This window comes from Cucumis melo, chromosome 10 (genome assembly GCF_025177605.1).
Source record: "Cucumis melo cultivar AY chromosome 10, USDA_Cmelo_AY_1.0, whole genome shotgun sequence".
NCBI classification, from domain to species: domain Eukaryota; kingdom Viridiplantae; phylum Streptophyta; class Magnoliopsida; order Cucurbitales; family Cucurbitaceae; genus Cucumis; species Cucumis melo.
This window is the reverse complement of record NC_066866.1, coordinates 11121219-11193307: the sequence shown is the minus strand read 5'-3', so window position 1 is coordinate 11193307 and position 72089 is coordinate 11121219. Positions and strand designations below refer to the sequence as shown.

The window sequence follows — 72089 nt, the reverse complement described above, 5'->3', positions numbered from 1 at the left end:
GTTATAGACGAGGAAAAACCAGTATTTAAGGAATAGTTTTTAAATTGTTTGTTGAACTGAATCATTAAGATATTTGTTGAGTTTGTTGACTAAATGTTTTAAAATCGTTTGTTTTAAGACTTAGTCATTCATGGGGCTTTTTAGCTCACACTTTCCAAATTGTTTTCTCACTTTTCAGGTAGAGATTGTGTTCCTAGAGCCTGAGATGCTGCTTTCACTCTGCTAGAGGGTCTTGACATTTTGGATCTGTGTACATATAGGTATTTATACTTAGGATAGATTTAGAGCTAGATGCGGGTTTTTGGTTCAGGAAAACTAAAGTTTGTGTTAAAAAAATCTAAGTAAGATCTATCTTTATGTTTGTTATAATATAGGTTGCACTTGAGTTTCCTTAACGCTTCCTTCTTTAAGAGTTATGTTGTTATTGAAGGGATAAAAACCCTTGCACAACAGAAGAATTACAAAACCATTACCTAGTTTTAATTGGAACCTAAAAATACCAATACATTGGTAAAAAGAAAAAAAATACAGAAACTAATTTATATTATGTTTAAGCATGCTAAAAATTACATTATAGAAAAGAGGAAGAATACTTACGATCGTGGACGACTCTGGATCTACAAGCCACCAAATTTTGAGACACCACCACTTGAAAACCTTCTTATTCTCTGGGTTATTTGGTTTGGGGGAACCAATTAGGAGGAAGGAAGGAAATTCTTTGATAAATTTTTCTTGAGAGAATTTTAGAGAATTCCAGTATGCATTCCAGAACAGTTCTGTGAAATTGTGTATAACTCCCCTTTCTTCAGAATGAAGAAAAAGGAAGTAAGTTAGTCCTTAACAAGTGTTTGTAACATCAGTTGGGTCAATTACCGTTTTAGCCATAAGTTACTTCTAGTCCTTAAATGTTAGTGCTCCTATAATGAACAACTTGTTTATGGTCGTCCAACCACTAAACAGAAACCCCTCTCGTGCCATAGAGAGGGTAAGACCCTTTGTTCAAGTCCCGAAGACACCATTTAAGGGAACATTTATCTACTTACCTTAAAGTCGGGAAGGAGTGAATTCCATCTTGTGTGATTATGTTTCCAGCTCTCCACTCAGTCTTGTCCCTAAAATGATAAGCATATTGAGTCGGCAATCTGGCCACTCTCAACCATACAAATCAAAGGACAATCCCTTGCAAATAAGAGTTCATAATACACTTAAGATTAAGACTAAGTTATCTAGGTCATCCTAATGAAATAGAAACCCAACTAGTTAACGGAGTTAAATCTAGTGGTTACGATTTCGTGGTCCAATCTTATGCAAACTCATTGCATAGGATACCCTCACTCGCATGTTGCCTACATGAACGAGTTGGATCAATGCGTTTGTATCAAATACAAAGTGAGCTGTATCAATAGTGTTACCAGGATAAGGTACCAAACCTTAACCCTATACTATAAACCCTTTAAGCTGATGTTGAACATTGATCCCTGTATTTCTCTACATACTGTTCAAGACTCATCAAATAGCTTCAGATATTAGTTTATTGAATTTAGTTATTAAGACAAAATTAATAATATAATCAATAACACTTATTGAAATTATAATAATAAAAGACTTTATTAATAACGGTCAATGGATTATATTTACTATCTATGAGTTTTAGGACATAAAACCTAACAATTATGTTTTCACAAGTTTTTCAAATAAAGGTTAGGGTCAGCAGATATTGTTGAGTAGAGAACGATATTTGTTGGCTTCATACCGTCTTTCGAATTGAAAGATGAGGTGGTCTGGAAGGGGGTGACACCTTTAATCTATATGGGTGAGAACAATTATGATAGTCGACTCAACAAGTCTACCATTTTAGGGATTTTTCTAAGTAAGGAGCTAGGAACACAACTATACAAGATATAATTCGGTCCTTTCCATTTCTTGAGAAAAGTAAATATATTACTATCTTAATAGCGAATTCCAGGTCTTGAACATTAAGGCCTCAACCTCTCACTGGTCTGAGAGGTGTTAGTTTATAGTTGGACTAAACTATTTGTTTATTAGAGAAATCGACGGTATTTAAGGAGTTAGATGTAATTGCATAGGTAAAATGGTAATTTAATATAATTATAGTTACAAGAAATTTGTAAGGGATCCATCTCTCTATTAATTGGTTAAATTCATGGACACAAAAATATATCTATAGTGGCAAGAGTGCAGTTATCGGTCTTTAATGTAGTGATTGTTAGTTATTGAATATTGATTAATTCTGTAAAAGGAGTTTGGCTAATTAATTTCATATTATTTGAGTTTTTTATTTGTAGGTCCATTAGGTTCCCTAGCTTGCCTGCACAAAATTACGAAAAATAATTTGAATTGTTCAAATTGTTTAAAATAATTTTATATTAATATGAATAATATTATAGTATATAGTTAGTTATAGATATACGACCTATGATCTGAACCATATTATGAGAGAGATATATATTTGAATAAGATTTAAATATTAAATTCATATGATTTGGATTCATGTGGAACTATACTATGGAGATATATGTATATTTGAATAAGATTCGAGTATTATTATGAATTGGATTCATATAAGAACTACAGCGTGTGATGATATTATATTTAAATAAGATTTCAAATGTTAATTTATTTGAATTGGATTCATATATAGGATTGTGGTGTATAAGAGAGATACGATATATATATACATATATATATATATATTGTTTTGTTACTTAATGTCATATAGAGGTATTAAATCTGGGGGATGAATTGTTATGAATAAAAAAAGAAACTATTTACAAAATACAACAAAAATATTCCATAATTAATTTTTTTTTTTTGTGATGAAACACTCTTTTTTATTCTTTTTTTTCTTCTATAAAAGTTATATTGATTTAAGGTAATAACAATATTGCACAATATTAAATAGATTTTTCCTATACAATAAATATTAGTATATATATTAAAACATTAAACTTTTGGGATTTTTTTTAAACAAACTTCTTGCTTAATTTTGTACTCATAAATTCTGATTAAAGTTTATATTTTACCATTTTGAACATAACACGAAACAACTGACAATAAATTATAATAATGAGATTATTATAAATATTAAGGATATATATAGATGTCCATATCAAGCAATGTGTCTTAGTCTTATAGACACTTAGGGTGTGTTTGGGGGAAGAGTTAGGTTATGGAAGGGTTAGTGTTATGATAAACCTAGTTTTATCATAATCTTAAGATAAAGCTTATTTGAGGGAAGGGGTTTAGAAATGTAGTTTTATGATAAGAGGTATTTGAGAGAAGGGTTATGAATAAGATGTGTTTGGGAGAAGGGTTACGTGGGTAGGTTTATGGGGATTTTATGATAAGATATGTTTGGGAGAAGGGTTATAAATATTTTTTTCTTTATTAATTTTTTTAAATTCACATTGTACATATACGAAAGAAAATATTATTGCATATTTTTTTTTACGAAAGAGTTAAACCCCTCTTATTGCAAATTGTTTTTTTGTATGTCTAATGTTATTAAATTAGTAGACACAGTTGACCAATTTCAAAATCATTTGTTAACAAATTGTACTAATTTTATTCTAAGTCATTTTTTATAAATACAAACTAGTTTTTTGTGTATTTGTAATTAGCGATAGCGTTGTACATTTGTTTTAACATATTTAATTATGTCGTCTAACACATGCGTCCATATTTATATTCATTAATTAAATTACTTATTACGTAGCACTTGAACGCCATATTGCTTGAATTGTTACTATTTACCTTAATTTGAAAGAAACATTTTAAATAGAATTGAAGGGATGTAAAAGGGACAAAAAGAAAACATATGCATAAACAGGTTAGAAATCATACAAGGGATTCAAGTACTATACATATGGAAAAAGAGTTTTCTAAAATAGGAAAACAAAGAACAGTCAACAATATAGTCGAAGTGAAGTAAGAAAAAAACAATCAAGCCAGCGAAGGAAGAACATAAACTATCAGGAGATGTCTCCTAGGAGGACTCTGCAAAAGTTCAATCTCTCATCATTAGTCATCTGTACGAAACCTCGCATGTCGTCCATACGAGACAATAGGTGCCTTTGGCACAACACCCTATTCAAACTGGTTAGTTTCAGCATCTCACGCAATAGGCATAAGTTTTCCTAGCGCACATAGGTATCATTGGCAAGGACGCGTGCAGACCACTTCGTAATCGTCCTGAGTTGGTCGTTGGTTCACTCGAGGGCCATATGTATGACTTCAATCTCTCTCCCGCTGGCTTTCCCTCTTCCTCTTCGATTTGCTCGATCCGATCCTACCCTCTGATGCATGAGAAGATCGTGATGCGCGTACATCCTCCTGGAACATGTCAATCCCTTGGCTGTACATGGATGGAAACTCCTCGTTCCCATTCGGCATGTCAAACTCCTCATACCCGACAGGTTCGTTAGACCTAATGTTGGCAAATGTCTCAACGAAGTGACCCGTCGCCCTAGCGCACCCAAAAACATATGTAAGTTTGTCGTAATAGGGAAAGGGTTTGTTAAGGAGGCCCTTCGTTACAGGATGCGACTACATAAAAACAATGCCGCTTAAAATTACTGATAGGAAAATTGTGAAGTAAATGTACACTGCACAAGTAGTGTGACATTTAGATTATTTTCCTTACCCTAACCAAGTTATCGAAGACTTCCTTCTCCGCAATTATGCATTTTGCATCATCGTTCCAACCGAACCCACTATACGCCGGCCCCTACATTTCTACCATGGCCTGGAATGTTCGTTTAAGTGCCTTTATTCTGCAGTCGGTTATAGTCGTTGCACATACACGACATCCAGGCAAGTTTTTAGCCATCATGCGTACCAATTGAGCTAGGTAATATAAGTTCTCATTTCGTTCTCTTTTATTTATCTATTTGTTTAATATTTTCCAAATGGTGAAAAACAAGTTAGAATATTTTCTTTTATACTCTTTAAGGTGATTTGTCTTTTAAGGAAAATTTAGAACTATTTTAGTTAGATTTAGGCTTGAATTTTGTTAGTTTGTGAAAATAATTATTTATGGGGCATCATAGTAATTTCTTCTTGTTTTTAATAAAAAGAAGGGAGAAAAAGAAAAGAAAAAAGAGGGATATTTTCTTTCTTCTTCTCCTTCCTCACGACTGACTGCCCCACTCTCTCGAAAATCTCTTCCGCCACCATATCTCTCTCTTGCTCCTTCACATCGATGCGTTGCCCCTTAGTCGTTGAACCGCCAATGTCGCCGAACGGCGACTACCCACGTCGTGCACAACCTTCGAAGCACAGCGTTTTGAAGTCCTCAATTCGATTGACACAATCTATTCGAATTTCCTCCCTGTGTTTTGTCGTTAGCTGAGTTGTGCATCACCTAACCATTATTCGTCGTCATTTGAAAAGTCAAATCATTGCTAACCTCGTCTTTTTCCAACTCCTTATCGTTGGATCTAAGTTTTAACATGAACTTGATATTACCCATATTGTTATGTATGAAAGATTGAAGATTTGGAGGACTTAGAAACATTAATCAACACGTTTAAGGTCGTTTTAGACAAGTTTGAGTAAGTTCCTAAGTTTTGACTCGTCAGATTGTATTGAGTTGTTAGTGGATCTAAACCTCTTAGGTATGTATATGAGATATAAGTGCATACGACTTTGAAATATGACTTAAATTTGGGTGCTTGTGGCGTTAGGAGTTTAAGATGAAGTATTTTAGAGATAGTTGTGATATATTGATATGCGAAGAGAACTGAGGGTCATTGGTCGTTGTTTTAGGCCAAATGGAAGTAGGGAAAGCGTATAACCCCGGGGGATCGAGTTATTGACTGTGAGTGGCTTATTTGCAAGCATTCTTTATATTTATACATGTTATCTCATGTTATGGCTTGAAAACTACTATGACTTAAGTTTAATATGACTTGTTTTCATTTATGTTTAAACTATGTGTATACGCATCACATTTTTTTAAGAATGTTTATGACTTGGATTTTATAAAAATAGGTTTCAAGTTCTTGTTTCCATTTATACTTAAACGACATGTTTACTCTTCATGATTTTAAGAATGCGTATGGCTTGAATCTTATAAAATCGTGTTTCAAGTTTTGAGTATATTTGGTGTTACCTGAGATGACGCCGAGTGGCCGATGTCCTTAAAAAGGGTTCATTTTGGAAAAAAAAAGGGAGTCGCCACCAATCTTTTTTACGGTGTGATTGGACACCAAAATAAAGTAAATAATTTTAAATAAAATAACAAAATAGTTTGCAAAAAAAATAGAGTTAAGTTTAGGAGCCATTTGTGTACGAGGAAGGTGTTAGCACTCCATAACACCCGTTTAGAAAACGGTGGCCAAATTTAATGTCTTGAATAAAATTCATTAAAAAAAAGATTTGTTTTTGTCTTATCTCATTGCTCACCACTCCAATATTTGAAGCACCGATCCCATAAAATAAGTGAAATACATTCCTTTAATTAGACTATGTTAAGGAAAAATTCCTCACCTTAAGAAAATGAGAAATTAATTTCTCAAAATCTATCATAGGCTAGTCTTTGAATGAAGATTTTTTTAAAACATTGATTAAATTCATTTTTTTCTTGGGATCAAATCTCGGACTCCCAAAAATATTGATCCCTCACCTAAAGAATCTATAAATAACAGACTTCCAGAAATTTCTAGATTCTATTGTGGAATTTTTTTTAGCGAAATCGATGTGGGTTGTTGTAAAACAATTGATTAGGAAATCTTATGAAATATATATTTAATTTTGAGTTTAAAAGAAATAATTTTAAAGCAAGAAACAAAATTCTAAATGGTTTAAAAAGGAAAATTTAATAAAGATTTCAAAATTACATGTAATTAAGATTAAAAGTAATTTAAAAATATTTTAAAACTTCAAAAAATTTCAATGAACATCAAATAGGAATAATGTACCATAAACCAAATCAAATATACCACACAATAAATTAGGCAAATAACATAAGATATCAATGCATGCATATATGTATTTAAGGTCATATAATAATAATAATGAGTAATGAAAATAAGTTAAAAGAAGAGGAAAAAATATATAATAACATTAAACAAAATAATGAAAAAAAGGGAGAGAGGAAAGAAAAAGGTAAAATAAAAAGATGAATAAAATAAAAAGGAAAAAAAAAAAGAAAAACAGAGAGTGGCAGCAAGTTGCCACCACCGTAACAAATTTTAAAAATAATATAAAAATAATAACAAAAATAAATAATAAGGAAAATTTTCGTGAAGGTAATAAAACACCAAACTATTTACGGCCCGTGTAACAAAGCCCATAAAATTACCAATTTTTTAAATATTTCAGTTTTGTCCTTCCATCTTTCTTCTCCTCCTCACTGCGATTACTTTCGTCGTCTTTCTTCTTTCTTTTTTTTTTCCACTACGATTTCTTTCCATCGTCTTTCTTCTTTTTTTCTTTTTTTCCGTTGCAATTTCTTTCCATCGTCTTTCTTTTTTTCCTCTTTTTTTATACATCGTTTAATCTTTCCATCGTCTTTTTTCTTTCTCTTCTTTTTTTTCATCTGTTATTTCTCTTTCCATCATCTTTCTTCTTTTCTTCTTCTTCTTCTTTTTTACGTCGTTTAAATTTGTGAAACCAAAACTAACATTACAAGAAAACGAGAATTTTCCGACGCCAAAAAGAACGTCGGCACAAAGAATGTCGGAAATAAGGGTATTCCCTAGCCATGCACAACGCGTCGGGAGTGGCATCGGAAAAAAGGGTATTCTTGACTCATCAAGCATGCGTCGGCAAAACGGTGTTAGGAATAGGCCAAATTAAATTTAAAATACACCTTATTCCTGATGCTATGTAGTGTGCGTCGGGAACGACGTCAGGCATAAGGGGTTTTCCCGACGCACCATAGCGCGTCGAAAAACCCTTTTAATGAGTGTCGGGAAGACCATTATTCCCGTTTATAAACGTTTCAGTTATGTTTTACACAGAACTGAAAACGAAAGGGAAAGGGAGAAGAGAGAAACGAAGAGCCTTTGCCGTCCGTAGCTCGCCGCCATTCGTTCCATCGTCGTTGTCGTCCCTCACCGTTCCGCCGTCGTTTGCCACCTTAGGTAAGTTTAAATATAAAGTTTGTTTAGTTTAAATTTATGTTTTAAGGTTTTTTTTTAAGAAAATTGTTTTAGGATTTTCTTTTGGAATAGATTTATGTCTGTTTAATGTATTTTTGTATAGAATGTGTGTAATTTGTGGTTGAATTGAAATTTGAAGGGTTTAGGGTTTAGGATTTATAGTTAAATTGAAAATTGAATTGGGGGAAGGGGTTATAGTTAAATTGAAAATTGAATTGGGGGGGGGGATTATTGTTAAATTGAAATTTGAAGGGGGGGTTATAGTTGAATTGAAATTTGAAGGGGGTTTAGTTAATTTGAAATTTGAAGCGGGTTATACTTAAATTGAAATTTGAAGAGGGGATTACTAGCTAAATTGAAATTTGAAGGGGGGATTACTAGCTAAATTGAATTTTTTTGTAGGGGGTTGTGGTTGAATTCAAATTTGAATGGAGATGGGGTTATGATTGCATTCAAATTTGAAGGGGGTTTATGTTTTGAATCGAAAATGTAATATGTGTGTTAAGTTTTGTTTTAGCTATCCTGTAGTTATGGTAACCTGTTTGTGTTGAATATTTTTGTTGTTGATTTGAGATGTCTATCCTGCAGTTATGGTAGCCTTCTTTGTTTTGAATTTGTTTCTGTTTGGGATGACTATCTGCAGTTATGGTAGCCTTTTTTATTTTGAATTTGCTTCTGTTTGGGATTGTTTCAAGGGGTGGTAGTAGGATAGCTTGAAGTATTTTGTTGTTAATAATTAGGTTGTGTTGGCTATCCTGCAGTTATGGTAGCCTCTGTAGTTTGGAGAGATTTGTAGAATGCGAAGATTTTGAAGTATTTTGTTGTTAATAATTAGGTTGTGTTGGCTATCCTGCAGTTATGGTAGCCTCTGTAGTTTGAAGTTATTATTGAAAAATAGTGAAAATTCAGGGGAGTAAGTTATGGATGCGAGAGAGTGAGAGAGATATGTTTCTAATCAAACCTATTTATGTTTTAGGGACTTAAAAAATGGATAAGGGTTGGATGAAACTTAGAAATAAGTTCTCCCTTGAGTATAAACAGAGAGTGACCTAATTTTTAGAATCTGCCAAGTTTCACGTTGATGTCTACGGACGATTAAGGTGTCCATGCAAGAGATGTTTGAATTTAAATTGGAGCTCATTAGAGGGTGTGGAACGACATCTACTTACTATTGGAATATCCCCCTACTACACAAAATGGGTGTATCAGGGAGAGTCATTAAGCTCTAGAGGTATAGAAAACTTTGAGTCCTTTTAATGAAGGAACTAGTAGTAGGCAATTTAATGAAGAAGGTGATACGTTTGGTATGCTAAATGATTTACAGGCCCCTATTGAACACAAAAAGGAAACAGAGGAACTTCGTTTGGAAGATGAAATACCGATGAATGTTGGGGTAGATATAGATGAAGATAAAACAAACAATATTTTCAGGACTTATTGAATGAAGCACGTAATGAGTCGTATCCCGGTTGTTCTGAATTTTCGTCGTTGAATTTTTTGGTTAAGTTGATGCATGTGAAAGTTCTAAATGGTTGGAGTAACAAGTCGTTTAACGTGTTGTTAGAACTCTTAAGAGCAGCGTTTTCAATGTGTAGTACTACTATCCCTAGTTCATTTTATGAAGCAAAATAAAAACTTTGTGACTTGAGTTTGGGATACGAGACTATTCACGCGTGCAAGTATGACTATGTATTGTATTGGAAAAAGTTTGCTGATTTGCAACATTGTCCTACATGTGGCGAGGCTAGGTACAAGGTTAATCATAATAGAGGGAAAATTTTTTTTGCATAAGGTATTGCGCCACTTTCCTTTGGTACCTAGATTACAATGCTTGTTTGTATCGCAGGAAGGGTCTGCTGACATGAGATGACATAGGGATAAACGTGTTGAAACAAATGATGTCTTGAGACATCCAGCTGATGTAGAGGGGTGAAAGCACTTTGATTATGAATTCCCTGATTTTGCTTCTGATCCACGAAATGTGCGTTTGGGCTTAGCTTCAGATGGGTTTAACCCGTTTGGTCAAATGAGTACCTCGTACAGTATGTGGCATGTTGTGTTACTTCCTTACAATTTGCCACCATGGAAATGCATGAAAGAGATAAATTTCTTTATGTCACTGCTCATACCCGGTCCTAAATCTCCTGGTAGGGAAATTGATGTGTATCTCCAACAATTAATTAAGGAATTGAAAGAGTTATGGACTTTTAGGGTGTATACGCAACCTTGTTGTGGACGATTAATGACTTCCTGGCGTATGGTGACCTATCAGGGTGGAGTACAAAGGAGTATCAGGCATGTTCTATATGCATGGGTAATAGATCGTCCTTCGAGATACGAGGTAGAATATCTTTCATGAAACATAGACGTTATCTTCTAGAGAATCACGTGTGGCGTAGAAGTAGGCTACACGATGGAAAGGTAGAGCATAAGGCTCCTCCAGTGGTGATGAATGGGCATGAAATATTAAAACAACTAGATCAGTTGAAGTTTCCAGTTATGAGTAAACATCCTTCAATACAGGATAAGAAAAAAAAGAGAGCTCTTAATTGGACGAAGAAAAGTATTTTTTTTCGATCTTCCTTACTGGTCGACACTACTGTTACGTCACAAACTTGATGTAATGCACATTGAGAAGAATGTTTGTGACAATTTGGTTGGTATGTTATTGAGCATCAAAAGGAAAACGAAGGATACCACGAATGCTCGATTGGACCTACAAGATCTGAAGATAAGAATGGATTTACATCTTGTAGAAGTGGGTAACCGATTGGTGAAACCACATGCGAGCTATACGTTGACTAGCAGTGAACGAGTAGAGTTTTGTAAGTTTTTAAAATCAGTTAAGTTTCCCGATGGATTTGTTTCCAATATATCGAGATGTGTGCATGGAAGAGAGAGGAAAATATTAGGACTAAAAACACATGATTGTGATGTTTTATTACATCGACCGTTGTCAATTGGTATTCGAGCATTCTTATCGAAGAACGTGTACACTGCTATAACCAAATAATGTAATTTTTCTCGTGACTTGTATGCCAGAACAATAAGAGTAAGTGATCTGGACAGATTGCAAGCAGATATCATAATCATACTTTGTAAGTTGGAAAGAATATTTCCACCTGCCTTCTTTAGCGTTATGGTACACCTTGCCGTTCACTTACCATATGAAACAAAGATTACTAGTTTGGTTTCTTACACTTGGATGTATCCGATTGAAAGAAGTCTACGCACGTTAAAGCAGTATGTTAGAAACAAAGCACATCCTGAGGGGTCAATTACAGAAGCCTGTCATGAATGAATCATGCACCTTTTGTTCACGTTACCTACGTGGTATAGAGACTCGATTCACAAGAGATCATTGTAGAGGACAAGGTAATTGGTGACTTTGAAATTTTCAAGCAGAAAGTACGACCCTTAGGTGCATCAAGTGTTTGTGCTATATCACAGGAAGAGAAACGACTCTTCCATTGGTACATACTGAACAATGCAGACGAAATATCAAAGTATTGCAAGTAAGCATTCCTCATCTTCGTAATTTTTAAATATTTGTTATACATTGTTCTTACAGAAATGAAACTTATCCATGTTAGGAAACATTTAAGGCTCCAATGTCGACATGCTCAAAATTCTATGGATTTATAGAAAAGACATGAACGGGCATTCCCTGAATGGTTTCGAGCACAGGTATATAACAAGTTTAAGTGTGACATGTAAGAACTAACGTATTTAAGCACGTGAGAAGTCTATAATCGTTGTCACATTCATTTCAGGTGTTAGAACTGTGTGAGTCTGCAAATCTATCTGACGATTTCTTCTCACTAGCGATGGGACCATCCTCTGACGTTTGTTCTTACAATGGATGCATCGTGGGTGGTCTAAGATTTCACACTATTAAACTTGATTCCCGACGTACTACTCAAAACAGTAGAGTAATGGTCATTGGTGAAAGCGATGCAAGTGGAACTGGCGACAATAATTTCTACGGTGTTCTGGACGAAGTGTTGCATGTACAATATTCGTTGGGAAGAAATGTATGGTTATATAAGTGTCGGTGGTATGACACCGACGTAAACAAAAGTCAAAGAACACACGTTGAAGTAGGGTACAAATCTCTTAACACATCCCATTTTTGGTACGCGGAGGAACATGTAATTCTTGCAACTTAAGCACATCAAGTTTTTTACGTAGATGACCCAAAAAATGGTAACAATTGGAAAATTGTGCAAGTCATCCAAAATAAGCATATATGGGACGTGCCAGAAGTGGAGGATGTTCAGAATGACCATATTAATGTACTAGAAATTGTTGTAAGCCATCAAGTGAATGATCACATCGAGGATGACACTCTATGCAGAATTGACATTGATCCCACAATCGCTAAAAGACCGATTGTGCGTCAAGTCACTGACGACTTCATCGACGATGTGGATGAACACTTGTCACATGCAAGCGGGGACGAATTATAGTGACAAACCACATTACCACATTTTTATGTAGTTTATATATTTTGATTCTAGCTATGTGTTCGTATTTGCTTATTGAATGTTTGTTTTCTATGTCCACAACCATTATGTCATCGTCATATCCACATAATAATTTTATGGAGATAGACGCTATGTTCCTCGAGCTTGAGGACGATTTAGATAACATCGCAGAAGGGTCATGGGTGACAATACGAGTGAGTCTAAGAATTTCCTTCATTTTAACTTACGATTATTTCATGTTTTTTCTAACATTATATGATATTATCGATTTATTAAGTAAGTCTTCTTCTCAACAATCTGCGACTCCGACTCTTAAGAGACGTGCGCAGTCTCGACTCTTGAAGTTAAAGCGCCACGTTGCAATAAATGGGCGCATTCCAATGACAATCGCCCATGGAGCGGAGAAGCCTATTTCTCCACACGCCATTCGCTTTAGCCAGGCAATAGGCATGTGCGTGTGAAAGACATTTTCCGTCCGCTGCCTTAAATGGGTGGACGTTGGGAGAGAATACATTGAGGTCGTCAAGAGTGACCTCCAGGTAATTAAGTGCACTACACATTTATGATTTCATTTGAAACATATCTAAGTTTAACCAATCTAATGTGTTATGTTTGTAATGTGTAGCGATTGTTTGTGCTTGATTTCAATGATCAAGCAATGAATAGGTTTGTTGAGCATCAGATGCTCACGACCTTTAAAGAGTTTCAGGCCGACTGTCATAGATATTTCAAAAAGTACAACGACCCGAAGGAGACTCGTGCCAACCCACCAAACGCATTAGTTGGATGTTATTAGGATTGACACTTCCTTTGCGACCACTATATGAGCTATGCATTTCAGGTATTTATCATGATTAATTATGATAAAAAGTTTTAATATGTATAAGAAATAAACAATATAATTTTTTTCATGCAGGAGCAATCACGAACGAACAAGGCTGCTGGACAGAAGCAACCTTACAATCATAGTAGGAGGTCCAAGTCGTTTCTACAACGACAGTACGAGCTTGCTGAGAGAAAAGGGGAGCCGGTCAATCGTGTAGAGTTGTTCCGAGAAACACATGTTCGAGCTAGGATATTCGTGTTGCAGGACACAAAGGATGCACATGTAAGTTATGCCCTTATTAATTATCCTCTTTGATTATATATTTTTGCGCGTTACCTAACATAGTTTTTAAATTTGTTGCAGAATCAAATGCTGGAACTCCAATCCCAGCCTACCCCAGAGGGTAGTCAGCCACTCTCTGAGGATAAGATATGCGATCAGGTGTTGGGTAGACGACCAGGCTACTCAAAAGGCCTTGGTTGGGGACCCAAGCCGAAGGCCCGCAGAACAACGAGTGCGAGCAGTTCGTCGACATCTTATTCGTAGTCCTCACAAAAAGAGATTGAATTACAAGCTAAACTTAATGAAGCTTTGGAACGAATTGAAGTGCAAGATAGAAATCACCAAGCATTAGCTTCACAAGTGGAACGAATTCAAAAACTGATAGAAGACTTCACTTGTGCACAACAGAGACCAGCACATGATTCCTAGCTCTGCGGTATGTATATATGTCTCCATTATTCTTAAGTTTTTGCAATGATAGTATACAGTGAACATATGGATATTTGTACTAAACTTAGTTACTTTTATATCATTTTAGGACTGAAGGTGTAGAATGATACGTACGTGCCTCATTGGAAGACTTTTTGTTATGTTTGCGTTTTTTTGTATTACGAGAACTACATTTTTTGTATTAAACTTACTAATATTTTGTGAACTTATTCGTATTATTAATTTAATTTTTTTTAATTTGTGTTTGTATATCTTAATTTATTAATTTATATTGAATTTGTTTTAATTTAATCCAAAACGTTGGGAAAAATATTTGAACAATCAGAATGTCGTTGTGAATGTTTGAGCAAAATATTTTAGGAAAACAATTAGAAATTAAATATTTAAAAAATATATAAAAAGGAATTCCCAATGAAATGAAATGTCGGGACTAGGATGCATAAGATACGTCGGGGAAGGGTGTCTCGACGCACAACAGACGTCGGGAAAAACGTCGGAAGAGGTATTACCGACGCCGCGCTTTGCGTCGGCATAAGGTCCATCGGGAGAGGAACTCTCGACGCATGTCATGGCATCGGGAGAGGTATTCCTGATGTCGTACCAACACGACGTCGGGAATACCTCTCCCGACTCAGTTCTCCCGAAGTTTTTTCGACGCCGTGAAAAATGTCGGCATATCCTTTCTCGACATATTTTCCATTAGCCGACGTTTTTGTGCGTCGGGAGTACCCCTGTCTCTTGTAGTATAAACTATCGTGAACAAAAAATAGTACAATCTAAAAGATCGTGTATAAAGAATCTTGAAAAAAAATCATTTAGATTGGAGTAGCCAAATGTAAATGATCGTGTAAAAAAAGAAAATGATCATGTAAAAAAAAACAAACCATCGTGTAGATAAATCTAAACGATCACATACCAAAAGAATTAAAAAATCGTTTATCCAAATCTAAACGATCGTGAACTAAAGAATCTTGAAAAAATAAATGATCGTGTAGACAAATCTAAACGATCGTGTAAAAAAATAATCTAAACAATCGTGTAAAAAAAGTAATCTAAACAATCGTGTAAAAAACGTAAATGATCACGTACACAATTTTTTTAAAAAAAATCGTTTAGCCAAATCTAAACGATCGTCTAGAAAAAAAAAACGATTTTCCTACCCAAATCTAAACGATCAAATCTAAATGATCTTGTAACCAATTTTAAACGTAACCAAATTAAACAATCGTGTAACCAAATTAAATGATAGAATTAAAAAAATAATTACCAAATTAAATGACCAAATCTAAATGATCGTATACCAAACAATAGCCAAATCTAAACGATCATGTACCAAATATATTACGTGCGCGCTTTATACCAATATTACGCGCACGTTTTGTACCAAATATATTATGCGCGCGTTGTTGACAGGGCATTTTTGGTATTTTACATGGTGGACCTGTGGACTTTTTTCATTTTCAAAATTGTTCTATACAATGTAAATATTTTACCGTTTTGTTCTCTTTGTAAAAAGACCCCTAATAATATTAAATGAAAAGTTAAGAAGAAAAAAGGAAATTAAAGAAGAAAACCGTAACAGTAGTAGTAGTAAGAATGATAAAAGTATAATAATAATAATAATAATAATAATAACAATAATAATAATAATAATAATAAGTTAAAAAAGTTATAAATAAAACAAAACAAAATAAGTAAATAAATAAAAATTAAAAGAAAAGAAAAAGAAAAAAGAAATAGAATCGAGAGTAGCAGTTTTGGGAAACTTACATAAATGTAACAAAACGCCAAATTATTTACGGTCCGTGTAACAAAGCCCATAAAGTTAGCCATTTTTTAAATATTCCAGGTTTGCCCTTCTCTTCCTCGCGATTTCTCTGCAATTTCTTTCATCGTCTTCCTCTTCAATTTCTTTCGTCATCTTTCTTCTTTTCCTCTTCTTTTTTTTCTGCGATTTCTTTCCATCATCTTTCTTATTTTTCAATTGTTTTTCACGTTGTTAAATTCCATTGTATTTCTTCTTTTTTTCACTGCGATTTCTTTCCATCGTATTTCTTCTTTTTTGATTTTGTGATTTCTTTCAACCGTCTTTCTTTTTTTTTTCTTTTTTACATCGTTTAATATTTACATCTTCTTCCTTTCTGATTCTTTTTTTCGTCATTTAATCTTTTCATCGTCTTTCTTCTTTTCTTTTTTTTTTCTTTACGAATTTACATTTGGATAACCAAATCTAAATGATTGTGACACAAAGAATCTTGAAAAAAAATTATTTAGATTGGAGTAGCCAAATATAAACGATCGTGTAAAAAAAATAAAAGATCATGTATAAAAAATCTTGAAAAAAAATCATTTGGATTGGAGTAGCCAAATGTAAACGATTGTGTATAAAAGAATTAAAAAAATCGTGTACTAAATTTATAAAAAAATCATTTAGATTTGGGTCCCCACCCAAATCTAAACGATCGAGTAACAAAATTAAACGATGGAATTAAAAAGATAAATTGTAGACATGTCACACCCCCTCCCGGACTACCTGCTACCTTAGACCGAAAGATGGCGTGAAGCCGACGTACAACGTTATTCTGTACCTGTATCTGTCGACTCTGCTTAAAACTTTCATGTGATGAACTTGCCAATCTAGTATATAAACTATTGTACATGCCACAAAACACATCGGATCCTAGGCTAGTCAAACACAGCTAGTCAAACACATACATGAAGTGTACCTCAAAATTTACCAATTTCACGAGTAAACCTAAAGACACCTTAATCAAAATATAACCAACAAAATTTACACAACTACAGCTCCTAAAGCTTATACAAACTGTGGAGTATCTATAACATACAAGGGTGTGAATACATCACAACACAACAGACTTTATGCCCAACTCAAAACACGTACTGGCAATCGATAATGAAGCTTCCGCAGACTAAGGCAGTCTATCAGGCACCGGGAAGTCGATCTCTACCTGGAAAATGGGTAAAACATTTTGGAAAGGGTGAGCTATGGAGCTCAATGAGTGACTCAGTTTAAAACTATGAATTTAAAGATAAGAGCACGTGAAAACTTTACACATATAAATCTGTTTATACAAGTCGTAAATGTAAATGTGTAATAGTAAGAATAGCTTCCTTAAATACTCAGCATGTTCATCATTGAAATCTAGCAAGGCATATCAAGTATATCGAAGCATTTTAACTAACATGACGAATCTACGTTGTGTAGGGTACACCTAGTACAACAACGTTTACAAGCACTACGATGTAGTGGGGCCCGCCCAGCACTCCCATCGTCTTTGTCGTAGTGGGGCCCGCCCAGCACTCACGACAGCATCGTTGTTACGGAGTACACTCAACGTCAACAACGAAATCTAACCAGTGTGCACACGGTAATCTCTAGCCTCAGGCTCAAGATCTCAGTCATGTAGTTAATGAAAATTTCATAAATCATCATAAAATATTAAAACATGCCTGCTTATAAATTTTACACAAAGCTCGAACTTTACTCAGCTCTTTCGTGGAAAATTGTAGTTCTTAAAACAAAACTTCATACTAATTCATGCTTTGCTTAAAATATTGTGGTTTAAATACTTTCCAAACATTTAATATCTACGTGCTAGCATAAATTTCTTTAAGAAATCTAGTCTCCAAATGTATACTTGAAAATAGTCATGAAATTCAAATACCTTTCATGGCTTCGTAAATAAACATTTATCGCATTCAATCATAATAACAGTTATGGAAAATATTTCAAAGTTGGTTTTGTCACTCACAGTCTTGGGCTAGATCCTTGGTCTATAAGCTCGGTTTAATTCTTCTTGGCCTGCCAACAACCCAACCGAGTATTAAAACCTTAAACATTCTGGTTTCCTAAAGATATACATAACATGTCGCACCAAAGATGACGCTCACGAAAACAAAGCTTAAGAAATAAAATCCTATCTCAACAATTCTCTAAAATTTCCAGATTTCTAACATAAACTTCAAAGAACTATAACTTTCTCAATACTTAACCAAAATGAGTGTTCTTTATATCAAACTCTTCATTTTGAGATCCTCTAAAACTTACCTGAAGACATATAAATCTGATTCCCCGTGCATAAACACATATAACCCTCAAAACAGAACCACTTCCAGAATCGCGCGCACACGACCTCTTTAACTTGTTCCTACAATTTAACCAATTTTTAGTCGTTTTTGGTTTACAATTTCTTCATGAAAGTTGTAGTAAATTGAATAAGCTTTCCAACCATACCAAATAGAAATTCTAACTCCACCGATACACTCTGAAATACAAGAAAAACCAGAGACCTCCTGATTTCGAGTGAAAACCAACTGCCCTGTTTTCTTCATCAAAAAGCACCAAATGAAAATCCGAATTTGCTCCAACGTTCTTCATAAATTTTGTTTAAAAATGAGTTAACTTTCAGTAAATGTAAATCTCACCTCTTAATTCCTTTTGAAGAGTTCAAACCGAATTAAAAACCAGTGATGTGCAGAATGAACTAAAATTCAGCCATTGATACACTTTGCTTGAGTTCTCCTCCTCTTCTTCAACCTAAAAATTCTAGTAAAATTTCTCTTCTTCTTCCAAACTCTCTCTTAGAAGTTCTCTGAAAATTGAAGAAGGAAAAAGAACAAAAAAAATAAAGGGAACTTGGATGTCTTCAAACTTGGCGGTGAAGGGAAGAGAAGAAGAAGAAGAAAAGAGAAAATGAAATTTTCTTCTCCTTTTCTTCTTTTTGTCCTTTCTTTTCTTTCTTTTCTTTAATTAATTTAATAAAACTATTTAATATATAAATATATATATTTATATTTACACTTAATTTCCATTTTTTTTTCTTTTTTTTTCCACATTTAAAGAAATTAAACCAAGAAAATATCGGGTTTACAAGACATATCTAAACGATCGCGTATAAATTGTAGTCATATCTAAAGGATCGTGTATAAATTATAACCATATCTAAACGATCGCTATAAATAGCCATATCTAAACGTTCGCGTATAAATTATAACCATATCTAAACGATCGCCTTGTAAGCCATATCTAAACGATCGCGTATAAATTAGTCATATCTAAAGGATGACGTATATATTGAACCACATATAAACGATCGTGTATATATTGAACCATATCTAAACGATCGCGTATAAATTGTAGTCATATCTAAACGATCACAAATATATTACGCGCGCGTTATTGACGGCGTGGTTGACGGGACATTTTCGATATTTTACACGGTGGGCCTTTAAGCTTTTTCCGTTTTTGGAATTATTAATACACTAGTAGAAAAATGGCCTACGATGACAGTTAAACGCTGTCATTAAAAGCTTTCGTGACAGTTTTTTGCAGTCATTGATGCGACAGTCATGGAAAGTATTTTAGAGAGAAGAAAAAAAGGTTAAAAGACTTTCTTTTTTTTTTTTATAGAATAACGATAAAACAAAGTGGCAAAAAAAAAAAACATAGGAAATTTTCCTTATACATTTTTTTTCTTTCTCTCTACGTTTAAATAAGAGAAGAACAAAAATAAGGATTCAATCCCGAAGAAAATTACTTGTTGTATGAGGTGTGGATCATTGGGAATAAATCCCTACCTAATATAACATCCAACTAAGTTTTTCTTTTATGGGATTAGATTTAGGGTAAAGAAAAAAAAACAGACAAATAAATAAATAAAAATAAAAATAAAAATAATAGAACGAAAAAATTAACAACTCATCTTTTGTAGAGAAATAGGTTTCTTAAAAAAAATTTACAAAGATTCTCTAAATACTAAAATTTCTTTTTTCTCTCGTAGAGATTCTCTCTAATACAATTTTTTCCTCCCCTTTTTAAATGACCAAAGGTCCCTATTTATAGACCCCGGGATATGCCACAAATTAGAAAATTTTAATAAATATAAAATAAAATTAGATATTATGTAATTTTATTAATTTTCTTTTTTTAAAAAAGTAAAAATGAGATATTGAAAGATTTTGTGCAAAATAAATTTATTTGCTTTTTTCCTAAAATGATAAAGATAAATTAAAATGTGATATTAAATATTTTTGTATAAAATAGATTATTTTGTTTTCCTAAAATGATAAAAGTAAGTCAAATGTGATAAATTGATTTTTTTTAAGATGGATATTTTTGTTAATGATTTTTATTTTTCCTTTTAATAAAAGATTTTAAAAAAATAATAATTATCATAAGATTTTATATTATTACAAATTTTTTTACCTTTTTCTTTAAAAAAATAAATAAAATCTTAGCCAAAATTACAATTACCATATATTTTAGGGGTCTTTTAAAAAAATATAAAAAAGAGGCAAAATATTTACACTCTATAGAACAATTCAAAAAATGGAAAAAGCATAGAGGCCCAGCATGTAAAATACCAAAAATGTCCCGTCAACCACGCCATCAATAAACGTGCGCATACTATATTTGCGATCGTTTAGATATGACTACAATTTATACGCAATCACTCAAATATGATTACAATTTATACGTGATCGTTCAGTTATGGTTCAATATATACGCGATCATTTAGATATGACTACAATTTATACGCGATCGTTTAGATATGTCTATAATTTCTCTTTTTAATTACATCGTTTAATTTTGTTACACGATCGTTTAATTTGGTTACGTTTAAATTTGTTTACACGATCGTTTAGATTTGATTATTTAGATTTAGGGACCCAAATCTAAATGATTTTTTCTTTCAAAATTTGGTACACGATGTTTTTAATTCTTTTGGTACGCGATCGTTTAGATTTCTTTACATGATCATTTACTTGGTTTACACGATCGTTTACATTTGGCTACTCTAATCCAAATGATTTTTTGTCAAGATTCTTTAAACACGATCTTTTATTTTTTTTACACAATCGTTTACTTTTTTTTAAACGATAGTTTACATTTGGTTATTCCAATCTAAATGATTTTTTTCAAGATTCTTTATACACAATCTTTTATTTTTTTTACACGATCGTTTACATTTGGCTATTCCAATCTAAATGATTTTTTTCAAGATTCTTTATACACGATCTTTTATTTTTTTTACACGATTGTTTATTTTTTTTACACGATTGTTTATTTTTTTACACGATAGTTTACATTTGGCTACTCCAATCTAAATGATTTTTTTCAAGATTCTTTATACACGATCTTTTATTTTTTTTACACGATTATTCATTTTTTTACATGATAGTTTACATTTGGCTACTCCAATCTAAATGATTTTTTTTCAAGATTCTTTATACACGATCTTTTAGATTTTGCTATTTTTTGTACACAACGTAAAAAAAAAAGGAAAAGAAGAAAGACATGAAAAGAAATCGCAGCGAAAAAAAGAAGAGGAAAAGTAGAAAGATGATGGAAAAGCGAAAAAAAAGAAGAGGAAAAGAAGAAAAATGATGGAAAGATTAATCGACGTAAATAAAGAATTGAAAAATAAGAAAGATGATGGAAAGAAATTGCAGAAAAAAATAGAAAAGAAGAAAGACGAAATCGCAGGAGAAAGACAATGAAAGAAATAGTAGGAGGAAGACGAATCGCAAAAGAAAGATGGAAGGGCAAACCTCGAATATTTAAAAAATGGCTAACTTTATGGGCTTTGTTATACGGATTGTAAATAGTTTGGTGTTTTGTTACATTTATGTAAGTTTTCCTATATTTTAAAGAATAATAAAAAGAATTGTAGGATAAAATTAGATGACCACACTTAGTTTTGAAATATCTTGAATTGATGTTTATAGTAAACGAGAAGGTGATTTCCCTAAGTCTGTGTGAATGTGTTTATGTAGCATTGCCTATGGTTGTTACGGGGTTCCGAGGCTGAAAGAGGTTGTGACCGGAGATTCCAGAACCTGAGCCTAGATGAGGATGTGGATAGAGGATTGTGATATGGCTTCGGGCCTAGCATAACCCCTAGTGGGTGGCTCTATGTGCACATAGGAGCGGTATGTGTTATTGTGGTAGGTGCTAAGTATGCGTGAGCTTTGTTTAGCCGCATGTTTCCTTATAGATATGGACCACGTGTGAGCTATTCCCCGGTCGTATAAGTATGCTATCATGGTTAGATTTGGATCGGTTGGAGGTTGCTATCATGACGGGTACTAAAGATATGTGAGCTAGTTTTGACCGCATGATTCTTTGTCATGTACGAGCTATCTTTGGCTGTATTTTTAGATGCCTTGCCATAGTTGGATTGACTACAGGTTGTTGATGAACTAATGACTATGAGTTAATGACGTTTTTAACTAATATTTCATTCTAATGCATACTTACAGTTTTTCTCTTTAAGCATGTTTTACGAGTTTTACTTCTAAGAAACTTGCCACTCACTGAGTTTTTTACTTACATTTTTAATGTTTTCTCCTCCCTCCTTCAGGTAGCGATCAATCAAGGGCCAAGCGTTAGTTGAATTCTCGCCATCGATTGTAGATCTCCATTATTCTTTTTGTATGTATATAGTTATCTTTTGTAACGCATCATGAAGTGGTTAGATGTGGCAAGAGTGAGCCTAAGAACTTGTGATTGGGGAGATCCCTCGTTAGATTGAAACTATTTTGTACGGTATATCTTGTTGAACATGATTTTCTGCCTGAAACTCTGAAACTATCTGGATAAGTGAGTGGTGAGACACTTGATGTGTTGTGGACTTCTGAAGTTACATAAGCATATATAGAAGTGAAAAATATCGCCCCTTTACAGGTTTGGCTAACCCATATTTTAGGGGAGCTGCTACCAAATTTTTTATAGAATTTTTTAAAAGAATTTTATCAAACTTACGTTTGAAAAGGATTATTTTAAGGAGTAGATTCATACCACGATCTAGGTTAGAAGGAAAAACTTAAAGCTGGATGTGATAGGTAACCTGGCCAGAACATACCATTGTCGAATTTCCATCCCCCAGTGGACACCAACTCCACTAAACACTCTATAAGAGTGCCCTCCTCCTCCTTAGTTCATACATGCTTGGGGGCACAAGACGAGGTTGCCATACTAAGAATGACATATGAGAAAAAATACATGGAACACGTTAGTAATTTCACATTTCCACATTTACGAGACAGAAACGACTAGGAAACAATATATGACATATAATGTATGTAAAGCATGCACGCATTCATTATATATGAAAAAATATAGAGTATAGGTCATTTAAATTGGCATACAACCGATGAGTTCTAATTTAAAATTGTTTTAGCTAAGCGTTACACAACTGTCATTCAGTGAACATCACTTTAGCTAATTTGTCATGCCACTGACCACTCGTTTGTGGTCTCAATGTACTGAATGTCTTCTAGTGTGGTGGTCATGGTGTACGCAGAGTCCCGCTCGTCCACATCATCAATGTCGTTGCAATTTGTCATTTCTCTATTTATTAAATTGTGCAGCAAGCAACATTCTAGGATGGTTCGACACTACACTTAGAGGAGACAGTACAACTTCCCATGAAGTATTGCCCAACGATCCTTCAAAACACCGAAGGCATGCTCAATCACATTCCTTGCTGAAGAGTGTGTCATGTTGAGGTACTCCTTTGCAATGGTTGGGGCATTTCCAGCACCACGCCACTCTTGCAAGTGGTACTGTTGTCCTCTGTATGGGGCGAGAAATACCTCAGCATTTGGATAACTCGCATCGCACAGATAATAATATATTGTTACGAAAACCAATGCTTTACGTGCTTTAATATGTAAGTACAGAACGTCGTGGTTTGATAAAAAATTGTAAATACCCTTTAACACTTGGAGTCCGTTTTGTCGTGCAAGGGCATCATGTAGAATCTGCGAGTCTGTTAGGGATCCTTCCCAACCAACAAGGACATATACAAAATCCCCTTTCGTGTCGTAAACGCCAAGTACATTTGTGGCAATTTTCCACTTACGCGTTCTAAACATAAGGCAATCTGTTGTGGCACGTTGACCTTTATGTACGTCTTATCCAACGTCCCAAGACAATTCTGCAAGTTTAAACAAAGGCAATTACATTAGAGGCACGTACTGATACGTGACATACAAACCACTTCTACTATGCCCACCTCGAAGCACTTCTAATGTTAATCAGTGCAGTTGTTGTTACCGGCACATGTTTCTTTATCAACTCATTGTGGAGATACTGTCTCACCTAACCATACCACTACTAGAAAAAGACATTTTCTTGACGGTTGGTTTTTTCTTTTCTTGACGGTTTTTGGTAAAAACGTCAAGAAAGAGGTGGTTTAATAGGAAAAACGTCAAGAATTTTGATGAAAAGGTGGAGGGGAGGCAATTTTCAGAATTCTTGACGGTTTTAAACCGTCAAGCAATATGAACGTTTTTCTTGACTCTTATAAACTGTCAAGGATTATCTTCTAAATTCTTGACGTTTTTAAAACGTCAAGATTTATTATAAAATCGACATTCTTGACGTTTTCCAAACGTCAAATAATATGTAATTATACTTGACGTTTTAAAAACGTCAAGAAATATCGATTACATTCTTGACGTTTTATAAACGTCAAGAAATATTGATTAAATTCTTGACGTTTTAAAACGTCAAGAATTTTAATGAAAAGGCCGAGACTGAGAAATTTTAAAATTTCTTGACATTTTTAAAACGTCAAGTAAGAGAATTTTACTTGACGTTTCAGAAACGTCAAGAATTACTAAATTAATTGAAAAAAAATAAAAAGATAATTTCTTCTTTTTTTTAAAAAAAACTAAATTCTTGTAACTTTTTAAATAAAAAACTAACTTCATTTTTCTAAAAAAAATTAAATCCCCAATTTTCCCTTTCTTCCAATCTAAATCCTCAATTTTCCCTTCCCTTCGTCTTCATTGTTCGCGGTCGCCATCTCTCGCACGAACCTTCTCTTCGTCTTCCTTGTTCGCCATCACCCTAAATCTCTCGCACGAACCTTCTCTTCATCCTCCTTGTTCGCAAAAATCAAATCCTCTGTCGTGTTTCTGCTGAGCCTTCTCTCGCAATGAAGTCCCTTCTAAGATTTCGTCTTCCCCATCCACGAAAACTCAGTCCTCTGTCGTTTTCATCGGTTCACACCCCACCGTTTACCTAGTCATCAACATTTAGATTTACCATCGTTCTCCCTTCGTCGGTGTTTATGCAATCAACGCCTATCACGCGAGGTCGTTCTATTTCGCGTTTCTTCCAATTGTCGTTGTGCACAAACTCGCACCTCCGCCCTCTACTCACTCCGATCAATTGTTCCGAATATAAGTAAGGTTTGGTTTAATTGATTAATTCATTGTTGGTGTTTGATTATCCATAACTAGGCTATCACTCTTTTTGGATTCTTTTTCTCAATTAATCAATAAAGAAATTTTGGATTGAGCAGATGGAAAATCCAAGTGATGAATAGAAGGAAAAAGTTTCTTTTAATCTCATTTCAGTTAGGTGGGGATGTTTTTCTTTGTAACTTCTTTGTGACAAGTCATAATCTTCTTGTGTCTTGTACTGTATATACTTAGTATCTCCATAACACGCTTGTCTATTTGAAAACAATGATGGGGAAAAGCTCTCTTAGTATCTCATTCATGTTGTTATTTTAATTAGGTCTTATTTGATATTATTGGGTTTTAGAACTCTTTAAAAGTTTCTTTCTCTACTAAGTGTATTGATGAATTAATGTTACAGATTGAACTTTTCTTATTAAAAACTGTTATAGATTGAATTTGATCATGTGTTATCTTTGTATCCAGGTACATGTGCCACAATTTGATCTCCGTACTTTTTTTCTCTTACAGCAAATCATTGCCCCTTCCATTAAATGGTTTACTGTAGAGCAACGTTGGCGGTATGAGAGAATGATTAGAGGTTGGCGTTGTGAGCATTACCAATTGGATGTGGATATCAATATCATTGGAGTAGTTGAGATTATGATATGTGAAGTTATTAATTTTTGGTTGTAACACAGTTGTGTCGATCAGTTGGAGGCAACTATCCCTCACTCCCATCCTTAAGCTCTTTACTTTTGGATAATGGGCAATTGCTTTTCCAACGAAGCGGCTGGTCAGTCTTCCATTGGTGGTACTGCCTTATCCCAAAGTACTACTTCCAATGTTGCCATAGATTGTTTCTTGTTATCTCGGGGCTATCGGGGCCTCTATTCCCAGATCGAGGTTCTCTCCTCCTTTCTTTTTCACCTGCTTCATTCAATTATTTGGTTGTACCCTCTCAAGTCCTTTGTGTGTTTAGTGCCCCCATCCTTTACTCTCTGTTGCTGTTTCCAATTTGGTTGTATTATCTTCTGGGGTATACATGTTAGATTTGCTGTAGATGTAACCATGGTTGCTTCCTCTGTTGGTTCTTATTCTTAACTTCATGTAATTTATAGCCATCTAATTCGTTTCATCTGAATTTCTTCTCTGATTCTAATGGCAGCTTTCATTCTCTGCATCCAACTTGCGCGACCGAGATATATTCTCTAAGGTCAGTATCTCTTTGATGGACGTCAAAAGACTGCATCTTGAAAAATGATTTCATCCAAGATATATTCATATGGGCTTTTTTATTCCTCTGAAAGAATGCCATTTGTATATTACACATCCTTATACCTGAGTTTACAAGGTTGTTGTAGTATTTTCACGTTTCATGAGTGAAAAGATAGAATCAAGTTGCGTAATTACTTTCATTTCTGGAGCTCCTAAGTGATTGAAGATAGTTGATTTATATTTAAAATCTGTCTAAAGTTTTAGAGATAGTAGAGTTAGTTACTGATCAAGTTTTGGTAATGTCCCCTAAGTCAGTGTTAAGATTTTGGGTTGTTACAGAACCACTATAATATATCTTGTCTTTATCTTTTGCTTTTCTGAATTTATTGCTACAAGTTTGCCTTGTGTTTCTGGTGTTTATAGGGTTCAATTTTTACAATAAATTGGTGCTATAAGTAACAATATTTTACACCCTTCTCTGCTTCTTATTTTTTTTTCTTAATTTTTCTTGGATGCGGTAATTTTACTATAATTTTGCAGAAGGATTGATTGAATGCCACTTTGCAAATTTTGTGGAGAATGGTGTCAACTTTGTTTACCTCGTTGTCTTCTCTGTCCCTGCAAATATATTCTTGTTCTACTTTTGAATTTTGAATTTTTAAGGTATTGAAGAGATCGCTTGTTTTACTCTTCAGGTCGGTGGCAGATTGATCTTCTGACTTCAAAAACAAAATTCATTAGACAATCTAATGTTCTCGAGCAACAAGAAATACTCAACAAATGCCAGAGTATTATAAAAGAGGTGAACGCCACAATCTCTTTTGTTTAATGATTTTGTCTATCTTTATTTTTAAAAAATGAAATACAGAAAATCAGATTTTTTTTCTTCTATATCATAACCATTACTATACACAAGACAGAACTAGTTCTATTTACTTGTCCAACTTTAACGACAAATTATCGATGTTGTGGTTTCAAATTATCCATATCTCCATTGGTTTGACATTATTGTTTGCATTTCATTTGAACAAAAAAAGAATATTTGATTAGTAACTATGCTTTCAAAATGTCAGATGGAAATGAAGAGAATAAAGTTAGGGCCATTCGACAAGGAAGCCTACACCCAATCGCTACATTCTAATACTTCATCGCCAAAGAAATTTTCTGTTGACATCATGAATCACCATATGTATGGCCTAGTTCTCACTGGAAACACATTTTTTGGACTGTTTTTCTCATAATAAGGTTAGCTTACTTTCTATATGACTTTTTATCTGGTCAAATTTTGTTTTCTGCCTTCACTTTGAGTAGATTTTGCCAGTGCAAAAAAGAAAAAGTTAGCTTACCATGTGTTTTGTTTATTACATCTTCATTATTGGAGGCTGCCTTCATTTTGAGTAGATTTTGCCAGTGCAAACTGCTATGTGGTCATAAATGGAATAAATAATTTGTCTGTAGTTTGATGATAAGATCTAATTGAAATTTTTTTGCACCTTGACTTCTACTTTTATTTTTTTTACTAACTCAGATTCCTGTTTATAGGATTGGAAGATCAAATATTGGAGGCTGGAGCAGATATTTTGGTTACTTCATCTTACCAGGTTTGTAATGCCAATGGATTAAGCTTTCTTTGTTTTTGTACTTTTCACTCTGTGATGGCTTTGGGGTGTCTTTCTTTTAAATGTTTTACTGTTGTTTTTTTAAAACTTGATGGTTCAAATCAAATATTTTCATGACGATGAATAGAATGAGTGAGGATCAAACTGATCACTCCTCTTGAATTGAAATCAAAAAGTTCAAAATGAGCGTTTCTGCTGATGGCTCAGAGTACAGGTGAATTTGAAACAATTAGTTACAAGGAGTTTGTAAATATTTGGTATTGACAATCTGATTTAAACCTATTTCCACCTCCCCTTTACATTGTTATCATCAACATAGCTGATCATTAATCCTATATTTGTTGTTGTGATGTTATCTACTTTTTGTAGATTGGCTCTGCTGTTGGTGGTACTTATTTTAGGTCATGAATTGGAGGTAGTAGAGGATGCAGAATGCAAGTTTATTTGAAGCCAAGTTTCATTCAAGGTCATTGAGTTCGGTTGATAGAAGTAATGTTTTGTATATGACAATATCGAACAAATATGTAAAATTTTCGAAATGTTGATACATATATGGTAAAATGTTAATATATGTTAAAGTTTTGGAATTGTTCTAGTGCATATTTATGTTTGAGTTTTCAAACTATATTTGTGTATATTTGTAGTTGAATTCTTGGACCAATGGGAGCATAATATAGGAACTAGTAAATAAATTACAATTAAAAAAATGAAAAATTGCTTGACGGTTCTGAAATGTCATGAACAATAAATTTCTTGACGGTTTGCAAATGTCATAAACAACGAAATTCTTGACGGTTCCAAAATGTCATAAACAATCACTTTCTTGACAGTTATTAAACGTCATGAAAAATGCACTCTTGACAGTTTTAAAATGTCATGAATATTCATATTGTTGAAGGTTTTTATCATTCATACTCACATTCTTGACGGTTCTAAACTGTCATTAAAACTTATAATCTTGACGGTTTTAAACTGTCATGAATAATTGAATACTTGACGGTTATAAACTGTCAACGTTAACAATTCTTGACGTTTTTTACAACTGTCAAGAAAATTGCCTTTCTTGACACTAGATTCAACGACGGTTTTAAAACCGTCAAGAATAATCATTCTTGACAGTTTAAAATCGTCAAGAGAGTCAGTTTCTGTAGTAGTGTACAAATTCTTATTGAATTACACGGTTCTTCACATCATCGGCAAGGACGTGCAAGAACATCGCAACCATTTCCTCAACATTGACAATCTCTATTGACAAAAGACTAGCTACAATCCTAAGTAAATGGCATGGAATTTCGAATGTTCGCCTGTCCATGCGCGTGCTTTGTTGACACATAAGATCGAACTCGTGTATCATGCGAAAGTACGCAAGCTGCCTAATTCTATACCTTGTATCGTACGATGTCTGTGGGAGATGCTTATTATCGTTCATTAATGCTTCCAACGTTAGGAGCATCTAACATTAGGCCAATGTGAACACAGGTTAGGACTCCAAGAAGGGTTTGGTGATCCATTTCAAAGTACCTAAAATGTCCTAAAAAATATTTACTAACTCTGTTGTTACATTGGCCATATACATCATGAAGATATCCATATTGAAGAATAAATTGTCTATTGCACATATACTTAGTACATGGAAGGTATGAACAAGTATTTGTAAACAAATTATGTGAAAACAATGCAAACTTATGTTTGATGATTTTTTAAAAAAACATTTTCTACTCATTATCGAAATTAAAACTTGTAAAAATCCTTCTTATAAATAGTTCAAAACAAATTATGTTTGATGATGTTTTAAAAAAACAATTTGTTCTTTCCTGTATATAATTTGCAAAATATTTACTTCTAGTCATATCAAAATTGAAACTTGTAAAAATCCTTCTTGAAAAGAGTTTATTTTTTTTCTTACAAGTTATTTTTAACATATATGAAAAGTTATACTAAATTACCTTATTCTAATAAAAAAAAATTACAGGTGAGATTTCGGAAAATAGTTGTACAAAAGATTGGTAATCAATGCAAATTTTTTTAATACAACGTTGGACGATGAGTTTAACACATTTTACATTGTTGTGAAATTTAACATTATGTACATCTCATAATGGTGTCAATGTAATTTTTTAAACTCGTAAAAGCGAAAAACCTATTTTCTAAGTTTTTAAAAGCAGAAAACCAATTTGAACCTGATGTTCTAATTCTTATTGCATTCCAATTGATCAAATTGACAGTTATGCTACGTGAAACGATATTAGAAAATAATGGCAATTAATTTCATACTCAATTTTTTCTTACACTAATGTGACTAGTTGACGTGCATCTAAGAACATTGGGACACTTATTTCGAACAGAAAATCTAATTCCATGCATCTAAGAAAAAAATTGAAATTTTGAAATCATACGATATAAAATAATGATACAAGATTTATTGAATAAGTGAAATGTCCATACAAATGTCCAAGAATTCAAAAATAACAAAACCAAAGTTTGTCCATTACAAATATAATTAAAGTAGACATTTCTAAACGCACTACAAACAAACATTGAATGTAGATACGGGTAACCCGTAGTTACCTCTTAGGAGGGTGGAATGACTGCGGATATTCTGCAAAAAAAATGCAGACATTATGAAACGATAAATGGCGAAAAGCATACACTATTTTAAAAAATCCAGAAATGAAGGAAAAAAATAAAAAGAAAACCTTCAGTATATACCTTTTTCTTGGACGAATGCCTTGTATTTGAGGATTCCAAAATGTAATACGTAAAAAAACAGTGAAACGTAGAAAATATATTTTGGAAAAAGTTTGTTACGAGCCTCAGAGTCATGAAATCGATTAAAAAATGTGAACCATATTTCATAGTTGTTGAAATATCAATAAGGAGAGGAAAACAACATAGAACAAAGCAAATTAATAGAGAAAATATAAGGGAAAGACAACACGCAAGAAAGCGCATAAAATGCATCGATTCAACTAAACACATGTAACGACATTAAGAAAAGATTCATGGTGGTTGAAACATTAGTGAACATATTTGAAGATAGGTAACAGTACGTATGTTTTTCATCCAACATACCATGAAAAGAGAAGGCATGTATTCATGGAAGGTTCCTAATAATATAGAAACAATAATAGGAACAAAGAAAGTGCATCGGAAAGTCATACAATGATAGGACAGAAAGTTATGGATAATGAAGCAAAAAATGGAAACAAACAAATTACATACCAAAGACAAAGTAGCAAAGGATAGAAGAAGTGAGCAATAGAAGTCCGATGATGCAAGTGAAGAAAGCAGAAGAGGAAAGGTGAATATATAGGGGTGGATGAGAGAAATTATTATGAATTTAATGAACACACACCAAAAAAATCAATGAATCTCTGCAAATGACAGTGTTAAAGCATAGAAAAGTCACACATGTGGTCAAACCCTATCCATTGCGACCTACCATTTTTAGCATAGAAGGGGTAGGTTGTCAAAAATATTGAAGGGACTAAACAATCTGCAACGAAAGGGATTAGGCGGCCATAATTTATCAGAAAAAGTACTCACTACACAAATAAACAAAAGAAGGAAGAAAGTACATAATCACAAACAAGAGAAATTACAATGGAGTTTTATCATAATCAGACAGCCTAAACAAGAACAAACGAAGGTAAAAATAATTCAGTATGAACCATTGCACAACCGATCAAAGTAAGGGACCAAAAACATGTTTCATAGTTTTTGTACACAGAAATAGGTAACAAGGAAAAAAATATGAACTATCAAGTATGAAAAATGAACAATATGAAGTGTGAGGAAACAAATTCCGATATTGTGAAATGGATATACTCATCATCGGCTTTGATTAAAAAAAAGAAGTTTACAAAACAAAAAAATTACCTCCTTACCATGCGCAAAGCTCATTGAATGCCACAAAAAATGGGTGTGGTGTGTAGCATCGGTCCAAAACCAGTGAAGGCGAAGAGAAATCGACAACGGGAACATCCACAGACAAATTGGCAAGTGGAGCGGCAATGCGAGTTTCAATTTTATAAAACCCAACATGCATGTGAATGGAGAACACCGATCGAACTTGTTATTGAGGATTTTGGAGGCAAGGAATACTCCCTACTGGTCAATGAAACCCACAAACCGAAAACTAAACTAATTTGGAGGCAAAACCTTTTGGCCAAGCCTTCAATAATTCGTAAAGGGTTTCGCAGAGAGAGAGAAGGTGAACAGAGATGTAGATACGGTAACGACGTCGTGGAAAGGGAAATACGCAAATACGGAGAAGAAGAAGAAGAAAAATGTTGAAAATCGAAGGGAGTTTAAGTTACCCGACGCTATATACACCGATTTCAACTCCGAATTGAAGAGAAAAATGGAAAAGAAGAAGATGAAACAAGAAGAAAGAAGAAGAAAGAAGAAAAAATGGAAAGTAGTGTTCGGTGATGGAAGACAAATCAACATCAGAACACGGGTTGAAGGGATGGGTGAAGACGCGTTGAATAGGAAAGTGGAAAGATAGACATTTCGGGAAAATGAAAGAGAGAGAAAGAGAAGGGTTTGAGGGTTAAAAAAAGGTTTATGGAAATCCTAAAACTAGGGTTTCCATAACGTTACATCCAAACGGGGGTTAGGTTTAACTTAACCTAACTCCACAACGTTAACGCTAACACCAAACGCCCCTTAGTGTCCAAATTAAGTCACCTCCTTCATGCATGTGTCAAGCACCTATATATACTTAGTGGCTAAGTAATCTACCACCTATTTGCCACTTTTTCTATAAATAGATGGGTTTTGATGGATTTGCAAAGACATACCAAGATTGGAGAATTTTTGAAAGAAATGGGAGATAGTGGCGAATTTTGAGATTTTGATTTTCTTAATAATTTCCTTCATTTCTTTAATTTCTTATTTATTTATTTATATTATATATTATATATTATATTTTATTACTTTATTATTTTATTATTTTAATATTGTATTTTCTCGATTTTCGTATTCCGGTTGTGCCTCGTTTTCACAACAAAGATGGTTTTGTTTATTTGAATAAAACAAAAATTTACATAACTTTAACTTATAAAAGAAAAAAATATTTGAAAAAAAAAACTATAAATATCATATATCTCTTATACACCACAATCCTATGTATAAAAGAAAGTTCATGAAAAGAAAACTACCAACCTTAGATAAATATCCTAGTAATTAGTAGATTTAAACAATATATAATATATTATCATCAAGAGTTTAACTCAATTGACATTCAAGTTTACTATTAACCATAAAGTTTGTGGTTTGAATGGTTAAAAGATGAGACATTGTTTTGTTTTGAATTAGAAATATTGTTAATTTTTTCACGAACTTTCTTCGTTGTAATTTACTCACCAAATCAAAATTCAAGCCAAAATTTTAAAACTAAAAACATAACTTTTGTTGTTATTTTGAAATATATCTTATCTCATAATTTAAATATTTTGTTTAGAAGAGATTATGTGAAAACTATATCTTTAAAAACCATTTTACCCTCACACTCACACCCTTTGTAACTAACTTTTTCTTTGATAAAGATTAATTTACCCTCACACTCACACCATCTTTACCATCTTTACATCATAGAAAGTGTTTGGATTAGATTTTAAATATTTAATTCAAAACCTAAGTTATTTTGAAAAAAATTAGAATGTTCGGTAGTCTATGAACAATTTTTACAACAAAAAGTTTAAACGAAAATGAATTTAATAAAAATTATTATTTTTTAAGTCAATCCAGTATTATTCATCTCTTTTGAGTTCTATTTACATGCTTCTTCCAGAAACTTGGTTTCATTGATTTTTGGGGTTTAGTGTCAATTGTTTCATTTGGCACTCTGACCACCTATTGCCATTACGTATTTTGACGAATCATATTTCTTTTTCCTTTCATGCATGCTTTTTTTCGTGCCTTTTAACAAATCATATTTTTTATATGTATTTTCTATTTAATTTTACATTCAACTTTTGCATTAAATCTTTCAACAATTCTATTCTTAACTAATATCCTTTGTTTCTTTTTTTCTCTCTTTTTTAATTTTCGTTGCTAAAAAATTAGTAAACTTAAATTTAAAACCACTAATATGGCGAATACTAATTTCTTACGTAAGAATTATACACTTTATATATCTTTCTAGCACCTTTTTACTTACATATATAATTTTCTTTTTCTTTGCCTGCACTTCATTTCTTTTTAGAGAGTTGAGAGTTCTAAATAAAAATTAAAAGTCATTGTTCTCGGTAAGAGAAATTAGAATTTTATTTTGGTTGATAGAAGATACAATTAGATTTTATGAACATTTAATAATGGCTAATAGAAACAAGATACTGATAACCATTTAGACATATATACAATGATGATGACATTTACATAAATGTGAAATGTGAGGATAGCTCAGTTGGAAGAGTGCCAGATTGAAAAATAATTACATCTAGTTCTAACGTATTGGTCTTTTTAGTTTCTTTTGAAGAATGGATTTAAAAAGTCTCTCACTGCATTTAAACAAAAAAAAGTTGTAATTAATGCATGTTATATAACTTCTGTATTCATATTGTTTTATGTTTATTGTTTTGCTTTTGAGCCATACAAGTGCTATCCTTTTCATAGTAACTATCTCCAACATTTTCAAATTAAAATAGGATTCTCACCTAAAACTGTATTGTAATTCTTCCAGAATTATCAAAACTATATATGGATTATATATTCCAAGGCAATCTCTTTGGTATTAGAAATGTAATTTATAAATATTTTATAGAAAGATGAGAAAGATTTAAGGGACGTCAGAAAGAGAGGAGAACTTCTTCTATTTTAAAAAAGCAGTAGTAGCCCTTCGCAAGCAAATATTTCATTTCCTTTAATTTTGTAATTAATTACCAATATGATATTATTCTCTTATAATTTTCCCTCTTTTTTTTTTAAAGAAAATCTTCTCTTGCACTCACATCCACACACATTTTTACATTAATTTATTTAAAAATTAGTCTAATTAAGTCACTATCAAAAAGTTTTATACACTAATTAAACAATTTCCGCATTTTCCATAGAGTTTTCCAATATTTCCATGGATATTGATATTTTTATGAAATCGACACCTCGATAATTTCATTGACATCGATATTTCCAACCTTGATGAGATTACATCTAAATATAATGAAAAAAAAAAAAAAAAAACTATTTAAAGTTTTTCCTCAGACAAAAAAACATGTTGGTAACTTCAATCATAATATTTATTCAATTTTTTCAACATAAACAAAACTAACCGTGGCTTATAAGCATAGTCATTTTAAATGAAAAATTATTAAAAGTATTTACAAATATAATAAAATGTTCATGTCTATCCCTATAGTGTCTATAGCGATGAACTAAATATTTATAAAATGATAAATATAGTGTATCAATATTTATCACTCATAAATATTGATATTTTGTTATATTTATAAATATTTTGGTTTATTTTGTTGTATTTAAAAATACTCTATAAACGATTCTACTTTGTTTTATATTCTGTTTTTAAACGAAGTAATAGATTTTTTTTATTGATATCTTATTTAAAAGCACGTATAAGTATAATGTAGCAATTTCTTCTATGTATATTTATATTATATTTTAAAAATTATACTTCACTATTGTTTCGCTCCTTCCCAAGATTTAAAATATCGATGTCGGCGAAAATATCATGATCTCCCTTTTAAATTTCAATGAAAATATTGATAAATTATTGATTATGGATATTTTTTTGTAAAAATAAAAAAAATCAAAAAATAAATTTAAATGAGTAAATAAACATTTTAATAATATTATTCACACGATATTTTCAAAGAAATTTAATTCATGAAATTTGAAGTTTGTATTTGTATTAATTTCAATATAATGAGTACAATCTATAATACATGATAATTTCTCACGAAAAATAAACTGTTTTTTTATACTTATCAATCTTCTTGCTTCTTGGATGATTGATTGTTGGGCTTGTTGATCTTCATGGATTGACCCTTGATTTGTTGATCTCTTGGAGCACTTGTTGATCTTTTGGAGAATCAACCTTTAGACAATTATTGATCTTTCTTGGATGATTAGTGTTTAGGTTTGATGATCTACTTGGATTCGCCTTACAACATTAGGAGAGTTATGTTATTCAGACCTTAAGAGATTTTGATCATATAAATTTTAGATTTTAAGAGCTTTAGAGTCTTGGTCTCTAGAAATTGAGAACTTCAAATTTTCAGTTTTAAGAACACGAATGCTTTAATACTTTAAAACTTAACAAAGGTTTAATCTTTCAAGTCTTATATTTTTTCAATATGCCATAATCTCAATATCGATAAGAGCTTTAACTTCTTGAATGTTTCAAAGGTGGAACCAAAAGTGGACTCTTCACATCTCCGAGCTTCTCCTTCCTCCGATGAAAGGTACCCACTATCTAGAGGTTTTTCATGGACTTTAAGTAGGCTTGGCCTGGTTGGCTAATGAGCTTATGGGCTTGGACCCAATGTCTTCTTTAGCCAAAATTTCTACCATGGGTCAAATTAGATTATGCCCAAGTCATTTTAACTACTCGACCCGATCCATTTATAATTTATCGATGGTTTGAGCTACCGTTGAAATAAGGTGAAATCTAATTGGTCACAATTTTTCAGTATGTCTACTATTTATATTATATTTATACTTGTGGTATTTTGATGCTTATTTTTTGTAATTCATGAGTTATACATTATAATAGAAAGATCGATACACCCCTCCTATTGATTTCTATCGATATCAAATCAATGAAAATCATATGAAATTAAAATTTAAATCTAATGCTCCTTCCATTTGAATTCAATATTTATAATTAATATTTTAAAAAATAAAAATATCGTTAAAGAATTATGTTTACCATAAAAAAAGTATATTTACTTAAAAGAGGAAATGTAAAAAATTATGTTACTAACAATTATAAATAGCGTGCATTACACGTGTCCTCTACTCTAAGTAGTTACGATAAAGACACAAATATAAAATTTCATCAAAAGCTTTACTTAAGGACTTTTGTTGGTAAGAGGAAAAAAACGAAAAAGAAAAAAAAAAAAATCAATTATTCATGTTGGTAGGCCGATACCATTTCTCTACTTTGTATGGCTTTGAAAGCTACAATGCAATTCAGTTCCTCTCTCTGACAGAAACGTCTAGAAATAAGCCAAAAAGATGCAACAAAATAACATCAGAACTTACATTCATGATTAAGAATTGTTCTGTTTTCAGGCCTTTTGCACTTCTCTAGCAATCAGTCTCTAAAACGTGAAGTAGAATGTCTCTGGCTTGTTGGACAATATCGTCTTCTTTGAATGATGTTACAAAATGGACTGTAATTATATGAGTTTGTCAAATTACATATTAGTTTCTATAGTTCATGGCATTAGATTTCTCATATAGAACAGCACAACCCAAGTGTTTCACTCAACAACAAACAACAGAATAAATTAGACTACAGCTAGGTTCTGTATTGCATTACATTTGATCATCACTGATTCGCTACTAAGATTCTCCGATCTCGACGATGATAGATTCACTAAGGGGCCGTTTGAGCCCTATCTTTAATTGGATGGGGTGAGCTATTAGTCCCCTCACTATTTGGGCTTCCCATTATATCCCAGTTAGTGTTTCCAACTATCATAATTCATAATTAACTACAATATTACTGTTTCAAATTCCTTTTTACTAAATTTTTTATTGTTTTCTATCCATCCTTTCTTAGTATGCACTCTAAATACAATTTTTTTTATAATCCAAATTGAAATATTTTGCATCATAAACACCTAATATAAATTAGATACTGTAATAACCAACTCAGTGCCCCAAAGACTCTCTAATTATATCTTTAGGATCTCCCATCTAAGAAAAAGGAAGAAGAAAGTGATGTAGATTCACTATATCTGCTGTCATAGTTTGGACTGGAACATAAACGTAATAACATTTCACAGTGAATTGAAATATAGAGTAAAGAGGGTTGGATCTTAACTCGAACAAATCTTGAATTTCAAACTCATGCAAAAAAGACGCATGAATCAAAGTTCATCTTAGACAGCCAATGAGAAAAGAATTTTATTTCCTTCCCTCAATTCTAAGAAAAGGGACACTTTAGTTGATTTTGAGGCTTTCACCATTCTTACATCTTTTATTAGCTATCAGTGAGCAAAGTGTAAGGAACATTAAAATGAATTTGATACGGCTTAAATGTTTAAACATGTTTAACTAAATAGTGTTGAGTTATTATTCTAAAATTTTCTTTTGGTTGAGTGCTAGTGTAATATAGGGTGGAACTCTATGTTAGAGACCATGGATCCCTAGATTTCTCCACAATGATAAATTTTTTGTCCACTTTTGGCATAAATCTTCATGACTTTGCTTTTGGTTTTACCCATATCATTAGAGATAGCGGTCCTCCCTTATAAACCCACGATCATTCTCTTATTTAACACTCTTATTTAACTATCGTAGGACTTTGATCACATTCCTAACAATTCTCCTCTCAAACAAAACACAACTAAATCTTCCTTCAAATAGTCATCTGATCTTCAAACTACACTTAAGCACGTTGTTAGCTCAACGACAAATTAGTCATCTATCCAAGCTACTCTTGAGCACACTACCCATTTGAAGACTCAACCACGGACAGATACTCTGACCATGACTATACCTTTTGAGGATCTCACTTCTTTGTTCCTTTTGAGGATCTCACTTCTTTGTTTGATTCTCAAGGACTCCATTGAAAGGCAATAGCTCTAATACCAATGTGTTAGGGATAATGGACCCCCACATATTTTCATAATGGTAATACTGTCCACTTTGGGAATAAACTCTCATTGTTTTGTCTTTAGTTCTATACAAATGGCCTAATGTTAGGACCTAAATCCCAATGGAAAGAAAGTGGACTTTGATACCACTTGTGAGTAAAAAATGGGCACTTAATCCAAATGGAAAGAAAGTGAGCTTTGATACCACTTGTCACGGGCGATGCAGTGTAGTTGCACAACATGCGCTCAAAGATATGTGGAAGTATGCGACGAATGACTGTGTGCTTGACACTAAACACCCATACGGCGACAAAGGGGCACCTTGACCAGCTTCACTAATTCGGCCTAACATGTGGAAACTAATTTATTGAATTGTTATAAAAGCCACAGATATAAGGAACTTTACAAGACCTTCCTTATTTAGGAGATCACTCACAAAGGGGAATACTGACTTTGACGGTTGTTGACCACACGAACACTTGGTCGATGGACTTGAGAAGACCAAGTCAAGACATGCCACGACCCTACGTAATGGCGAGTAGGTCGGCAAGATAGGCGACAAGTGCCTCAGCCTTATGGGAGGCCAGATAGGATATGCGCCCACATCGAAAGGGATAAGATACGACACGACAGGCAACACAAAGGAAGTCGTACTAACCTCTAAGCATGTCGTGGACGCACAAGAATTGGCTGAATAGGCACATGCAAAAAACACACTATAGTTGGTGTGCGCAAAGGGCACACGCCACACCAAGCAAGCGGCCAATGCGCACGCATGGATGGCACGCTAAGGGAGGCTTGCACGTGTATGATCAATGCCATAGACGACACTGCCTGGGGTGGCAAATGAAGGTAGCTTCACAAGCCCAAAAGGCCATTGAAGCCTCGAAGCTATACCACTCAAGAGCCCAATGAAGTAGGTCCCACTAGAGCACGTGTCATCATTAAACAAACCTGGGAGGTTCAAAGGGTGGTTAAACGTGACAGAGAGAATTTAAGGTGATGGACCACGTCACATTAGAAGTTCCTAAAAGGTGGGAGAAATGGATGAGTCGTGGAGAGAAATGAGTGACCGAGAGCTATTTGTGGGAAGCTCCAACTACTCATTAAGCCACTCCTTCTAGTCCTTAGCCTATAACTACTCCCTCCCTCACTATAAATATGTAGACCTTTAGGGTTGTAAAAGCACATATACATTCATTTTCATGAATTCGTGTGTTAGTGAGCGTACTCTTCTTGAGTGATCTTCTTAAAGACTTGTAAAGTTCATTTGTAAGTGTGTAAAGAGTAGTTATTTCCAAAATTACCTCTTCCTCCGATCCTCTTCTCCTTTTGTACATGTGAGTTGCCATCTCCCACCCTACGGAATTATCCATTTGGCATGAAGAGCCAACTTGTGAGGGTATATGTTGGGTCAAATCAGAGAGGCTGGTCAAGGCGTCCTTTGACGCCACACGAGCATCCTGGAAATATGAAAGTCTTGTTGTCAAATCATCTCCAGACAGAGCAAACTCACCCCTAGAGGTCGGACGGGTAAAGCCACGAGGAGTCTGACGAGAGGGAAGTATCTACTCGTATGAGTAAAGGCAGCGATCAGATCAGAAGAGGCCCAAGCGAGAGGCTCAAGGAGAGGCATCCCTTTGAGAACAAACTGTAGCCCTCGAGTTCTTTATTGATTGATGAGCAATCTTGCTGAACTTTGCCTTTTTTATTTAGATCTGAAATCAATGCCAAGCACACACTCATTCGCTGCACACTTCAGAAACCTATGCGCTCACGCCATGCACCAACAATGTGCCACCCGTGACAATTGGTATTGGAACCCACTTTCGTTCCATTTCGATTGAGTGCCCATTTTCTACTCATTATCTCAACTCACAAATTGAACAGACAACTTCACCATGTCGGAGCCATTAAAGGATCGAGTTAGCCAGTTGGAAGACCATGTGAGTGTTCTTCCCCAAAGCCACCATTACTTTGCTACCACGTTGGAATCTTTGTTTTTTCATAAAAAAGAAAAAACCAAACAAAGGCTTTAAAATAGAGAAAGAAACCTCCACAAAACAACAACCAATATTTAAATCTTACGGATTTTAGAATTGTATTTGTCATTTCACTTAACTTGGTGTTGAATGACTAATATTTAGATCTTATCTATCTTTTTTTTCTTTTTGTACAAGTCTCATTTCTATCCATATATGTTTTGGTAGTGTAAAGAAACATGTATATAGTGTGTGTATATATATTACAATTTTTATATATAGCGTGCCTCAAGAAAAAAAGCATGCACCTTGCCCCTAGGCTCCAAGAGGCCATTGCCCCTAGTGCACCTTTGGACATTTTAAAACACTACACATGTTGCCTCTACCCGTGGCATGGCACGCCCATGTCACCTGTGTATCGGCCAGACGTTGCATTCACCTAGTGTCACAGTAGCCATTTCTTAAGGGTCTCGGAGCGATCGTGCAACACTTGTTCCCACTCGAGAACAAGTCAGTCAAACAAAATCTAAATAGTTGATGGCACAATGGTTGCGTTTCGCAACCTCCACCACGTTGATATCTTGTAGAAATACAAGTTATTATAGTCTTTTAGGTAGAACATGGAACCAAAACGCATAAAAATGTGTCAAAACGTGTAGCTTCTATCGCAAATACATAAATATAAGAGAATACAACATGCACAAGTCTCCATGCTTGTTTTACCCTGTTTTTCAGTGTTCTATCGCAGAATTATAAAGAAAAAAAGAAAGCCAGTGAATCACAGAGGAGCTCGTGCTATGCAATAAGAAACTTGTCTGGTGACCAAACATCCCTAGGCGAGGAACCACATTAGCACGTAATGAAGATTCACTAGAAGACAAGAATGGTAGTTGGAGTTGATGTGACTTGATAAAGGCTGCAATAGGCGCTAACATGATCAGAATATTGCGCTAACATGATCAAAATATTGCGCTAACATGATCAGAAGAATAGAAGTTTCCAGCCGAAAGTATATATAAAGTCTCCTTCTACACCAAGTAAAGAGAGACCAGGTGTCTGAATGGATCGACCGAGAGGCTTAAATGCACCAAAAACCTAGAGAGCTCCATTGAAGCCAGCGAAAAGAACTAGCCTTTCTGCCCTCTGTAAAAGTTCATCTTCTTCTCTAGTCAATCTTGTAAGTGAGAGCCTAGAGAGAAAACTAGAGAAAGAGCCACCATCTTCTTCCCCTTGACTTGTAACATCTTTCATTTCTTTACTTTCCATTTTTGTGTTTCATTGTAATGTATGATGTTTATATTGTATAGTAGCCTAAGGCCTACATTTTTTAATACATTGCATATTTATCCCTTTTCAATCCATCATTCCTTTACTGTTCATTAGTCAAAGTGTTATAAGTAGTTTAGGCTTGTGATAAGTTCTTGATAAGAAGCCTAGCTTATAAGGTTTTTCGCGTTTGTTGAGCTTTACTCCATCGCTTTTGGCCAGCGTTTATTGCCAACTACTCAAGAGAGCAAGTAGCAAGGATATAGCTAGCGCGCGTAAGGAGTTTGGAGACAAACTCCACCTTGGCGATTAAACCCCCATCACTTGTGTCCTAAAAAGAAAACAAGTGTAGTGACTTGGCGCTAAGAGGTTGCCACCCTTAAAGAGAGGTAATATAAGTCTTGTAAGTAACCACTTCTAGATAGCTATCGCTTAACTAAACTTTATCATTTGCATCCTGAGAAGCGAGCAACTGTGGCGTTTAAGGCACTGAGAGATGCTCGTCTTAATTAGAAATTCGTCAATTGATCTTTATTGCATCAAGATTGCCGCATGGCTTAATCGCCTAACAACACAGAGACATTTCTTCACTTTTCTTTAATACAAGTTAGTTCAATCCTCACCTTCGCACCATTCTTACCACCTTTTACAGAAGCTCTAGTGTAGATATTAGGATTAGTACTTAGACACACAACTACTTTATCCTATAAAGATATTGTATACCGCCTAGATGAAGAGGTGAGCTTTATAACTAAGATTTCATATCAATTCCCAGTGTTAGACCCTGACTTACCCATAAAACCTATCGTTTCGCTTACACTTGGACAAGTGATAAGAAGACTTGTACTCAACGAGGATTTAGTAACTATGCGAGGACAAGAGCTTGTACTTTTTATTGCGTAGCTCTATCCTAGAGACATAGTGAGCCTCTCGCATGCAGTGATCATGACTCGCCGCGTAGAGAGGTTTGCGATATGAATTTAACTTGCATATTTCACTTGTGCAAACCCATGTAATAAGATTATAAAGGAAACACAACACTAAATCCCTGAATCGACCTTAGATTCCCTACAACAACCAAGTTCTTGAGAAAATGCTTTAGAAAACGGGTTTAGAGGAAAATGTTTTGACAAACGTTTGAAAACATGTTTGAGAAAAGAAAGTTAGTTATAAGTCTATAAGCAGTAAGGGACAGCAACAACTTAATAACTTATAACATGGATATGAAGATATGATGATAAGTCTTACCCTCATATAATACATTATAGACATAAAGTAATCTACACCTTTGCACATGCAAAATGGAAAACGATTAAACAACATGAAAACTACATATAAAACAAAGTAATTAACAAAATGAAATACATGGGATGAAAGCATAATAAAACAAGGTGGGAGCATGCATGCAGCCACCAACAATAGGCCACAAACAAGCATGACTGTGACATTCAACACCCTCGCCCATGTAGTGTGCCACCGCCCATGGAGGGTTGAACTTGTATGCGCACTCGTAGTTTTCTCATGTTGCGCGCTAGCCCAAGCGCATATGTGTACGTCATCTACACCAGTTAGCCTTGGGCACGCCTCAGCACCCTTGCATGCATCTTTTTCATATCGAATGACCATGCTAACCTCGCACCCTGGGGCATAGGCCACCTATCCACGTCGGTCCTTGTGTCAACTTACGTACGCTCGCACACCTCATGGGCGTCTACCGAGCCTTGCGTGCTCACCACCTATGTGTTGCCTATGCACATGCCATGACACGGTTGCCTACAAGGCTTTGCCACGTCGCCTTAATGCTTAAGCATTGAGGTTCTAACAAACCTACCAAAGCTGAGTTGACACCCTCGTCAACTGTATCCTCGCGGAGTCTGGCTCTTCTCAATTTTTAATTGCCACAAAGTCACTGTTACGAATGAATAATTAAGCAGTAAAAAGAATGTAAATATCGACACAAAGACATGATGACATACCAAATCTAGACAATACTTCTTGAATATAGTCTTTCTGTGAAAGGAAGGTCTTGTTTTTAGGAGCACTTGCACTCATGACAAAATATAAAATGAAAATTAAGCCCATGACCCAAGATTTTATAATTTGCATGGTTGCATCTGAACAAGAGCGTTGCAGGCGGTTTGAGAATGTGGATTAAGGTAAGAAGTTAGAACACTTATCGTCGTGATATCAGCACAATGCAATTACGCAGAATTGGTAAATGTTGCATTACGCATTGAGAGAAGTTTAGGAAAAGAGATTAAGTTCAAAGTTGAGCGAAGAAGAAGATGAAGAAAAGATGAGTGTTAAGAAACCTAAGACCATGATGAGCCAAGGATTGCATTGGAGTAGCGATCAAAGGCAAAAATGTAATGAGTGTGGTAAGAAATGTACAGGAACTTGTAGGCACAAGAGTATCACCTGTTATCAATGTTGTGAGAAGGGGCATTACAAGAGTGAATGCCAAAGTAAATTTACAGAAGGTGAAGAAAGATCAATTCAAACAGGAGTGGCATCCCACTCGGTTCAACAACCTATGCGAGGAGGCTCTATAGAAGATAAGGGTAAAAGAGTTGTAGATGTAGAGTTTAGAGGAAAGTAAGAAAAGAGAGTAGTGCAAATAGTTAAGTTTATAGTTTTGTTGCTAGTAGTTTTGATGCACAGTGTAAAGTTGTAATTACCAAAGTTAAGTAATGAAGATAGTAATTTTGAAAGTTTGGAGTTAGTTTTGTTATTTAAATTTCGAGGACGAAATTTCTAAAGAGGGAAAGAGTTGTAAGACTCGTACGTAAGTTAGGAGGTCAATTTTGGCCAAGTATTCTAAAGAATTTGTTTGGATAAAACCACGCAATATAAAGCTGCACATTGAGTTGTTTCGCGAGGAGGTAAGATTACACGAGAAGACTTCTAGGCGTTTAAGGTTTAGTTAGGTATTTAGAGTCCTAAGTGGGATGAAGAAAAGGTGAGGAAACTTAGAACGCAAATTGGATCTTTGAAGTCTGGAGAATTTCCTAAGTTTACTTAATGAGCCACGTGTAGAAGTTTAAACTAAGCATGATTAAGTTAAGTCTTAAGTTCACACATGTACCACCAGGAGAAGGAGCTGACGAAATATTAAAAGTTTGAGCATTACTAATCATTTTTAAGACTAGTATAAATAGGTGGTAAGGTCAAATTAATAAGGATTGATATTCTGAGAGTTTGAAGAAAAAGAGAAAAAAAAAAACTAAAACTAAGTGTTGTAGGGCTGTTGAAGGACTACGCGAGAAGAAGAAGATTAGAAGCAAGTGGAGTCTAAGGCAACTAAGTTTCTAAGTTTAAGTGATTTCTTCTTAAAAGAGTTATGCTAAAAAGTTCTTACAGATTTGAATAATGATTTCTACATAAGTGTTTCCAAAGAGATTTCAAATGAAAAGCTTATGTTATGTTCAAAGCATGTTTTATGAGAATTCAAATGATTATGAAATGGTATTCAAATCATTAGTCTTCTTTCTATCGTTGAGATAACTAACATGTGCACATAAAGGTAAAGACAACCATGTAAAAAAGAACTGCATGGTGGTGCGAAGTCGACCAATGCATAAAAGATGTGTATTATGTTAGGTAGCCTAAGCAACAAGGAATGAATCAGGATATTCTCGAATGTTATCGATGAAAAGGCCATCACAGTAGTCTAAACGCGAGATGATGAATCTTTGCGTAGAGAATAATTCAAGTTCTTGGTGAGAGGAATGTGTTTAAGACTAATGTGTGTTTATGTGAAATGATATGATTATGTTAAAAGATGTGTTTAAGCGATTTGATGTGAAGAAATGATGTTTACGAAAGATATTTCACAAAGATTTTCTTAAAACCTCACCAAGTCTTTTGACTTATGTTTTAAAGTTTTACCTTCCAGGGTTCAAGCGATAAAGATCAAAGTAAGGAAAGGGTGAGAAGCTTGCTAGGCGAGAGAGGCTACCAAGGCGTTTAGTTTTGAGCTTAAGAGTTATAGTTATGTATTTGTAAAGTGTTGTAAACGTAGGACTTAAGTGATAAAGTTTAAAATTCCTTTACTTATACTAAGTCAAATGTTTATATCACCTAAAGTATATTCTCTGAGTTAAGTTAAAGAAGCCAGACGACGATTAACCAAAACTTTAAGGACCTTGAGATGAGTGTTTTGGCATCTAATGTGTCAGAATGCTCAAGGTCATACCGCATCTCGCAAGTACTTGCAGGGCGGGGTATGACAATATGACATTATATTCACCAACCTTCTAGAAATGTAGAGAAGTTAGTTCTGAAATGTAGTATAAAATGGAAGAGCTCCGGTTTGTAGAAGCATCTTGTTAAAGGAAATTACGTTTTATTGGATTTATTCCTATTTAATATTTTTCATATTTGTATTTTACCTTTATTAGTACTTTGGTCTTCATTATGTAACTTTGATTTCATCTTGGTATCGTGGTTTCAGAGCTTTAGCCTCTAGGCTTTGTTTCATTGAACTAGCCAACACAATCTTGTTTAACCTCTGTCTCCATCGATTTGACAAGCCATCGAAGAAGGCAGACGCAGATGTACATCTCACTTCGCTCTTTGTTATCGGTTAGGTCCGCCGCTGCCTCCCATTGACAAATCCGCCGCACACCATCTCTTAGTCCTGCTAGAATTGTCGAGACCCTAAACCCAAATTTGCTTAGATCCACCGCTACCTGATTCTCGGTACGACTGGCACAAACCCAGATCCGCAACGGCTCTTCATTGCCGCTGACAATGTTGCGCCATTATGCCCAAACAGCTCCACCCGCGCCTTCATCCTATCAGATCTATTCGCATAAGTCATGTATTCTCAAATCCACGTTCATATATCAGAGTCTCAAATCCACGTTGTTGAAGATCGGTTCATTTAATCTTGGTTCGGTTCAGTCAGGCCGGTTTGGTCAATTTAATCATAAATTTGGTTTGCTTCACTCAGTTTGGTGGTTCAAGTGGTCCAAGTTTGGTTTATTTGCAATTACCCCAAATTTCGGAAAAAAAATGTGGATATGTTTCGTTTTCAAATTAGTCATTCGTGGATTTTGTTATAAACTTCTTTACGAAGATCTTTGTTCTTGTCTAGAAGTTCTTGTTTTGTTTTTTGTAATTTTGTTATAGATCTCTATACGAGAATTTATGTTTCTATTCTAGAAGTTTTTGGTTCCGTTCTTCGTAGAATTCTGTTTCTTGTCTAGAAGTTTTTGTTCCAATTCTTCATGGGTTTTTGGTTCTATTCTAGATCTACTAATTTGGTTTTGAAGTTTTCTTCCCAAACTCAAGTTGTTGATTGAGTTTATTCCTTTTTAATATTTTCCATATTCATATTTTTCTTTAGTAGTATTTCACTCTATCTATTCACCAATGTTATAAATTATTGTGTGTGACTTCCATTTATTAAACATACTATATAAAATTATCACATCTCGCTAACACAATCATTCTATTGTGCAGTAAGCCCTAACAGAAAAGGAACAACTTGGTGAATCCTACCGTTGGCGTTGGCTAAATGTGTGGCTGTTTGTTCGTTGTGCTTGCAGTCTTCTAAGAGTAGTCTCAAGGAACACGGGCATTAGTAGGCTAACTAGGGCATGAGTAAGTTTTCTTAAAAAAATAAATATTTACGATCAAAGTTCAATGCATGCTTCACAAAAATGAGAGATGAATTGTAGATGCAACTTACCCCAGGGAACAATTGGAAATTCCCATTCTTGAACTGGAACAGTGATGAGATATGAAGCAACCTACATACATATTGGGGACAGGGAGTTAATGAATAATTAGAAACGTTCAAATTTCATTCCTAAAAGAAGGCATACCAAGATGGCAGCAGCTAAAGAACAAGGAGACCCGTAAAACACAGATGTCTCCTCTCTTTCATAAAGAAGATCCATTACATCCATGCATGCTTCCCAGTTCACAAGCTCTCCAACTTTAGCTACTTCCCTGAGTTTAGTACCAGCAAGAGAAACTAAAAAGAAGCCGAGAACAATCTGATGGCAATTATCCGAGGCCAAATTGACAGTCTCACTTGAGAGTTAGCACAAGATCTTACTTGAAATGATTAAGAAGTTCCTCAAGAAATATAAAAGTGATATTTGCAGTACCAATCTCGAAATTTAATATCTATGGAAGACAAACATATATCATCAGGACTCAACCAGAATGAGGTAAAAAACATCTTTGGTTTATGAGAAATACCCGCATGAATATGACCTCCTACAGAATATCAGAATCAGTAATTAGGGATATGACTGCAAGAGCAAGAAATTCTAAAACTACTTTGGTGATAACAACTTACTGCATCCAAGAAATCCCGTGTCATAAAATGTTGTTCCTTGATCATCGTATCCCCAAAAGCCTTCAGAAGTTTTATAGAAAGAGGATGAGAAGTGTGCAACTGCAAAAGATTTAGTATAGTCGTTCAATTACGTGAAGAAGTAAGGCAACCATCTTGAGAAAGAGGAGAAAAATGTACGCACTTTGCTAGATATCCATAGGGAAACAAGTGCAAATAACTGCAAATTGCTTTCTGTGATTGGTTGCAGAAGCCAATATCTTGAGTCATTGCTGCTAGTGAACCTTTTGAAGTAATAGAAATACTTAAAAGGTGAGTATGAGTTTGGGATGGCTTTTGGCAGGATGAAAAGTAACTTCAACCAATGAAAAGTAATTAAATTTTCGTAGCATTTCGTTAACAATCAAAAGTGATCTTGAAAAGTCTAAAACGATGAAAGACACTTAAAAAGTGCTTTCAGAAGAAGCACTTGATTAATATTTCTTCCAAACGACCTTAGAAAAGCACCAAAACACCATTTTTTAAACTTCATACAACTCACTCCTAATATGGATGCAAACTTTCATACGACAAAGACTAGACAAAATTATGACTAGATTAGCTGCAATCTTCCTAAAATCAAAGACGGGCACTCGAAGGGAGAATCGTAACAAATATACAATTCGCCGATTGTTAATCAGGAAATGACGACAATCCGAATCCTATTTCAAACACCAGAAACATTCATGACGTTAAGCCAGCAACACCAGTAAAATCGAACTAAAATTGAAAAAGTATTGCTCCATTCGATGATATCCTTCACATTCCTATAAACACATATTGTGCACCCATTCAACTAGGATACTGTTTATTCATTTAGCTGGTTACAAAATTGAATGCGTTAAGAACTAAAAAGAGGTAACAATTACCCAGAAATCGATGAGTAGAATCTATCAGCGAAAAGCGACAACGCAGAATACTTGACGATTGGAGGCACTTCGAGATCCTTGCAAGAAAATCGATTCAAGACAGAAACAAAAGTAAGTGAAAGGGGGAGGAAAGAAGAAACCATAAACTATAACTGAAAATTGGGGATGTGAAGATTTGGAATCTGAAATTTGATGTTCTTCAGCGTTCGATTGTGCGAACTTAAAATGAAATTTAAGAAAGATTTGGGGGTGAAGATTCACATGAGCAGATTGAATTAGAAATTTCACGACGCTAATTCTGAGAATTGGTAACGTCTCACTGTCCATAGTTGCTCTCCTTCTTTCCACCATTTTTTTGCTACTTGCATTGCATGCCAACGTTTACTATATAACTAACATGATTTGGCATTTTTTGTGTGTTCTGTTTGTTTTTCTTTTTCTTTTTTTCCCTTTGTTATGTTAACTATGAATTTATTGAAACACAAAATTGTAGGCAAATTTGAGCGAACTAAAGAATTTTGGAGTGAGGTTTAAAGTGAAGTCTTTTTCGATTTATATTTGTATGCTATAAATCATTCAAGTGATTCACATCTTGAGTCCAGGAGTAGAAATTATTGTGAATTTTAGGAGCACAATGACACAACCAAAAATATGGATATGGAAGGAACATAATATAAATAATAATAATAATAATAATAATAATAATAATAATAATAATAATAATAATAATAATAATAATAATAATAATAATAATAATAATAATAAATTCATATTCCATTGACTGATTTTCTTCTTTTCTGAAAAAAAATCAGCACTTCCATATGGAGAAAGATAGGCTTACCATGTTCCATCGAAGGAGAGGGCGAGACCACTAAGCGGGGGAATAGGTTTCATAGTCCTCCAAAGGAGTCCCATAAATCAGAGATTAGGAGTCTGATTCCATTTTCAGTCCCTTCCCCCTCAACTAAGAAGAAGTCAATGAACAAGGGCGACTTAAAAGGAGTAATAATAATAATAATAATAATAATAATAATTATAATAATAATAATAATAATAATAATAATAATAATAATAAAAATAATAATAAGAATAATAATAATAATAATAATAATAATAATAATAATAATAATAATAATAATAATAAAAGATATTTTCAAAAAAAAAAAAAAACTATTCATGCTCCATCGAAAAATAAATCAATCAAACATAAAATTTATTACACTTTTTTTTTTTTGCCAATTTTTCTAATAATAATAATAGCTACCAAAATGATATTCTTAAAAATTCTCAAAAACTTCCACGGATACTTCTAGAACTTCAACTAAACTTTTGTGTTGTACAATATCTACAAAAGACTTCTATTTGTAAAGCTAAAATGGCAAGTAGGTGGGTGTTCACAAGAGATTTATGGAGAAATTTGATTCGTGTAGTTGAACTTGTGTTAATGTTGTGCGTGTGTTGATTTGATGAGATGTGGTTCGATCTCTAGAATTTGATATTCTGATTCTCTTTCGGTTGGATGCTTACACCTGATTTGAGAAAACGAAGCACGTGATGTTCTTGAAGTTGTTGAAGTCTCGGAAGAAATCTTGATATTCAAAGAACTTCAATCTTTAAGGGCAGTTGAGAAACTTGTATCTTCAAAAGAGCTGAGTCTTGGTACAAAACCCAGTCGACGGAGAATTCTCTCTAACATTCGGGAGTCAAAAATTTAACCCTTACAAATGGAGAGAACTTCTATATTTATAGTTATCTGGTGGCATTTGATGGACTTGTATTTAATAGGTCAATGGACCAGACCCATGGGCTCAACCACATGGGTTTTGATCATATTTAACCTTTAGGCTAAATTAAGCTGGCTCAATTAAATAATATTTAAGGGGTTTAAGTCAAATAACCTAATTTGGCATATGAATTTACAGAATGAGCCTAATTTGCTTATATATTACATAAAGATCCTAAATGGACTTATTTTTTTATACAAAAGCCTGATCCAAATTACTATACTATCCATCTTTATTAATTTACGAATTAAAAAAAAAAAAAAAGAGAAATGGGTAATTGATACGTTAATGGCGTGAAAAAGGGGAAAATTTGAAACACGTATGGAAAGCGCATAACGAACAAAGGCGGAAACCATTCTACTCTCCTTTAATGCTTGTTCGATCATTAGGGTTTTCTTAAGCTCGTTCTTCCGCAGACATTGTACGTTCGAGCAAGTCGATTCCGCAGACATTCTTCTCTTCTAGTGCATGTTTTTTTTTTCTATTCTTATCTGAAATTAAAAGGGGTATATGTAGAACTGCGTTTCATCACTATTCTTATCTGAAATTCCATCAGTGTGTTCGATCATTAGCGTTTTCAAGAGTTGATTCTTTCTCAGACATTTAACATTCGGGCAAGTCGGTTCGATCACTTTGTTCAGAAACATTCTACACTTTCCGGTGAGTTTTTTTTGTTATAATTTGAAATTAAAGGGGTATATATGAGATCAAAACATATTTATTTAACAGTCTTCCATCACTATGTTTAGAATGTTGAAGAAATTAGGGTTCTAGTGATGATTATCTTTTTAAATCACCTTAAAGTGTAGAGACTCTGTGTAAAACGAATCTCAAAAGTAATGCAAGTTGTATATATTGAAGGATTAAACCTCTACTTTGCAGTTTGTATATATTGAAGTGTTGATTTAGTGTTTAAACAACCAATTCTAAGTTCAGATTCTATGTGTAAACTGCAAATTAAGTAATGTATGTTGTACATATTTTTTTCCTAATGTTTATATTCTTAAACATCAAATGAAATAGGAAACACGAAGTGATTGGACAAGATAAGGTTGATTGTATCATATAATCTATAGGACAATGTACCAATTTAAAAGTTAATAGTTTGTATTGTATGATAATATGTAAGATAAGGTTGAAAAAAAATGGTACGTAGAAGCAAAAGATGTCTAGGATTGAGGCTGAAAAATATTAAATCAAACAAGGATGATCATATTGTGATTGACGAATATATAGAGATGTATTTATTATTAACTTAATTTAACTTTTAAATTGTAGAAATAGTTAAACACAAATATAATATGTGTATATATGGTAGAAAGAAGTAAAAAATGAAGAACAAATGAAGAACAAATGGAATACCAACCACTACAGACTATATATCCAGAAGATGATGATGAAGATGTAAGAGGACCGACAGGTACACAAATTGTTGTGTACCAGGATTAGAAATTTGTGAAAACGGATATGGTGTTCGAAACTCCATAAGTAAAAATGACAAAAAGCCAACAAAGGAAAACAATCTAAAACAGTAAGTATGTGTTATATTTACTGATGTATATATTTTATATGATTTCTGCTGATTATTTAATTATATTTATTTGTAGATTAATGAAGGAGAAACATCGTATGATGTACCACTAAACTTCTTATCGGAGTCTAATGAGATTTATTTATGATCCGTACAAATTGAAAAATGTTTTTTTGTACAAATGATATTTAGTTTTATGTATGAATAGAAACTAACGTTAATAATATTCGATTATCTGCAGGACAATGTACCAATAGCCAAACGGAGATTGTTTATGAAATGTAGGTATGTAAGAAACTATCGTTACATTCCTATAAACTTTTTATTATATATATGAAATATAGGTATCTAAGAAGAGAAAGTTGTGAAAGCAAGAGAATAAAAGAAGGATAATGGTAAGAAAGAAAAGGTCGAAAAACAAGAAAATACAAATGTAGAAAATCAATTAAAAATGTATATAAAATATATGTATATAATATTTCAGTTGAGGAAAGTGCAATTAGTTATCATTAATAAATGATCTTATAATTTAAAATATATATTACTAATATTGATTTAGAAATCAACTCAGAAAAAAAGAAGGGAAAAAAAAACAGCCGACGTAGAGGAAGATTATGAGGTAGTCATTAAGTTATTGAAATATACTTTGGGTAATGTATACTTAATATATACTATTAAATTCTATATTAAGTATACTTTGGGTAATGAAATAGTATTCCAAATCTGATTCTGTTCATAGATTTAAGTGTGTTATTATGTCTGTCCATTCAACTTTCTTATTGTCTGCTGTCGGCACATGAGTATCAAAAAATCGTTGCCAAACTATGCAGTGTGGCTTATTGATTACAGTCTTGAAGAACAAGTAAAAAATTTTAGTCAAAATATAATTATGCAGTTTAACTTCTATACAAAAAAAAAAAAATAAAGAATAACAACTTACTATAAACATGGAATCTATTACTCTAAAAGTATACTTGCAAAGTTGCTTAATATGCAACATTTTTTTCTGCAAGTGGGACAATAGCAAATCCATGGTCTACAAAGGAAATTAAACGATCGTTTAGTGAATAGAAACAAGAGTATAAGCGATCATTTAGGAAATACAAGTGATTGTTTACTTACTAAGCGATCATGTAATATATATATAAACGATCGTTTAGTGAATAGAAGTGATCGTTTAGAAAATACAAGCGATCGTTTACAACATTATTTTTCTTACTAAGCGATCTTGTAATATATATAAACGATCGTTTGGTTAAATAAAGTATATTGTACTCAATCGTGTATTTTTATACATAAATTGAAATTTGGAAAGAGTACTTATGTCTCCTAGTACCCATGTGTTTTCTTCAAGCTTTTTGAAAAATTCTTTCTTTCTGGTTGTGGAGACTACTGTCCTTTCTTCATGAGTTGTTTTTTTATCTTTTCCACGATAAGTATGTCTTACATAATTTTGGATCCACTTGCCACATGGGATGTAACGTCCCAAAATTTGAGGAATTTAATTTTTATTATCTTAAGTGTAAATTTGAAATTTTGGGTGTTATTTAAATGTTGAAGTATTTTACCTTATGGAGAATTGACCCTATTGGATATTTGAAAAATATCTAATTGTTTTAATGTTTGGAATTGATGATTATTTTAGTTGGCTTTAGATTTTTATGTGTTGGGTACTTAATTAATGGAGTTTAAGGATAAACTAATTATGTTATGAAGGTAATATAATTATTTAATATTTTTGAAAGGGTAAAGGTGATGTGATTTGGAGAGAGGGAGAGTATTTGAATTTAAAGGGAAGATTTGATGGGTTTAAATGAAGAAAGAGAATGAGTGGTTTTTATTTAAAGTAAATTAGGGAAAAAGATAAAAGAAAATAATAATAATTATATTATTATTCTTTTAATTAAAAAGGCCATTGGAAAATGTGAAACACTATTCATCATCTTCCCCAATTAAACCCAAATCCCAAATTCCTCAAACCTTAGCCGCTGCCGCCCCCTTCCTCCAACCGTTGTCGTCGAGCGTCCGTTGCAGGTCAATCCGAGCCGATAACCCGAGCCGATAGCCACCCTTGCAGTCGTGCGTCAGAGAGCCGTCCGAGCTGTCGTTCTCCGTCGTACGTCGAGCGTCAGCCGCAAGCAACCTGCACTCGCGTCCTTCTCTTCGTAGTCTGCCCCATTCCACCGTCGACCATCAGTCAGCACCACGTCGTCGAAAGATCGAGCCCCCGTCTCAGTCGTCACTCGAACCTGGAACCTGACCCGCGCGCCACGTCTCTTCACCGCGTGAAGTCGACCGACCCGCGTCCCTGCTCGCGACCTGCGCCGAGCCGCGCTCGCACAACCCACGTCGCGTCACGCCCGCGCATGCGCCGTAGCTGAGCCGCACTCACGTCGCGTCTGTCCGAGCTGCCTTGCACGCGCGCGAGCCGTCTGTCCGAGCCGCCTTCTGCTTTCTAGCTGAGCCGCCTAGCCATTTTACCTGTCTTTGAGCCGCCAGCCTTCTTTCGGTCCTATTCACCTAGTTTGGTAAGCTTTGATTGAGTTTTAAAATACCCAACTAAGATTTGAAATTGTTGGATCTCAAGTAATTTAATTTTGGGATTAAATTGAATTATTTCTCTTAAGGAACACCTTGGACCAAGTGATTCTGCAGCGTGGGGTTTCTTCAGTTAAGGGCTCAAGCGTTGCGACCTCGACCTAGGGTAAGTTATTTCGCCTTAATTTTTGGGTCTTTGGTCGTTTGGGGATTAGTGATGAAAGTTGGCTTTCTAAACATTTAGGACCTCGCTGCTTGGGAAACGTGACGTTTCGGTTAGAACTCGTTGAGCTAATCTCCAGGTAAGAGATTCTCCTACTAGCCTTTCGATTTATATTAAAGAGACCGCATGTTGTAATTATGGTTACGTATGAATGGTAGCTAAGTACCTAACTCAAGGTTGTTGAGAGAGAGAGATTGATATTGACATTGTGCCTGTTGATTTACTCTATGGTCGGCGTGAATAGTATGTCGATGCTACCGTCTTCGTTCTAGCGACATAGTTGTAGTTGAGAATGACTGTTGTGATATGTTAGGGTTGGTACGCTATGGTCTGTTATGTTATAGCATGAATTGACGTAATTGTGACATGTATGATACGTTATGATGTGATGGATAAGATGTTGTGTACATGCTATGGGTAGAGTGTATGTTAGCTTCTTATTAGAGTCGTACCCACATGGGTGTCCTTCGGGATCACCACTTTTTGATAGAGAGACCCGACGAGGTCGCTCACACTTATGACTGCGTAATCTGACGGGATTACTAGTCTGACATTGACATTGACATAGACAGGACGTGAGTGATCCGACGGAACTGCTCACAGCCCGATCATCTTAGGTATTCCCTTGGGAATCACCAAAGACCAGCATGTTCCTACGGGGGCACATATTGCACGTGTTCGGGAACGTGTCAGTTCGGGGGTACCACTTTTAGGACTTTAATAGGAAGCTAACAGGCATCTAGTGGGACTAGTAGTGGGTCCCTTACTAAGTATTTTTATGCTCACTCTTTCCATTTCCATTTTTCAGGTAGAGGCAAAGGTAAGAACAAGGGCAAGCTGGCGAGTGACCAGAAGTGATCGTGGCAGGCCATAGGGATACGTTTGCTTCCGCTTATGTCAAAAGTTGGATTTTAGTATTGCATTTTCGGTTCTTTCTCTATTGGTCAATTTATTTCTTTAAAAGTAGGTAGGGCCTGAGTTAGGACTTTATTTTATACTTATTTCACATTTTCTTTGTTTATTTTTTTCATTATTTGAAAATTGGAGGTTTTTGTCTTATTCTATTTTTAAAACTTTACAAACTTATATACCCTTTTTAAATAGTAATGGCTTCGACTTAGTATAAAAAGTTGGGTCGTTACAGTTGGTATCAGAGCCTAGGTTCTAGGTTCTGTAGACTGGCTTACGATGTAAGTCTTTGTTTTTTGTTGTTTTATTTTACCCCTATGGTTATACGGTCCTTCGTCACTCGTCAGGTATGTCTTAAGACTTTGCTAAATGTTATGGTTACAACTTGCATGAATAAAACGAGTGTAGTTAGTATAAGTGTTGTGGTTGTTTTGTGAAAAGTTCTTCTGGTGAAACTTCAGCAAAAGATGCCGCCGCGTAGAGGTGGTAGGAGAGGCAGAGGGGCTGAACGTACCCAGCCGAAGGAGCAACCTGCTGTGCAGGCAGCCGACCCTAACGCACTTGTCACCCAGGCGGATCTCGCCGCGATGGAGCAGCGATATCAAGACATGTTATAGGCTGCTTTAGCACATTTTCTCACTGCCCAGCAGACCCAGCCCGCCCCTGTTCAGGCCTAGACCGTTCCTCCTCCAGCCCCTGTGGGAGCTCAGCCCGTGCCAGTTCAACTGTCGATTGAGGCAAAGCACCTGAGAGACTTTAGGAAGTATAATCCCAAAACTTTTGATGAGTCCATGGACAACCCTATCAAGGCCCAGATGTGGTTGACGTCCATAGAGACTATCTTTCAGTACATGAAGTGCCCACACGATCAGAAGGTGCAGTGTGCAGTTTTCTTCCTGAAGGATAGAGGCACCGCCTGGTGGGAGACTGCTGAGAGGATGCTGGGGGGCGACGTCAGCAAAATAACCTGGGAGCAGTTCAAGGAGAGCTTCTATGCTAAGTTCTTCTCTGCCAACGTGAAGCACGCTAAGCAGCAAGAATTCTTAAACTTGGAGCAAGGCGATATGACTGTGGAGCAGTACGACGCCGAGTTCGACATGCTATTCCGTTTTGCTCCCGATGTGGTAAGGGATGAGGCTGCTAGGACTGAGAAGTTTGTTAGGGGTCTCAGACTAGACCTCCAGGGCATCGTCTGAGCCCTCCGATCAGCCACTCATGCTGATGCACTACGCATAACACTGGACTTGAGTCTGCACGAGAGAGCTGATCCGTCCAAGGCTGCAGGCAGAGGGTTAGGCCTTGGTCAGAAGAGGAAGGTTGAGTCATAGCCTGCCTTGGCACCACAGCGAGACCTGAGGTCAGGAGGTGTCTTCCAGCGGCATCGTCAGGAGCTGGCTGCTGCAGGAAGAACATTGAGAGAGCTACCTGCTTGTGGGAGGTGTGGAAGAGTTCATAGAGGTCGTTGCTTAGTAGGGAGCGAAGCGTGCTTCAGGTGCAAGCAACCACGGCATAATGTCGATGTTTGTCCTCAGAAACTCATTGGGACTACTCCGCACCAGCCTCCCGCTTCACAGCAGGGAAGAGTTTTTGCCACGACTCGTCAGAAAGCCGAGCGAGCTGGTACTGTAGTGACAGGTATGCTCCCAATCTTGGGGCATTATGCACTTGTACTGTTTGACTTTGGGTCATCCCATTCTTTTATATCTTCAGTTTTTGTTCGACAAATGGGTTTAGAAGTTGAATCGTTGGGTAGTATACTATCGGTTTCTACCCCATCGGGGGCGGTCATGTTGTCAAAAGAAAAGATAAAGGCATGTCAGGTAGGGGTAGCGAGCCATACGTTAGACGTGACCCTACTAGTGTTAGACATGCAGGATTTCGATGTAATACTAGGCATGGATTGGCTGTCTGCTACCATGCAAGCATAGACTGTTTCCGTAAGGAAGTCATCTTTAACCCTCCCTCTGGAACTAGTTTCAAATTTAAGGGGTAGGAATCGTATGTATACCCAAGGTCATCTCAGCCATGAAGGCTAGTAAACTACTCAGCCAGGGCACCTGGAGCATCTTGGTAAGCGTAGTAGACACCAGAGAACCGGAAGTTTCCCTGTCCTCCGAACCAGTGGTAAAGGAGTATCTCGATGTTTTCCCCGACAGCTTCCAGAACTTCCACCTCCCAGGGAGATAGACTTCGCCATCGAGTTAGAGCCAGGCACTACTCCTATCTCGAGAGCCCCTTACAGAATGGCTCCAGCTGAGCTAAAGGAGCTGAAGGTGCAGTTGCAGGAGTTACTGGACAAGGGCTTTATTCGACCCAGTGTATCACCTTAGGGAGCACCAGTGTTGTTTGTAAAGAAGAAGGATGGGTCGATGTGCCTTTGCATTGACTACAAAGAGCTGAACAAGGTGACAGTTAAGAATTGCTATCCCTTGCCCAGGATTGATGATTTGTTCGATCAGTTGCAAGGAGCCACCGTCTTTTCTAAGATCGACCTGCGATCAGGCTACCACCAATTGAGGATCAAGGATAGTGATATTCCTAAGACCACTTTTTGTTCAAGATACGAACATTACGAGTTCATTGTGATGTCTTTTGGGTTGACTAATGCTCCTGCGGTATTTATGGACTTGATGAACAGGGTGTTTAAGGCTTTCTTAGACACGTTTGTCATAGTTTTCATTGATGACATTTTGATTCACTCCAAAACTGAGGCTGAGCATGAGGAGCACTTGCACCAGGTTTTGGAGACTCTTCGAGCTAATAAGTTGTACGCCAAGTTCTTCAAGTGTGAGTTCTGGCTAAAGAAGGTGACTTTTCTCGGCCACGTGGTTTCCAGTGAGGGAGTTTCTGTAGACCCAGCAAAGATTAAAGCTGTTACTAGTTGGCCTCGACCGTCTACAGTTAGTGAGATCCGTAGCTTTCTAGGCCTAGCAGGTTATTATAGGAGGTTCGTGGAAGACTTTTCTCTTATAGCTAGTCCCTTGACTTAGTTGACCAGGAAGAGGACTCCATTTGTTTGGAACCCAGCTTGTGAGTCTAGTTTCTAGGAGCTCAAGCAGAAGCTGGTGTCTGCTTCAGTCTTGACAGTACTAGATGGGTCTGGAAGTTTCATGATCTACAGTGATGCCTCAAAGAAAGGATTGGGCTGTGTTCTGATGCAGCAAGGTAAGATAGTTGCTTATGGCTCTTGCCAGTTGAAGAGTCATGAGCATAACTACCCTACCCATGACCTAGAGTTGGCAGCAGTGGTTTTTGCACTGAAGATATGGAGGCACTACTTGTAGGGCGAGAAGATACAAATTTTCACTGACCATAAGAGCCTAAAGTACTTCTTCACCCAGAAGGAGTTGAACATGAGGCAGATGAGGTGGCTTGAGTTAGTGAAAGACTATGACTGCGAGATTTTGTATCACCCAGGAAGGCAAACGTAGTAGCTAACGCGTTGAGGAGGAAGGTTGCACATTCAGCCGCGTTTATCACTAAGCAAGCTCCCTTACTAAGAGATCTCGAGAGAGCTGAGATTGCAGTCTCAGTAGGGGAAGTGGCCTCACAGTTTGCCCGGTTGACCGTGCAGCCGACCTTGAGATAGAGGATTATTGTTGCTCAGCTAAGTGATCCTTATTTGGTCGAGAAGCGTCTATTAATAGAGGCAGGGCAGAGTGAGGATTTCTCCTCATCCTCTGATGGCAGACTTACCTTCGATGGACGTTTGTGCGTGCCAGAAGACAGTGCAGTGAAGACAGAGCTTTTGACTGAGGCTCACAGTTCCCCATTTACTATGCACCCTGGAAGTACGAAGATGTACCAAGACTTGAGGCGTGCTTATTGGTGGAGGAACATGAAGAGAGAAGTGACAGACTTCGTTAGTAGATGTTTGGTGTTTCAGCAGATGAAGGCACCTAGACAGAAGTCGGCAGGGTTGTTGCAACCTTTAGGTGTACTAAAATGGAAATGGGAGAGTGTATCGATGGACTTCATTACGGGACTGCCAGGACTCTAAAAGGCTATATAGTGATCTGGGTTGTTGTTGACAGACTCACGAAGTCAGCCCACTTTGTCCCAGGGAAATCTACTTACACTGCCAGTAAGTGGAGACAGTTATATATGACGGAGATAGTGAGACTATATGGAGTACCCGTATCCATCATTTCAGACAGAGATGCTCGTTTCACGTCGAAGTTCTAAAAGGGACTTCAGCTAGCCTTGGGCACGAGGTTAGACTTTAGTATAGCATTTCATCCTCAAACTGACTGTCAAACAGAGAGGTTGAACCAGGTTTTGGAAGATATGCTGCGAGCCTGTGTTCTGGAGTTTTCAGGGAGTTGGGACTCTCACTTGCACTTGATGGAATTCGCCTATAATAACAGCTACCAGGTTACCATCGGCATGGCACCATTTGAGGCTATGTATGGTAAGTGTTGTGGATCTCCTGTTTGTTGGGGTGAGGTTGATGAGCAGAGAATGCTAGGCCCCGAGTTAGTTCAAACCACCAACGCAGCCATCCAAAAGATTAGAGCTCGTATGTTGACAGCACAGAGCAGACAAAAGAGTTATGCTGACGTACGGTGTAAGGATCTTGAGTTCGATGTGGGAGACATGGTCTTTTTGAAGGTAGCACCTATGAAGGTTGTTCTGAGGTTCGAGAAGAAGGGGAAGCTAAGTCCGCGCTTTGTAGAGCCATTTGAGATACTGAAGCGAATTGGCCCTGTAGCTTATCGCTTGGCGCTGCCCTCATCTCTTTCTGCAGTGCATGACGTATTCCATGTCTCCATGCTGAGGAAGTATGTCGCAGATCCAACACATGTGGTGGACTTCGAGCCATTACAAATTTATGAAGACTTGAGCTACGAGGAGCAACCGGTTGAGATCTTGGCAAGAGAGGTCAAGATGCTCCGTAATCGAGGAATCTCGCTGGTCAAAGTTCTTTGGCGAAACCACGGAGTTGAAGAGGCCACATGGGAGAGAGAAGAGGACATGAGAGCCCAGTACTCTGAGCTGTTTGAGGATTAGAACTTTCGAGGATGAAAGTTTTTCAAATGAGGGAAGATTGTAACGCCCCAAAATTTGAGGAATTTAATTTTTATTATCTTAAGTGTAAATTTGAAATTTTGGGTGTTATTTAAATGTTGAAGTATTTTACTTTATGGAGAATTGACCCTATTGGATATTTGAAAAATATCTAATTGTTTTAATGTTTGGAATTGATGATTATTTTAGTTGGCTTTAGATTTTTATGTGTTGGGTACTTAATTAATGGAGTTTAAGGATAAACTAATTATGTTATGAAGGTAATATAATTATTTAATATTTTTGAAAGGGTAAAGGTGATGTGATTTGGAGAGAGGGAGAGTATTTGAATTTAAAGGGAAGATTTGATGGGTTTAAATGAAGAAAGAGAATGAGTGGTTTTTATTTAGAGTAAATTAGGGAAAAAGATAAAAGAAAATAATAATTATTATATTATTATTTTTTTAATTAAAAAGGCCATTGGAAAACGTGAAACACTATTCATCATCTTCCCCAATTAAACCCTAATCCCAAATTCCTCAAACCCTAGCCGCCGTCGCCGCCCTCCTCCAACCGTTGTCGTCGAGCGTCCATCGCAGGCCAACCCAAGCCAATAACCGAGCCGATAGCCACCCTTGCAGCCGTACATCAGAGATCCGTCCGAGCCGTCGTTCTCGATCGTACGTCGAGCGTCAACCATAAACAACCCGCACTCGCGTCCTTCCCTCCGTAGTCCGCCCCGTTCTGCTGTTGACCATCGGTCAACGCCGCGTCGTCGAAAGACTGAGCCCCTGTCTCAGTCGTCGCTCGAACCCGAAATCCGACCCACGTGCCGCGTCTCTTCACCGTGTGAAGTCGGTCGACCCGCGTCCCAACCCGCGACCCGACCTGCACCAGCGACCTGCGCCGAGCCGCGCTCGCACAACCTACGCCGCGCCGCGCCCACGCCATCTTGCACGCGCGCGAGCCGTCTGTCTAAGCCACCTTCTGCTTCCTAGCTGAGCCGCCTAGCCGTTTTACCTGTCATTGAGCCGCTAGCCTGCTTTTGGTCCTATTCACCTAGTTTGGTAAGTTTTGATTAGGTTTTAGAATACCCAACTAAGATTTGAAATTGTTGGATCTCAAGTAATTTAATTTTGGGATTAAATTGAATTATTTCTCTTAAGGAACACCTTGGACCAAGTGATTCTGCAGCGTGGGGTTTCTTCAATTAAGGGCTCAAGCGTTGCGACCTCGACCTAGGGTAAGTTATTTCGCCTGAATTTTTGGGTCTTTGGTCGTTTGGGGATTAGTGATGAAAGTTGGCTTTCTAAACATTTAGGACCTCGCTGCTTGGGAAGCGTGACGTTTCGGTTAGAACTCGTTGAGCTAATCTCCAGGTAAGAGATTCTCCTACTAGCCTTTCGATTTATATTAAAGAGACCGCATGTTGAAATTATGGTTACGTATGAATGGTAGCTAAGTACCTAACTCAAGGTTGTTGACATTGTGCCTGTTGATTTACGCTATGGTTGGCGTGAATAGTATGTCGATGCTATCGTCTTCGTTATAACGACATAGTTGTAGTTGAGAATGACTGTTGTGATATGTTAGGGTTGGTACGCTATGGTCTGTTATGTTATAGCATGAATTGACGTAATTGTGACATGTATGATACGTTATGATGTGATGGATGCGATGTTGTGTACATGCTATGGGTACGGTGTATGTTAGCTTCTTATTAGAGTCGTACCCACATGGGTGTCCTTCGGGATCACTACTTTTATGACACAGACATGATGAAGAGACCCGACGGGGTCGCTCACACTTATGACTGCGTAATCTGACGAGATTACTAGTCTGACATTGACATTGATATAGACATGACGTGAGTGATCTGACGGGACCGCTCACAGCCCGATCGTCTTAGGTATTCCCTTGGGAGTCACCAAAGACCAGCTTGTTCCTACGGGGGCACAAATTGCACGTGTTCGGGAACGTGCCAGTTCGGGGGTGCCACTTTTAGGACTTTAATAGGAAGCTAACAGGCATCTAGTGAGACTAGTAGTGGGTCCCTTACTGAGTATTTTTATGCTCACTCTTTCCATTTCCATTTTTCAGGCAGAGGCAGAGGTAAGAACAAGGGCAAGCTGGCGAGTGACCAGAAGTGATCGTGGCAGGCTATAGAAATACATTTGCTTCCGCTTATGTCAAAAGTTGGATTTTAGTATTGCATTTTCGGTTCTTTCTCTATTGGTCAATTTATTTTTTTAAAAGTAGGTAGGGCCAGAGTTAGGACTTTATTTTATACTTATTTCACATTTTCTTTGTTTATTTTTTTCATTATTTGAAAATTGGAGGTTTTTGTCTTATTCTATTTTTAAAACTTTACAAACTTATATACCCTTTTTAAATAGTAATGGCTTCGACTTAGTATAAGGAGTTGGGTCGTTACATGGGATCATATCTATCTACATCTCTGATCTCAGTAGATGTTGTGGGTGGATTAACTTGTTGATCTTGATTAGTCACCTTTTTATTTGCTATTTTACATAGTTTTCTTCTCTTCATTAGTTTTTGTTGTTCTTCTTGTTCATTTATTTCCTATAATGCACAATGTTGATAACTAAGGAAAAAATAAAAAACAATAATAATTGATGCAAAGTACTTCAGAGTTCCTTTGTATACATACCAATAAAGATTCTAAATCAATTGTAGAACTTTCTTTCTTCGTTAGTGGTTCATTTTCAACCAAAGTAACTGCTTCATTATTTTTTTGAATCTCAACCTATTGTTTTGTTCTTTCCTGTAATGTATGATATTATACAAGTAACAAACTATTAATTTAAAGGACTACACATTTTGTTGTGTATACCAATTGAGATTCTATTTTTTCAGTTGAGGTAGATTGCTACACATTTCCAATTGTTTGATCCTCAGTTACTTGTTCATTTTCTTTTTCTATCTCAGCCAAAGTAGCTGCTTGATCATTTTTTTGTATTTCCTACAACGCATAATATTAGATAAGAAACAAACTCTTAATTCAAAGGACTACATAGTTGTCGTGTACACATACCAGTTGAGATTCTTCCTTTACAATTGAAATTGATGGTGGGATTTCATGAATTTGTACAGTTTGATCCAATGGAGCCATTGCAAGTTGTTTGAGAGTACTACTTAATGATGGTAGTATCTCACAAAGTGGAAGAGGTTGGCTCACAAGTGGAAAGATAGTAATCATTTCTGGCAGGTCTTTTTCTTTCTGACTTTGACTATTTATATTATCTGATAAATGTCTTATAGTCAATAGCAAGTCTGCATCTCTGCCATCTATGCTAATATCACTACCTGATTCCTCTTGTTGTTGCCTAAACAAAATGAGAAAAAAAAATGAGAATAAGAAAAAATACCGTTACTTATTTAGAATGTAAGCAATTTTCAATAATATAAAGTAGTAAACAATGAATGAAATGTTAACTTTTGGGTTTTCTCTTGATGTTTGGTATGTTGTTCTTCAGTATGTTGTTTTTCAACATATGGTTCGTCATTGGTGATCATATCTTCTCTATTCTGATGATCATCATTGTCATTCTGATGAGTATGATCATTCCCATGAGTATGATCATTCCCTTGATTTTGATTCTAATAAACAAATAAAAACGAAAATAAAATTAAAAAATAATGGATTGTTAAACGATCGTATATATAAAGGTAAACGATAATGTATTATATCTAAACGATCGTGTATATAAAGGTAAACGATAATGTATTATATCTAAACAATCGTGTAACTTTGATAAATGATCGTTGAAATATGATAGGCGATCAGATATCTTAGTTATATGATCGTTTATTTAAACAACAGATAAACGAAATACTTTCTAAAAACAAATTTTACCTGAACCAATCTTTCCAACATTTGCTTCATTTTAGACGGCTCCAATGACTTCTTTCTGATTATGTCATCCATCCTAGAGACTATAGAAGTCAGTGTGGATAAATCCTTACGAACTTCTTTTATTTTGTTCTTTAGTTTCTTATAGGATTTGGAATGACTTTGTTGTTCTTTGTCATTGGACTTCTTTAATCTGTAACATTTCTTGTTAGTGATTGGATGCATTTTAGACTAGTCAGCCACTGTTTGACTTTATTTCCTTCGTGGTGACAGTTGTGGAGATGAGTCTGATTGCTCCAATGATTGGTTATTCATTACATGATCAGGAGTATTTGTATCACTGTTGTTAATATCTGGAATGGATTCATCGTCCTCCATTTCCATGTTACCATCCCCTCGAATTCGACTCTCCACAATTTAGGTTTAACAACAATCTGCAATGTTATAATCAAAGAATTGTTAATAGAAACGATCGTTTATAAAATAATATGATACTACATGTGGTATTGAATATAAATGATATTGCATTAGGGTAAACGATCATATATGTTAAAATGTAAATGATCGTGTAATTATATTAAACGATCGTAAAATTGTATTAAACGATCGTGTAATTGTATTAAATGATCGTATAAGTTTTACTTACATTTTTGTTGTCGAATATGTTCTTCTGCAGCATTTTGTAAGATGGAGCTTATGTACAATTCCATCTCAATATCCCTTACTGTTTTTTGTGGCCACAGTTGAGAGTACTTCATAAGCTCACACCTAAAACATTTAAACAAATATGTTAAACTTTAATGTTTAATTTTCATTTAATTAAAGTGTATAAACAAATAAGAATCACCTGAAAAGCAAGCACGTAGCCTTTGATGTTGTAGTATGTCACTGCTTTGGAACTTTTTGTCTTCTTTAGCTCGTATGCTTTTTTTTCCTTGTAGATTTGTCTTTAAACTGTTGAGCAGACGAGTCTAGAAGAAAGTTGACCAATCAAAGCTCTTAAATACTTTTTCATCATAAAATATTCCCAAAATATCCATGTCAAAATGTGTTTTCTTATCTTTCCCAACCATCACAGTTTCTATAAAAACGACCAAGGCGACCTTCACAGCATCATGATCATTTGTAAACTCAAAATTCTTGAAAATTTCCTCAACTTCCAAGCATGTTATTATTTTCTTGTTTGCTGATCCGAATAGAAGGCTTTGTAGGCGCTTGCCATGATAATCTTTCTCCAATGTTATATTTGTTAGCCACAATCCAGTTATGATGTTGAGTTCCTTTTGGGTGAAACGAACGTTTTTCCCCAAAACTAAAAAACAGATTCCATCTGCGTTGGCTTCTTTAAGTATCTGCCTCAGCAGGAAATGATGGATCAACTGGTCGTTGAATACCATGTTGACATTCAGCAATGGACCAAAATTTGTTTTGTTGAACATCTGCAACTGTTCCTTGGTCAGTTTATCCTTAATAAGACTGTCAATCTTGTGCACTTAGTATGAGATAGTAGCAGGAAAATACTTGTCGCTAGGTACAGTCATCCTGAAAATAATGATCATAATATACTTTTGTTATATACACGATTGTTTATAAAACACTAAACCATAAACCCTAAAATTAAACTATCGTTTACTTGATGTAACAAATCGTTTAATCTAAACAGAAAGACATTCATAATATAGTTAATTAGCAAGTAATGATAAATTGAAAGATTTAACAATCTGTAGAATAAAAGTTTAAACGAATCTGAAAACCTAAACACTTGAGAATAAGAATTTAAAAACAGAATGATAATTTTCAAGACAGAAGTGCAAACGTTTGAAATATAAAGAAGACGGAGCATAACGTTATAGTAGGAAAAGTTTAGCAAAATACTTTTTGATGTTGAAGAGAAAAATGGATTGAGAGAAAAATGTTTTAGGAAATCTTTGAGACGAAATGCTGACTGATTAGTGCGTTTTTGTATTGCGAAGTGACAAAAAACGAAGAAGGAGGTACGTATATATTAGTTGTTTTTACAAAAGGGGCAATATTGTAAATTCGCGTGCTTTTTTTAAAATGTTGAATCGCATTACTTACTTTTTAATATATATAAATGATCGTGTAATTAAGTCAAAACGATCTTTTAAAAAAATGTAATTAATCGCATTGTTAAACTATTGGAAAAACATATAATGTTAAACGATGATGTTGTACAACTAAACGATCGTGTAGGATATCATTTATAAGATGTTGTTAAACGATGATGTTGTACAATTTACGCGATTGTGTGGAGTATATTATTTAAGTGACTATGTATTTATGCGATTAAACAATGGTATTGTTGAATATAAACGATCGTGGTAATAAATGTAATTGATCCCTTTACACGTTTTACAAGATAGTGTAGAATATAAAGAGTGAAATGGAATACAGATTTCTCAAGTAGAAAATAAAGAAATTTTCGAAAGTTAAATTTAAAGATTTGAAGCTTTACAAACATTATAAATCATCTCTAAAATATTGAGAAATTTGTAAGTTGAAGGATGGAGCAGTATCAATGTATTCTTGAGTTGACAATCTTCTTTCGTTTCTCTTGCTGTTTTCTTCTTGTATTGAGACTTTTATCTTTTTTTGCTGACTAACATTACCTTCCTTTTGCATTTCTTTAATTTCTTTCTTGTTTCCTTTTGTTTCAACTTCTTCTGGTTCTTGACTGCTATCAGTGTCAATTTCTTCTTCAGTTTTAGTTTTATTATTATCAAACTCATCTTCTTCAATCAATTTTTGTTTTCCTTTTGTTGTATCTTTTGTATTTTCTTCCCATTGTTTTTCTATTTTTTTCTTCAACGATTACAATATTTTCCAATTGAATCTGGCTTCGTTTTGTTTTGTCTTTCTGACTCCTATTTTCAACTTCTTCTTTTTCTCCATCTTTAACTTCAATTATCTGAATATAAAAAGAGAATGTGCTGTCAAAATGATTGTGCAACAAAATATAAACAGTCGTGCAATATAAAGATCGTTTAAGTATGTATATACGATCATGAAACCAGTTGAGTAGCAAAGAATTAAAAAATATATAAATTAAAGAATTACAAACTAAACGAACAGTCGTGTGAAATATATAAACGATTGTTTAATATAATTAAACGATCCTTTAGTCATATTAAACAATCGTTTAGTTATATTTAAATGATCGTTTAGTTATATTTAAACGATCGTGAAACCAGTTGTATATTAAACAAATTAAAACCTGTGTCAATACGTGTGTTTTTGGTGTTCCTAGATGAATAAACCAGTTGTTATTTTTGTCTTCTTCATCTATCTACAAGCACATAAAGTAAAAATGTTCAGAGATATCATGAAAAAAACACATCCAAATAGATAAATTATATCTGTCTATACGAGTTATTTTTATTGTTTGGAAAAGAGTTAAACCTGTGGCAATATTTGCGTTTTGAGTGTTTCTAAATCTGTAGTTTCTATTGTTTCCAACTACTTTGTGTTTCAAAAACAACAGTTTCTTGTAAAGAAAAAGAAACAACATAATCGTGTTTTATTTTATTTGGAAATTAAGGAACATTAAACAAAACAAAGGAGTACAAAATGAATAAGGCACTAACCGTAGGACAACTTGTTCTTGCATACTTCACCATTGTATTAACTTGTTCATCATCATCAAGAAGATCAAGGCTACAAGTAGATGGTCTATTTTTCTTCACGACTTTTGTATATGCAACTTCTTTCTCATTCTGTTGTTGTTGAAGTTTGGCTGATGGTGGTGGAACATTTAAGCTTGTCATAACTATTGTCAACATGCTTTTTATTTCTTTTATTCCTTGTCTTAATAATATTTGTTTTGTTTCTATTTTTTCTTGATCTTTTTTTATTTCACTTATTCATTTAAGATTTTATTTGTTTCATTCTTTTTTTCCATTTCTTTCTCTTTTTTTTTTTGTTGCTCTGTTTTTTCTTTTCTTTCCTGCTTCTCAATACTTTTGAAATATCTCAAAATTGTTTGAGACTCTTCTTCTGATAAGTCTAGAGGTGTCATGGAGAACTACAAATAAAATGATATTAGATTGTTAGTGAAAAAGTAGTAGCAAAGGTATTGATAAACAGTGATAGATTTATATCATCATCTATTCAAGATAGACATGGATAGAAAATCTTTCGTTGTCTAGATAAACATATATAAAGCATGCTCTAAGCTTACTTACATTCTCAGATTCAAAAATATCGATGTTTAGAGTCCTTCAGTCACTTGTTTCCAAACATTCCCATGTTACAATTGATGGCCCTTCCGTTGCAAGCTTTCTTCCAAACTCAACATCTAAATTGGAAAGTCTTGGTATTTTCCCAAAAGCCCAATAGGCTAAAGCTAGGGGAAACCCTTGTATACAACATCCTTGTCATTGTATGATGCTTTTTTCAAGAACTGATATGTTAGGATGTATTATAACCTCCCCCATGGATAGCCTTAGAAGATTTCTTCATTATCCAATATGTCTAGATGTAGGAGATCAATGTGACTGTGTTGCTATTTGAGAATTAAAAATGCTTTTAAGATATAGAGGTTAACTAGTTTTTCTTTCAATGAGTCTTCCTTATTGCACAACGCTTTGAAAATTCTTTCTATATCTCTTCTTGTTATAAAGTCATCATGATGGAAAAACGCATTTTTTAAACCATTTTCTTTTATTTCTCTTAGATTTAACTCAGGAAATTTGTGACCTTTTAGTCCAGTCACAAAACGAAAGTCTTTCAGCTCAAATTCTATTATATGTCCATTGAAGTTGAAAGCAAGGACATTAACTTTTTTTGTATGACATTGTTTTCTTAATAGAAAATTCAGGAATTGTGTTGGTATTTTGGTCATTTTAATGTTAAGGAACTGACTAAAAGGACTGTTTGTCAAAACTCGAGAGAGGATTCTTTTGTCTATTTTTAACTTGATCTGATTCAATGTTTCTAAGCTGTAGTATACAGTAATTCTAAGGTTTTTTTTTTTTGTTCATCTTCCATAATAATGTCATTTGGATAGTGTTTCACCTGTTGAATGACATAATAAATAGTATGTTTCAAACAAGGGTAAGTTTAAACAAATTTACAAATGCAGAGCACTATAAAAAAAAGATACACAAATATACAACGCTATATAGATGTTCACATTCTAGTTTGTTACCTTTATTCCTTTTTCTTTCTTTATTTTTCTTTCTTCTGTCTTTACACCTTATTGATTTGCTACACGATGCTTGTTGATTCTTGCTCACCATCTATTTGTAAAAAAGAAGAGTAATATAAATTATATTCAATAAAATATATACAATCAATATAGAAACAGACATGTTTGTATGTGAGATAGATCGTGATAGATATAGATTGATCGAAATGAAAATAGATTAAGGCCTTTTTTTATGTGATATAGATCGTGCTAGATATATGTGGATGATGGAGTAGATCGAAATGAATATAGATTCAGACCTTTTTGATTCTTGCTCACCATCTATTTGTAAAAAAGAAGACTAATATAAATTATATTCAATGAAATGTATACAATTAGTATAGAAACAGGAATGTTTGTATGTGGGATAGATTGCGATAGATATGGATTGATCGAAATGAATATAGATTCAGACCTCTTTGTATGCGATATAGATCGTGGTAGATATATGTCGATGATGGAGATAGATCGAAATGAATATAGATTCAAACCTTTTTGTATGCAAGTCAGATCATCGATCGCGACAATTTTGTTGAAGTAGTTACTAGGATATAAACGATTGACGAGGAAGACGATTAACGAAAAAGTGTGAGCAAGTTCTTTCACCTTTTTATAGCCCCTTCATTGTGATGGCATTTTTGTAATTACGAGTTATTGGAGTTTCTGTAAATGTTCGTTTATACTTATATAAACGATCGTTGAAATTTTTCTACACGATCGTGTATACTTAAACTTTTTCGTCATCTTTTATTGTTTATTACCTTATCGTTTATATAATGTACAAAATCGTGTATGATTGTCATTTATATTTTCAGATGTGATCAGATGCACATTTGAGATAATTGTTAAAGATAATCGTTAAAGTATTTTGTTATCGTTTAGCGTTTATTGTTGATCGTTTATGTATTTGGTAATTTATAAGATCGTGTATCAATTGTATATTATTCTACACGATGCCATCTAATAATCGTTTATTAACATTAGTTGCACGCGCGAAACAATTAATCGCGCGTTTCTTGGGGTATTTTCGGTATTTCGCATTGTGAGCCTATGAGTTTTTTTTTTTTTTGTTTCTGAAATTATTTTATAGAGTGTAAATAACTTGCAGCTTGTTATATTATTAAAAAGACCATATTAAGAAAACTAATTTTGAATAATATTTCCATATTAAAATATGTATTATTTGATATTAATTAAAATGCATTTAGTAAGGAAACGAATTTTGAATTATTGCATATTAATTAAGGAAATAATAATTTAGACAATTATGATAACAATAATGCAATTAAGGTAATAATTAATTCTTATTTCCAAAATTGATATATAATTACTGCTAATCATAAGAATAAAATTGTCCTAAAAATAATAGAATTTCTATTTATGTAAAAAAATACAAATATAGGATATTTATGAAATTTCGTAGGCAAATTATGTCTTTCCTCTAAATCTTTCTAATATTTAATTGAAACAAAATAATTAATTTGATCCAACTGTGACATGACATTATTATAATTAGTCAATTTGTCTTTAATTTTAATTTAG

The 72089-nt window shown here is 34.7% G+C and overlaps 1 protein-coding gene and 1 long non-coding RNA gene across 4 annotated transcripts; both read right to left on the bottom strand.

Annotated features, from left to right (window-relative positions):
* Positions 1-16564: 16564 nt before the first annotated feature.
* Positions 16565-19033, bottom strand: LOC127151286 (uncharacterized). 3 transcript variants are annotated; one of them, XR_007824141.1, is made up of 4 exons: positions 18618-19033; positions 18241-18518; positions 17945-17994; positions 16565-17140 (listed from the first exon to the last, which is right to left on the bottom strand). It is a non-coding gene; the product is annotated as an uncharacterized LOC127151286 (long non-coding RNA). The 3 variants fall into 3 exon arrangements; XR_007824140.1 differs by having other exon boundaries at positions 18241-18511; XR_007824139.1 differs by lacking the exon at positions 18618-19033 and having other exon boundaries at positions 18241-18589.
* An 18295-nt stretch (positions 19034-37328) lies between these two features.
* Positions 37329-49802, bottom strand: LOC103496684 (cyclin-J18). The gene is made up of 9 exons (XM_008458648.3): positions 49737-49802; positions 49476-49552; positions 48752-48851; positions 48571-48669; positions 48471-48488; positions 48325-48395; positions 48089-48215; positions 47953-48013; positions 37329-37578 (listed from the first exon to the last, which is right to left on the bottom strand). The coding sequence occupies exons 1-9, from the start codon at positions 49800-49802 to the stop codon at positions 37493-37495; spliced, it is 705 nt and encodes a 234-aa protein (XP_008456870.2). The 3' UTR covers positions 37329-37492.
* Between the last annotated feature and the right edge of the window lie 22287 nt (positions 49803-72089).

What these genes read in the sequence shown, in the direction of transcription:
- LOC103496684 (XM_008458648.3), bottom strand. Translation starts at nt 49,802, where the DNA reads ATGGACAGTGAGACGTTACCAATTCTCAGAATTAGCGTCGTGAAATTT. An exon ending in TTCTAATTCAATCTGCTCAT is followed by an intron (nt 49,553 to 49,736) that starts GTGAATCTTCAC and finishes TTTTCTTGCAAG; the next exon opens with GATCTCGAAGTGCCTCCAAT. An exon ending in CCCTATGGATATCTAGCAAA is followed by an intron (nt 48,670 to 48,751) that starts GTGCGTACATTT and finishes AATCTTTTGCAG; the next exon opens with TTGCACACTTCTCATCCTCT.